The sequence below is a fragment of the Helianthus annuus genome, chromosome 10, assembly GCF_002127325.2.
Source record: "Helianthus annuus cultivar XRQ/B chromosome 10, HanXRQr2.0-SUNRISE, whole genome shotgun sequence".
Taxonomy (NCBI): Eukaryota; Viridiplantae; Streptophyta; class Magnoliopsida; order Asterales; family Asteraceae; genus Helianthus; species Helianthus annuus.
In genome coordinates this window covers 99,071,255-99,143,343 of record NC_035442.2, presented here as the reverse complement: position 1 = coordinate 99,143,343, position 72,089 = coordinate 99,071,255, and the positions used below count along the sequence as shown (strand labels likewise).

The window sequence follows — 72,089 nt, the reverse complement described above, 5'->3', positions numbered from 1 at the left end:
TGAATCACTATCATCAAACACTGGCATATTTTCAGCTTCTTGATTATCATTTACCACTGACTGATTACCAGGAGCACCTTCATCCTCATGATCACCAGTATTGCTAGGACCTGCTTCATTGTCATTTGATGTTTCACTAGATCTTCTCGTATATTCTGCTGGAAATCTGAGCGATGATTCATATTCTCGAAAAACATCCAGCTCATCAAAGAAATCTTCTTCCTCTTCAGATTCTTTTCTCATGTCAAACGATCCCCAAAGTCTATCATAGTTATAACGCCATGAATCACCAGGATTTTGAGGTGGCATAGTATAACCCTGACATTCAACATTAGATGCTTCAATAATACGCTTCTCACTTGGAACAAAAACTCTCCGTGTAGGACCTGAGTAACCAACAAAGATTCCTTCAAAGCTCTTTGTACCAAACTTCCCATTAGGCTCTATAACCGTGCATGGTGACCCAAACGGCTCTAGATACTTCAGATTTGGTTTGCGTTTATTAATCAGCTCAAACATGTCTTGTTGAATCTTTTCACAGTAAGAACTCTGTTGAGAGTATAGCATGCAGCAGAAACAGCTTCAGCCCAGAAATTGATTGGTAACTTGGAATCTGCAAGCATTGTTCTGGCTGTCTCGATTAGCGTCCGGTTCTTGCGTTCTGCAACTCCATTTTGCTGAGGAGTATACGGAGCACTAAACTCATGCAGTATACCTCTTTCATCACAGTATTCCTCCATCTTACTGTTTTTGAACTCAGTACCATTGTCACTTCGAATTCTACAAATCGGTCTCTGGTACAGATTCTCAATTTTCTTAAACAAAACTACCAAACTATCAAAGGTTTCGTCTTTCGTTTTCAAGAACATGACCCACGAAAATCTGGAGTAGTCATCAGTCACGACCAAACAGTAAGAATCTCCTGTTATACTTTTAACATTCACTGGACCGAACAAATCCATGTGAAGTCTTTCCAAAGGTCTCGAAACTGAATTGACTTGTTTTGTAGGGTGTGACTTTTTCTTCTGTTTACCTCTGACACAGCTTATGCACTCCCCTTCCAGATGAAAACCTTTAATATTCACTCCGGTGACCAAGTCGTTATGCACTAAGTGATTCATTTTCCTTAGGTGAATATGCCCCATCTTTCTGTGCCATAACCTTGACTCCTTTTCCGTTGCTCTGGACACAAAACAATGAGCCTGACCCGTGGTTGTAGTAGCAACGCTCATGTCCAACACGTACAGATCGTTGACTCTTGGTGCCCTCATGATGATCCACTCTTCAGGTATCACAAATCCCGGTTTCAAGATTAAACATTCTTTGTCGGTGAAATAAGTAGTATACATCCTGTCACAGATCTGGGAGATACTCAGCAGGTTGTTCTCCAGCTCAGCGATGTAGTTAACTCTCTCAAACGTGATAATACCATTTGATAATGTTCCTTCACCTATGATCCTGCCTCCTTGATTACCCGCAAAACCCACATATCCACCATTAATGTCATTCACATCATATAGCAATGCGGTCTTCCCTGTCATATGCCTTGAAGCTCCACTATCCATTATCCACCTGGATACAAGTTTTGGAAGATCCTGCACATAACAAATCATCATTTAAACAACTTCAAGAAAGATGCCGATTCATGCTTCGCAATCCAGGAAGCTCCGGCACTTCAAATTGTTTAGTCAAACATGGAGTCCACCCAGGCCTTATCAGCCTTAGGGACAACCGTGACTTTTGCAACTTGAATTTTGAAATTCTTTGAATTAAGAGGTGGAAAATTTGCATCATAATCAATTTTCATTGATTCTTCAGCATTTTTCACCTCAGGAATTGAGACCTTCTTCTCAATTTTTGTTACAACCTTTGGTTTCCACACTTGTTGAGTTTCAGCACCCCGCTTATAAAATTTATCTTGTTTAGGTACCAACTTCTTCACGTGTTTAGATTTTTCTTTCAAGTTGTTAGTTTGAACAATTTTCTTCTCAACATACATCGGTGCTTTTCCCTTTTTGTCATCTTTTCTTTGTTGAACCTTCACAATTTCAGTCTTAGGTTTTACAACAGTACACTTTCGTGCAATATGACCCATTTGATTACATTTGAAGCAAGTACGAGTATCAACTACTTGACTTGTGCCTTCAGACTGAATTTGTGAAGCTTTCTTCTCAAAAAATTCTTTGTTAGATTTTGAAAAAATTTTCTGTTCTTCCTCAGCAAGTGAACTTGAGCTGTTCACAAATGTTTTCTTTTTGACATATCTTTTATTTTGATCAAATCTTTTCTGATATGATTTACCCCCTTGATAACCACCTGACCAATTTCTGTTGTTATTATTATAACCACGTGATGGATAGGCAGTTTTCCTGTTATGAACCTTTTCGACCTTTCGAGTGTTTACTGTTGACAACTCGACTTCAACCAATTTAAAAACTTTGGCCAATTTGTTCAGATTTACATTCTCTAATGGAAACTCGGAATCCGAAAACAACTTATCCGATCCTGACATCTTGTACATGACAAGATCAGATTCATCATGTAAGTTGCTTTTGGATTTCTGTTTCGGAATGTATTTGTCTAGAAAACAACCATCCTCCTCAGAAGTGTCACAATCTGGTTTAAGCACATTATCCACCACACTTTTCACCACATCATTTTGGACACCCTCGTCATTGGAAGACGTGAACGTGACATCAATACTCTCAGGGAATGTAACATCATTTTCTTCTTCAATTTCCACCAAACTAGACTGCTTTTTCGTGTAGTTGTCTAAGATTGGCGGTGGAACTCTGTGAAACCCTACACCTGTTCCATTCGCAAACACATCCTCACCAGCTTTGTTTTTCCCTATGGGTTTAGGAACTATGTGCTGCAAAACAAAGCTAGCTGAGCTATAGCTGTTTAATTTTAACTGGATTCTTTCATTTTCAATTTCACTTTCTTGAACCTTCAGTTTTAATTTTGCTATCTCATCCAGTTGTTTGTTGATTGTTTCCTCTTTTATTATCAAAACAGCTCTTAAATGCTCGTTTTCCTTAGTTGTTTTTCCATTTCTATCATCACTCTCTTTAACGACATTTTTCAATTTTTCAAATTTTTAACAACATTTCTGCTTTCAAGAAGAATTTTGTCATGATCAGCTTTAATTTTCAGGTTTTCAGTTTTTAATTCTTTTATTTGTTCAGCTGATTCTTTTGACTCTTTGTCACAATCAAGAATTTGACTTTCAAGTTTTCTAACATTATTTGTCAGATTCTTGATTTTCTCCCCATTGAGGTATGTGACTGTTGTACAAAAGTTGCATTGTTTATTACAACTTTTGCAATCAGCATTGCAATTGTTTTTGTTACCTGACACAGTTGATGACTTAGTTTGACTGACCTGTTTCTTTGACTCAGAATTAGGAGTAGAATCTACCTCAAGTGCTTTGACAGCAAGCACTTTATCAGCCATTTCTCTCAAGTTTTCAGCTGTCATCTCCTGTGCAGTGTTGATCATCCCGGTGTCAATTTTCACAGGTTCTTCTATCTTCTCCTTTTCTCTTCTTTCTTTCTCTCTTTCTTCCTCGATCATTTTCGATGTTGGTGTACCCCACCACTTGTGTTGCCAGTACTCATCCTCTTCTTTGTATTCTTGGATAATGGCTTCAATGTCTATCTTCTTGTAGTCGACAGCAATGTTACCATATTCATCCAAATAACACTCTCTATCTGGATCCCATCGGTTTGCACGTTTTGCTTCCTCATAAACACCTGAGAGTCGGATGATCTTTGCTTCAGCAACCATTTTTCGATATTCGTACTTTTGTTGTTCTGTACGATTATCCTTCCATTGAATTGGTTCATTATGACTCGCCATAAAAGCATAACCAATAGCATCATCTTCAGGTAACACTTCCTTACTCCAATCATATCCTTCATCATCGTAAATCACTGCCAAGGCTCTAGATTTTCCTTTGTTGTCTTCAGATTGCTTTATTCTTGGCGGTTCGGACTTATTCTGATGATAGATAGCTTTCTTGTAGTAGTCATCCTTGAATGGATTCTCAGATTCTTCAACATATGCATTTCGGCATTCTCGTTTGAAGTGGCCTTTCTGTTTGCACTTGAAACACTTCACCTTTGATTTATCAAATCCCAGCTTTGTTGAAGGACCACCGATTGTTTTTCTTCCCGTTATCTCCATAAAGCGTTGTGCACGTCGCACTGCACTCGCCATTGCCCATTGGATATCAATTAACTCCATCTCTTCGGGATCTATCTGATCATAGTCTTCTTTTGTCAGATTAGTATTCCCAATCTTTCCAGCAATCAGCCCCTCATATGATTCTAGCACAGATGCTAGAAACACCATCTGTTGCTTCACAGATTCTTCATCAAAGTTTTGTGCATTCTTCAGATCAACAGCAATATTACATGAGAACTTTGAATCAGAACGATTTGTCGAGGCAGTAGGAATAGAAGTAGACCCACTATGATATCCACTGTGACTTTCTTTGTTTGAGTTGCTTTGATTTTCTTTAGGAGCTGGAGATATGTTTTCGGCAGAAAATGCAGTTTTCGGTGATGAGGCTTTGGGCATCAAACTTTTGGGATAGTATAGTTCTGGATTTTGTTGATATGAATGATTGACTTTGTACGTTTTCTTCAATTCTAGCTCATGGCTTTCCAGTCGTTCAATCACTACATCTGGTTTTAGTTCTTCTGGCGGAATGGTGTTTTTCAACATCAAAGCATAGTACCTCCAGTCCATTTCATCTGGTAAAGAATCAAACAGTTTATCAACTATCTCCTCATCAGGATATTTGATATCATGACGTGCAAGTTCCAATTTAAGATGACCAAAACGTTCGATCATCTTGCAGACTGACTCATTTTTGAAACAACTGAACATATCAAACTCCTTTTTAGTAGTTTAGTTTTGTTCTTTAAGATTTCTTTACTTCCCAGACATTTCTTTCCCAGTTTATCCCACAAATCTTTGGCGTTGGTGTAGCTGATTAGTGAAATAATATCTTCCCTGACAGATTGAAATAGTAGTGCTACACATTTCTGTTCAGCAACGAATAGATCAATCTCTTCATTACTTCTCAATACTTCACCATTGTTTTTACCCGCAGCATACCCATTTTTCATGCTTTTCCAGCTTGGGAAAGCAAACGCCATCAGCCATTCTTCAAATTTTATTGCCCATCTTGTATAATCTTCAATAGCCATTAACTTTGGAGGACGATTAAAAGTTCCAAACGCGCTTTCTGATTCCCATGCTTCCTTCCTTTTCTCTTTGATTTGATTTGTGTTGGTATTGTTTGATGTAGAATCATCATTTTCTGGATTTCCTGATCCTCCTGAGCTTACAGTGAAACCATACATATCACTAAAAGGGTTTGTGAATATGTCATCCATTTTGAATGTTCCTGTAAAATCAGACAAACACTTAGAAAAATTTTGACTTCTTAAAAACGCTTAACACTAACACTTGGATCGAACAGGGTATTCGATCGAGTAGTGTGTTCGATCGAGTAGCTTAGCCGATCGGTTAGACAAATGCTGTTCGATCGATCAGCTGTTCGATCGAATAGGAATCTAGTAAACTTCAAACTTCCTTTTAACAACAATGCAGTCCGATCGATCAGCTGTTCGATCTGATTACCAAGATGATGTCAGCAATAACTTCCAAAATATCTTTGAACGGTTATCTCTTTCAAATCGATGACATCAGCAAACGAATGAATATGCTAATCGATTCGACCAGCTGACATCAGCAAGTTTATGCAGTTTTTCATTGAAATTGTTCAATTTTAACACGAATTTGTTTGAATCTGATTATGAAACTTAGTAGGATTGTAAAATTTGAGATTCCGAACCGATTGATAGTAATTTTATCAAGTTTTATCCATTTAATCTGTTTTAATTTTGAGTTTTTCAAGTTTTATGATGAAAAAGATGAAGAACGGAGAGAAATATGAGAAAGATAGAGTAGATCTGCAAGTTTTCCGGTGAAAACTATATCAGAAACAAATTTCCGATGAAATTTGTTCTTCACAATGCAATCTTCGCTTGAATTCAGTTGAATCTCTCTTCAAATCTACAAGAATTTGACTGAAATCGATGAACTATGTCTTCTGGTATCTTCAATCAACATCCATAGCTCTGATACCACTTGTTGGTCCCTGGTTGATCGGGATCTTTCTGTTAATGAATGTCACACTATGATTGCTGTGCGGAATCCAGCAAATCATATACAGATACAGAAAGACATATGATTTCCATGTTCAATAGTCTGCAATTCAATTGAAATATATGACAAGATACAAGTTCCAGTTGATCACAGACTTCAGCTCTCTAGGTTACAGACAGATTCAAAAGTCCTAAATGAGCTGACAGAACTTCTATTTATAGGCAAGTCAGAATAAGCTAAGTGCTGTCCGATCGGTTAGGCTAACCGATCGGTTGGGCCACCCGATCGAACAGCTGTTCGATCGGTTAGGCTGTTCGATCGGCTAGGCCAGCCGATCGGCTTACAAAGCAGCACTTTTACAAAACAAACCCTGTATTCTGACGCCTTATACATTAAACTATACAACTTTAACAAAATAAAGACTTTAAGCTGACGGAAGCTACAGACGTTTATGTACTAACACATCGCCTTTCATCCTAGGCCACCAATAATAATATTTAAGGTCTTGGTACATCTTATCCGCTCCAGGGTGGATAGAGTACCGCGATTTGTGAGCTTCATCGAAAATAACCTTCCTTAAACCTCCAAACAAAGGAACCCAAATCCTTTTCTCAAAACATAACGTTCCTTCCTCGTTTGGTACCAATAGCTTCTCCATCCCACGGAGATATTCTTCTTCAAGGTTCCCTTCCTTGAGAGCTTCTTTCTGCGCGGCACGAATGCGCAAAGAAAGATCGGTCTGGATGATCATCTCTAAAGCCCTAACCCTTATGGGCTTGATCCTCTCCTTTCGACTTAGGGCATCGGCGACCACATTCGCCTTCCCTGGATGATACTTTATCTCGCAGTCGTAATCGTTCAGCAACTCAACCCATCGTCTTTGCCTCATATTCAGCTCCTTCTGGTTGAATATGTGTTGGAGGCTCTTGTGATCTGTGAAGATTGTACACTTCGTACCATAAAGGTAGTGTCTCCAGATCTTTAAAGCAAAAACCACTGTGCCGAGTTCCAAATCGTGAGTGGTATAGTTCTTTTCGTGCACTTTCAGCTGTCATGACGCATAAGCAATAACCTTTTGGCGTTGCATCAACACGCAACCCAATCCTTGACGCGAAGCGTCGCAGTATACCACAAAATCTTCCGTACCTTCCGGTAGTGCTAAGATTGGCGCATTGCAGAGCTTATCTTTCAATATCTGGAACGCTTCTTCCTGTTTGATTCCCCAATCAAACTTCTTATCTTTCTGCGTGAGGAGCGTCAATGGTTGAGCGATCTTTGAAAAATTCTCAATGAATCTTCGGTAATAACCAGCCAAACCTAAGAATTGCCGAATCTCGGTTGGCGTCTTTGGCGTTTCCCAATTCTTGATCGCTTCGATCTTTGTGGGATCAACATGAATTCCATCTCCATTCACCACGTGTCCAAGGAACTGGACTTCTCGTAGCCAAAACTCGCACTTAGAGAACTTGGCATACAGCTGTTCCTTCTTCAGCAATTCCAAAATGGCTCTTAAATGCTGTTCGTGCTCGGCCTTCGTCTTTGAATAAATCAAGATATCATCGATGAACACTATCACGAACTTATCCAAATACGGCTTGCAAAATCTATTCATCAAATCCATGAACACTGCAGGTGCGTTTGTCAACCCAAACGGCATGACTAGAAACTCGTAGTGTCCATATCGAGTTCTGAAGGCTGTCTTCGGGATACTCTCCTCTTGTATCCTTAACTGATGGTATCCAGATCGAAGATCGATCTTAGAGTAAAAGCTTGAGCCTTGCAGTTGGTCAAACAGATCATCAATCCTTGGCAGAGGGTATCTATTCTTGATCGTCAGCTTGTTCAACTCCCGGTAGTCAATACACATACGAAAACTACCGTCCTTCTTTTTGACAAACAGAACCGGAGCTCCCCAAGGCGAGAAGCTTGGTCGGATAAATCCCTTGTCTAACAACTCCTGAAGTTGTGTCGACAGTTCTTGCATCTCAGACGGAGCAAGTCTATAGGGTGCCTTAGCCACAGGCGCGGCGCCTGGAACTAAGTCGATGTGAAATTCCACTTGTCTCTGAGGCGGCAATCCAGGCAAGTCCTCTGGGAAGACTTCTGGATATTCCCTCACGACAGGGATGTCTTCGATCTTCGGTTCTTCAGCTTTCTTATCTACAATGTGTGCCAGAAAGGCAGCACATCCCTTCTGTAAACATTTTCGCGCTTTGAGGCAGCTGATAATCCTCAACGGTGTATCACGCTTTTCTCCGTGAACCACAATTGTCTCACCATCATCAGTTGGGATACGAACTACCTTTTCGTGACAAACTATCTCAGCCTTGTTGCCTGATAACCAATCCATTCCTACCACCACGTCGAAGCTTCCCAACTGGACTGGTAGTAGATCCAGAGCAAACTCACGCTCTCCCAATTCGATCACACAACCTCTGATAACTTCATTGGCTTCTACCAACTTTCCATTCGCCAATTCGATCGAGTACGGAATATTTAATTTACTAGCGGCTAAACCAAGCATATTCTTAAACTCTAACGACACGAAGCTATAATCGGCGCCAGTATCAAATAAAACGGATGCATAGCGTTGGTTTACAGGGAACGTACCAGTAACAACATTGGGATCCTGGCGCGCTTCCCTTGCTTCAATGTTAAACACTCTTCCACGGGCCTGGTTTAACTCTGGGCAGTTCCTCTTGTAGTGCCCAAGATCACCACAGTTGAAGCATCCGGATCTCTGCCCATTTCCACCAGCTTGGTTATTCCTCTGATTATGATTCACAGCGCCCGCTTGATTAGCATTGTTAACTCGATTTCCATCACCTCCATTGTTCCCTTGTGGGCGATTTCCATTTCCGCCCCGGTTGGTGTTTCTGTTTCCGAATCCTCCCTGGCCTCTCTAGCCAGCTATGGCCCAGCAAGAATCCTTCAAGTGGCCAGTCTTTCCACAAGCTTCATAAACTTTCAAACCACAACGGCCAGAATGGTGGCGCTGGCAGGTATTACACTTGGGCTGGGTGCCCATGTATCCTTTTCCTTTCTTCCCACTACCAGCTGTAACCTGAGCTGGTGTGCTTGATTCCCCTTTCTTAACCACACTGCTAGTGCCTTGCTTGAAGTTCGAAAACTTCCGTTTGTTACCTCCTGATGACTCCACATGAGTCTCTTTCTTCTTTGGCTCAACTTCATCAAACTTGTTTAGGCGAATAGCTTCCTATGTGAGAGCCACGCTCAAATTAATCGCCTCAGTAATAGTAGCAGGCTTGGAGGAGGTCACCATGCTTATGATTTGAGGAGCTAATCCCCAAATAAAACGTTCAATCCTTTTGAACTCTGGAGTGACCATGTAGGGTACCACATGCGATAAGCCATGAAACCTCTGAACGTATTCCGCGATCTTTGGACATTCCATCTTTAAATGCCAGAACTCTGTTTCCAATCTTTGGATTTCAGCGCGGGAACAGTACTTTTTGCGCATAAGTTCCTTCAGTTCGATCCAGGTTAGCGCGTAGGCAGCAGCTTCACCAAGTGTCTGTACTTGCAAATTCCACCAAGATAGGGCTCCATCCAAGAATAGCCCAGAGATATAGGTGACTTGCTGATCTAGCGCGCATTTGCTCATGCGAAGAACAGATTCAGTTTTCTCAGCCCAACGAACAAAGGCGACAGCACCTCCTGTGCCATTAAAGTTGACTGGCTTGCAGTCTAGAAACTGCTTGTAGGTGCACCTTGCACGTACAGTATAACATGTGAACGGCATTAGCATCTTTGCTATAGATATCCAATTAGGTCATGGTATGTCTAAATGTCTTAGTATTACCATGAGGTGGGTTGTTGTTGTTGCCAGTGTTGCCTGAGTTGCTTCCACTAGTCCCTCCTTGAGAGGCGGCGTATTGTGCGATGGCAGCAACGATGATTTGCTGGAGTTCTGCCTGATTGGTAGGCATCTGCGGTTGTTGACGTCACGGCGGCATCTTCTAAAGATGTGTTTACGTCGGTCAGGCCATAGTAAAGCGCACGTATATAATAATAGTAATAGTACATAACATCTCATGTTATCAATATATCATTCACATATCATCTCTTGTCACAAATATCATTCACACAACATCCCATGTCATCAAAACATAAATAATCAATCAAGCATCAAATATGATGAGAATACCGCGATTGCCATATATCGAGACCACATAGTAAGTGTATCAGTACATCACAGTGTCATACAACATCAATCGACTAGGGGCTACATCACCCCTGTCCAAAAACTATATCAAATCAGTGTCACTACATCCCATGTACAAAATCAACAAAAGTCATAATCCGAAAGTAGTCTCCAAAAATGCTGTGCAGTCAAAAGCAATCGCCGTCTTCTCACCAACGTCTACCCAAACGGCACTTATGAGCTCTATACGGATGGCGGTGGAGGAGGGGGAAAGTGAGTGTAAAACAAACGACGCAACTGGAGCCAGTCCTCCTCCATGGCTCTCTGAGTACGAAGGAAAGAAGCAACCTGCTGCTCTAGTGCAAAGAGGCGTGAAGCATAATCTGGGGGTACAGGTCGAGAAGGCTGCAAAGGAGAGTGGGTCTGACCCTGGCACTGACACGGCGGCGGCTAAGCTCTCTCCAGCTCCTGAATGCGCTGTGTGTGTGCCTCGTGCTGAAAAACAAAAGACATCAAAACGTCCTCAATAGTGTGCCCCATATGGAAAGGATGGTAGGGGTCAGTCGGTGGCATGACAGGAGGTGACGACCAGAGAAACGGCTCCCTGGTTGGATCAAAAGGTGCCACATGAAATGGAGAAACAGGGGGTAAAACAGGTGGAAACTGTGGCATGAAGGGAACAGATGTCGGCACATGCCCAAAGGGATGGGCCGAGGAACCCTCTCCAGGTCGGGCTGGAGGCGTAAACTGAGGGAATGAAAAGGAGGTATCAACGTGACGAGTATCAGTGATCTGAGGGGGAATAGGTGGAACCTCATCATCAGCAGGAATCCACCCGTGCTGTGCGTGCTCATCTCGTGGATCCATGTGGGTTGCGAACAGTGCATGCTCGGGCTCTAGTGGAACGGGATCAGGTGGGGGAGCAACAAGAGGGTGAACGGGTGCATCAACAATAAGTGGGTGATCAACATGATCAGCAGCAATGACATGATCGCCCTCCAACAACGGAGCATCCACAGGGTGATCATCAACAGGTGGGTCAGCAAACACAGGCTCAATAGGCATGCCAACATGAACGGGGTCATGCTCAAGCACAGGGTCTAGAGCGGCTGCCTGCTCAGGGGCGATGGCAGGCTCGGGATCATCAAAATCCATCTCAAAGTCAAACTCAGGGTCGATGGGATCCACTGGGTCAGCTGGGTCGACTGGATCCTCCATAGGTATATACTCTATATCCTGATCCGGGTCGAACCTTGGGGGAAAGATAGGATCGGAATCCTCCACATCATCATGGTCGAAAGCAAAGCTAGGTATAGGGGCAACAGAGGATGCCTGGTCAGGATCTAAACCATGTGAAAAGTGCTGTGCGCTCAGAGTGTGGGAAGGTGCGGAGGCCACAGACTCGAAGGAGTCTGGAGCAGGTGAGTGTGCAGGTGACTCCGCAGCTGGAGCATCTGCAAGCAGTAAAAGTCCTCCGTCGGCTATGAGGGCCTCTCCCTCCTCATCGTCCTCTAGGAGATCATCGTCAAACAGATCAATGTCGCCGTCAGCCTCGGCGTCAAGAAGTAAATCGTAGGCAGGGTAAACAGCTAAGGGTATGGGAGCAGGGATCTCCACTAACGGTAGGTACTCAACAAGAGGGCCATCGGCGAGCTCATCAGCCTCGTCAGGTAGCGCGAAGGGCTGGAAGTCGTCCTCGTCCGTGCTAGAAACGTCCGACGTGTGCACCTCGTGCTCTGAAGTTGCTAGGTCATCAGATACTATAGGTCTAGGTCCTGTGGTGTCTGAGTCGCCAGTACCGGGCGAGTCCATGTGTCTGTAACATAAACACAAATATGTACAAATAAGCAGTCATACAATCAGGTAAACACATTAGTCACAAAGTAAGAAATCACATAATTTTCCTAGTCCCAATAGCCTCCCAGTCTCCTAGACTGACACTCCTAGTCCCACTAGCCAAATTCCTCCCAGTCTCTAAGACTGCTCTATCATCCACCTCGACCTCTTAGATCGAGCCTCGGCCTCCAAGACCGAGCCTCAGCCTCCAAGACTGAGCCTACTCTTCCTAGCCTCACTAGCCATCTACCTCGATCTCTTAGATCGAGCCTCGGTCTCCAAGACCGAGCCTCAGCCTCCAAGACTGAGCCTAAAAATAATAAATAAAATGTGCTCAACATTTGTTTGTAAAAACGTTTTGGATCTGGACTTAAGTGGTATGCAGTAAAAATGTTTTCGTGAGAGCCCTAGTGATCATAGTCTAGACTCGAGAAGGAATCCTAGTTCGCTATGATCAGAGCTCTGATACCAAGCTGTCACACCCTGGCTTTGCGGAAGCGTGGTTAATTTGGTGTGACTTCTTAATACCATAGCTTAACCATAACAAGCTATATGAATAAAAAACCATGCAAGATCATCCATTCAATTAAGTTTTAAAATCCAAAAAAAACAACATTGTTTTAACGGAGCATACCCTAACAACATAAACATTGTTCAACAAACATAAACATCAACATAACACAAACACAGTTTAAGGTCTGTGACTTGTCCAGGAAAGAGTCACATTCCCTAAACCCGGATGACCTCGTACTAGTGCAGCGGGAAAACGTGCCATACCGTGCCAGATCCTTTAATTCCCTGAAATACATGTAAGTTGAAAAATCAACAATAATGTTGAGCGAGTTCATGTGTAAGTGAGCAAATAAACCTTTGTTTGTATAAAAATCCTGGTATGTAGCAAATAAGGAAAAAGAGATCACCAATGGTTTGCAAGGCCATTGATATGTGTGAAATGCAAGTAGGAAGGCTCAAACCTAGCAGACTTATGCGTTGGGTACAAAGTCACCCCGAGGTCCGTTATGCTGGGCCTGGGGTTGGGCTCGCTACACCCAAGTAGATCTACCGCTCCTGCCCCTCGGTCCTATCCTGAGGATTAATGACCTCAAGTTTCCGCCTACCCATTCACATGATCTAAGTAACAAACCCCCTTACGCTAACCATACCATGTAAGAAATATTCGTAATCATAGTAACATGTATTTCACCCCCGCAGTTTAGAAAACTGAAAACAGTTAAGAGAAAAGGGGGACATGAACTCACAGCGGTGCGTCTCTACCAAGTAATACTCCATGTCAAGCAGCTGTGCAACGACCTACATGTACTAACTCTATTAGACGGACGGTCGTGCCTTAGCTTTATGGTTTAAGTTTTGAGAAATAGTTAGACAACTATTTCGTGTTTACATTCTGTGCATACTTGGTAATTATTTTCCTTCCCAAGGATGGGGGATTTAATACATGTGCGTTCGTAATATATTATTAAGTCTCCCTTAATATTTATTTATTTCTAACTCCAAAATATAAATATTTTTCTCAAAAATATTATATTTTTACTTCACAAAATTCTCCCAAAATAATGCTTTGTCAAATATACGCATTCATAATTGTTTCTTTAAATTGCGTAAGTTACGTTTTAACAATCGAGTGGTAATAACAATTACCGGTGTAACTTATATATTTATCGTGAAAGCGTTCGTATTATTTTGGATTCGTTAACGTTCGATAATATTATTTTTACCTTAAAAATAATATTTATACACTTCACAAAATAATTGACAAGTGACGTTGTGAAAAATACATTTACTAAATATATATTTATCACGTTTAATTTTGTGAAATCCCACCTCCGATATTTTGTAAATAAAGTCTTGGCGAAACTTATATATTTTGAAAACATATCAAAAAGTATTTCTAACACTTATAGTGAAAATAATTCTAAGTGTTAGGTTTTTGGAAAAATTTCGCCAGAGTTTCCTCTGTAACTGGAGGTGGCCACGCTTTCAAGCGTATCATTTTCTTTTACAAATCAATTCAACAATTTTCTTATTCAATCAAAACAAACGTCCAACACAACAAACTAGTTAATAAATATGTAAATCGCAAAGATTTCTTGAACTTGTGATTTACTCAAAAATACGAAGTAAATCTCATTACTTTTAGCGGATCTTAATATAAATTAGTCCGGTTTCGTAAAAACCTTGCTTTTAAAGAAATCCCGTCTTTACATCTTCTTGTAAATTTTACAAAAATTGTTATTTTGTTGAAACTTTTGTGCTACACAAGTGCTTACACACTTGTGCGTTCTAAAAATCATTCTAGTTAACGTAAGATCTATCTTTAGAAAACATAATTTCCTTGACACTCGGTCCTTTGAAAATACCACTTGTAGATCCGTAGATCTACTAGTTTTAAACACTATTTTACAAGTAAAAACGCTTTTACACAAGTTCATGATTCGTGTGTGGTAGAGTTTCACCCTTTAACCCTTGTTTCATTCAAAACAACCTTATGTCATGATCTATGTTCATGACTAAACCGGGTTAAATGATGATACGAGCTACCACAACATAGATCGGGTCCAAATAACCACACAAATCAATTACTACAACATTTACACATCATATGAGCTTTTAACCATCATTATTTGTGTTTTTAGTAGACTTTAATGCATCACCTTGTAAGTTTACGAGTTTCAACCGTTACAAATCCTTTTAACCACTTTAAATTAGTTCGAGAAGGTGATTTAAGCAACATACCACTAGCTCGAGGCTAGGGAAGAATCTAGGCGCGAAATGGGTGGATAAAAGCAACGAGAGAAGGTCCTTTAAGCTCCGAGTACACCAAGACTCCTTATACGTGATCCTTGACACTTGTATGTTGTTGGAATGTGAAGAAGGAAATCGAATGATGATGGATGGATCTAGGGGATGTTCGGCCGAAGCCTTGAGAGAGAGCAAGAGAGAGTGTTTGTCTTGAGTTGTGAATGATAAATGATCTTGGTGCAATCTCTAGTTACTTATAGAAAAATGTGAGATTATAATCCAATGGTTCTAGTGTCACAAAGATACTAAACATCTTTGATTAAAATAATCAAAGTTGCACCATGTATGTCCCCTAGATGGGGACGGTTTCTCAAGAGGGGGGGGGGGGGTTCTTGGTTAGTTTGTAACTATTAGTTAGGTAATAGTTAGATAAGTTAGTTAAGTTAGGGTTTAACTCGGTTAGTTGTGCGTTGTGCTTTATGGCGGGTGTTAGGGTATTCAGGGACCCTAACTGGCTCAGAAAAGACAAATAATGTTAATGACAATATTTTCATGTTCCGCGTATAGTCCGGTTGTTCGGTTGGATAGTAATCCGTTAAAGCGCTTAACAAAGCTTTTAAGTGTCGTTAATACCCTTTTTAGTGACACAACTTATTCCCGACACTTTGGAAAGTGTCTAGTAATATTTTTCTCATGTTTTGGCACTTTATTAGTTAGCTAAAAGCTGAATTGTTGATTAAAGTGCTGAGTTTTGTGCTTAGTGTATGTCCTAGGCACATCCTGTCATTGTATCTTATTCCTAGAGACGCAGTTCTACAATCCTTGTATCCCTACACTCACTATGGGTGTAGTGAAATATTTCTGGCTCATACAGGCCTTAGAGGCAATATCTGCCTGATGCTGGCTTATCAGCATGTTCAATAGGTTATCCATTCATAGTGCTACTGTGCTTTTGTGCATCATGTTTGTCACTAAGGTTCAGCGTGAAAATAATGTAGTGACGGTAATTAAAGTATGATGCAGGTATGTACAAGTATCAGAAATCAAGTAGCAGTTCATCAGTAATTTCAAGCAAGCACAGTAATTAAGCAGTAATTAATTATTAATTAAACCATACGGATACCTGGTTTAGTGAGGGTTGTCACAATACCTTTGTAAATATCAAGAGGACTTTTTGGGTGAAGGGTTAGGCTTGGGTTAAAGGTGGGTAGTTGGGTTAGTGGTTAGTAGGCTTGGGTTAAAAAGCGTCGGTTTTCGTAAAACATTTTGTTTTTGTGACTTTTTATTTTAAATGAAGTATTTAGCCAAACAAGCTTTTGTTTGAGGAGCTTTGTTTGCTTATTTCTAACTTCATTGTAATATATATATATATATATATATATATATATATATATATATATATATATATATATTAGTCACATGAAAACCGAGCTTGTTACTTAAAATAAAGGGTAAAAATAAAAAGGGTTTTGGGTTAAGAAATGAAAAGGTTTAGGCTCAAAGGGGTTAACTAGGGGGAATTTTTGGGTAGGTGAAAAGAAAAATAAAAATAATGGTGTTGAAAGAAAAAGGGTTAGTCCTAATGCCTCCATCATTTACTTACTTGGGTTTAAGTTGGTAAGGACCGGGAATGAATTGTCGTGGCAAGTTCTAGAGTCGTAAGAACCAAGCGGCTATTCACATAAGAAACGAAAAATGAGAATTTAGTTTAAAGATGTATAGTTGTATGCTCTATAAAGGCTCAAAACTCACTTTTGTGGGAGTGGGTTTTTATGTGATTGAGTATATATAATCGAATTTTAACTAAGCTTGTCATGCCGTTTCATAATTTTCTTATGTTGGTTCTTTTTATCACGACGCTATCGGTTGTAAACTTATAAAAATATAACCTTGTTAGTCTTAGAATTCCAAACTTAAACTTAGACAAGATAAAATAAAAAAAAAATTGAAAAAAAATTGGGGTGATTAGCGGTTCCAATAGAGTTTTGTGTAAGGCTTGTTAATAGGACTTGCAAAATTCAAGGTTTTAGCATCCCCCCACACTTAAATTACACATTGTCCTCAATGTGTGCCAAAAATAGATTTTTAGGTTGATTGAATGTATAAAATGGTGTTAAAAGCAAAAATTTATGTTACTGGCAGTCTGGACACGGCCCCGTGTTGAGTAGACACGGCCCCGTGTTCAAGTGCCAGTAACGAGAACTTACTGAAGTTGAGCACGGGGGCGTGCTCGCTGGACACGACCCCGTGTCTGACCAAAAATCTGCAGAAATTTGCCAAACAGTAGGTCTGGGCGATGAGCACGGGGGCGTGTCGGCTGGACACGACCCCGTGTGGGAAGTCTGCAAGGCTGAAAAAACAGGTTTCTTCTTCCGGATTTCCTGTCCTGGCTTTACTGGTGCTAATGATTAGCACTCTAAGCCTCAATTGTACCTGTTTTACCACTAAATACCATACCAAGCAATACCAAACATCCTAATTTACCATAGTTAATCATCCAAACCATAAAAAGAAAAATAAAGCAGAAAATAAAAAGTAGTCAAGGAAAGTAAATTGTCTAACACTTCGGCACGCAGGCCGGAAATTGTTTTGATAGATAAAGGGGAACCTTAACATGTGGGCTTGCCATCAACCCGCTCCTGCTCCTGCAACCTCCTAGTCCATATCCTCATCGCTGTCATCACCTCCATCCCCATGACCCGCCATATACTCCCGGATGTTCCCGATGTCGTCTTGGATATCGTTGATGTTTCGTTCGATAGCTCCGACCCGGTGGTATGTATTGTTGGCAAGGTTGTAGGTGTTCCTGGTGCACATGAGGCTTTCCTGCAAAAGATCATGTAAACTTTGAAAGTTAGGAAAACCGCCTCCTTGGGAGGAGGATTGCCCCGGATCACCATGGGGTTGATACTGGTAGTGGGGAGGTGGAGCGTGAAGGACTAGTGCCTCCTGTGGTTCCATGCATGGCCTTGCATCCTTTGAAAGCTTACTGATCCGTCTTCCGCCTCATAAAGTAGGTTCATGGCGCGGCAAATGTGATAATCAACTCGTCCCGACCATGGGCTCCTTTCAAAGGACCTGGGAATGCGTGTGAAATGCTTGAAGAGGCGGTGCACCCATCCCCCAAAGTAGATAGGGGTTGGTGCACGAGCAAGACGGTTCAGGTGCATGTTTCGAAGTAGGAGATATGGAACATCGAGGGCCCTTCGGTTGTGGATGCTGTGAAGGACTACCAAATCTTTTAACCCAACAACCCCGCTTCTGTCATATCTTTGGCTGAGAGAGTAAGTGAGGAGCCTATGAATGTAGCGATAGAGCGGATCCCTCAGCTTAGTACGCTTTGTGCTGCTGGGGTTGTAGATTCCTTCACCGATTTGGGCCCATGCGGCTTGGCGCTCATTTTCATCTAAATCTCGTAATCCCCCGGTGTTTTCCTCATTCCCCGATTCTTCTTCCGCATATGGTCCCACTATTTCCCCGAATTGTGCCATAGAGATCGAGTATCTCGTTCCACCACATCGAAAAGCAACCGCTTCATTGTCAAACGGGTCACTTCTTGAAGTGAAGGTGAAAGTACTGTAGAACTCCATAGTACATTGATGTACCGACCGAAGCCGAGTGGTCAAGGCAGCCCTTAGTGGTCCGGTAACAAGGTTGTTGAAACGGTCGAGCTGGTTTACCAAGGTCAATAGGTCCGTGCACGCTTGCCTCGGGTATTCCTTGGGCCTTGTTTGGAGTATCTCATATCTAGCCCTTGCATCGAGTTTTGTGGCATTGAATCTTGTGAACTTTGTCATCTGCAGGAATACATAAAAAGTTAGCGTGAAACGATAAAATTTTCGGTGAAAACTGCAAACAGTTAGCTGGACACGGCCCCGTGTCCAGCGAACACGACCCCGTGTCTAGGCGTCTGTTACTCAAAAACTTCATTTTTCGACCCGGTCCCGAAAATCTGAAATTTTTTTGGCCAAGTAGGTGCGGTTTTCCCCGAAATTGAAACCCCAATTGTCGTTTTTCCCAAAACAACCCGTTTACCCCTTCAATTTTATCTTTTTCGGTTCAAAAACAAGGGTTGGAGGTTTTTGTGAGAAATCGGGCAAATCTATCAACAGTACAAGTGTATCTACTTCCCATTACACTAATCTAAACTAATACTAACAGATTACTTCAAAAATTTGAGGTTCGATCCAGATGAACTTCAAGAACCCTAGATTTTTCCCCAAATTTTTGATGTTTAACTACATGCAAGTAACTAATCTAACTACTAATGATGATAGAATCATACCTTGATGTTGTTAGATCTAGAAGTAACGTCGAAAATCTGCAGAAAATCGCCTTGGACCAGAGCGTTTTCGGGGAAATGGGGCGTGTGGAATGGTGTAACTGTTATGAAAAGAGGGTTTTATCCCGACAGTTGCGTCGACACGGCCCCGTGCCGAGGAAAGGTTTTTTTTTTTGTGCTCGTGTGAGTGCCCGTTTTTTTATCCGAAAACATGGTTAGAAAATTTACTGGTTTCGATGTATACTTACTGGTTCGTAACACACCAGGTATGGTGTGGATGCTTTTTATTCGTTCACCGTTTGAAGCAAGATCTCTTCCTCCTCATCCTCAATGGATCCTCGATAGAGTTTCAGCCGTTGGCCATTGACTTTAAATGGAATCCCATTTCGAGCTTTAATTTCTACTGCACCATGAGGAAAAATATGGGTGATGGAAAAAGGTCCTGACCACCTAGATTTTAGTTTACCCGGAAATAATCGAAGTCGAGAATTAAACAACAGGACTTGGTCTCCTACTTGAAATTCATTAGGTTTAATATATTTGTCGTGTAAATTTTTCATTCTTTCCTTATAAATTTCAGAGTTAGAGTATGCAAAATTCCTTAGTTCGTCTAATTCATTTATTTGATGAAAATCGATTTTTACCTGCGGTTTCTAAGTCTAGGTTTACATTTTTTATTGCCCAGTAGGCTCTGTGGGCTATTTCTACTGGCAAATGACAACTTTTTCCATAGACGAGCTTATACGGGTTGTGCCTATAGTGGTTTTATAAGCAGTTCGGAAAGCCCATAAAGCATCATCTAGTTTATCAGCCCATTCCTTTTTATTTAAACCTACGGTTTTTTCAAGTATTCGTTTTAAACCTCTGTTAGTCACTTCGGCTTGTCCATTTGTTTGAGGGTGATATGCTGTTGAGACCCGGTGATAGACCCCATATCTTGTTAAGATTTTTTCGAGTTGATGATTGCAAAAATGGGTACCCCTATCACTTATCAGAGCTTTTGGTGTTCCAAAATGAGAGAATAATTTTTTCAGAAATTTTACCACTACTCTTCCATCATTTGTTGGAAGAGCTTCGGCCTCGGCCCATTTAGACAAGTAATCAACCGCCACAAGTATATATTTGTTTCCTCTTGATGGTGGGAAAGGTCCCATGAAATCGAGTCCCCACACATCAAAAATTTCACAAACGAGAATGCCATTTTGAGGCATTTCGTTTTTGGAAGAAATATTACCTGATCTTTGGCAAGCATCACATGTCTTTACAAGATCTTGCGCATCTTTGTAAATGGTTGGCCAATAAAATCCTGAATCAAATACCTTTCGCGCGGTACTAGCGGCACCGTGATGTCCTCCATATGGACCTTCATGACAATGGCGGAGAATTCTTCGTGCTTCGCCACCATGGACACACCTTCGGATGAGTTGGTCAGCACACATTTTGAAAAGATAAGGGTCTTCCCAAAAGTAATGCTTTACATCGGCAAAGAATTTTTTCTTTGATGATGTGGCCATCCTTTGGTGACTATACCGCTAGCTAAGTAATTAGCGTAGTCGGCATACCATGGTTCTTGTCTGCTTTCCACCATTTCCAAGGATTCTGTGGGAAATTTTTCGTTGATTGGTTCGTCCCTGGTTGCCTCCAAAGCTGGGTCTTCTAGGCGTGAAAGATGATCTGCAGCAGTGTTTTCTGCTCCTCTTTTGTCTTTGATTTCAATATCAAATTCTTGGAGGAGTAGAATCCATCTGATCAAACGTGGGTTTGCGTCTTGCTTCTTGAAAAGGTATCGAATAGCTTCATGATCTGTATAGACTACAGTTTTAGAAAGAACAAGGTAAGAACGGAATTTATCAAAAGCAAATACCACAGCTAGTAACTCTTTTTCAGTAGTTGTGTAATTTTCTTGTGCATCGTTAAGTGTTTTACTAGCATAATAAATTGAGTGGAAATGCTTTTCATTTCTTTGTCCCAAGACTGCTCCAACAGCAAAGTCACTTGCATCACACATGATTTCGAAAGGAAATTTCCAATCAGGGGCTATCATGGTAGGTGCATTGACTAGCATTTCCTTGAGGGTTAGGAATGCTTGATTGCAATTCTTGTCAAAGATGAAAGGTGCATCTTTTTCAAGTAATTTTGTTAGAGGTCTTGAAATTTTTGAAAAGTCCTTGATAAACCTTCTATAAAATCCGGCATGCCCTAGGAACTTCTGATCGCTCTAACGGAGGAGGGTGGAGGTAATCGAGAAATAGTGTCTACTTTTGCTCGATCAACTTCCATTCCTTCGCTTGAGATTTTGAGACCGAGTACTATTCCCTCTGTTACCATGAAATGGCATTTTTCCCAGTTAAGGGCGAGGTTAGTTTCCTCACATCGGGATAGCATTCGTTTAAGGTTATCGAGGCATTGGTCGTATGAATCTCCAAAGATAGAAAAGTCGTCCATGAAGACTTCCATTGTCTTTTCTATCATGTCATGGAAAATGGCCACCATACAATGTTGGAATGTTGCAGGTGCATTACATAGACCGAACGGCATGCGTCGATAAGCAAAAGTTCCGTAGGGGCATGTGAAAGTCGTCTTTTCTTGGTCTTCAGGTGCTATTGGAATTTGAAAATAACCTGGAAAACCATCCAAGAAACAGTAAAATTTATGACCGGATAGTCGTTCTAACATTTGATCAATGAAGGGCAAAGGAAACTGATATTTCCTTGTTGCTTCATTTAATCGCCTATAGTCTATACAAACTCTCCATCCTGTGACGGTTCTTGTTGGTATTAATTCATTCTTTTCATTAGTTATAAATGTCATACCTCCTTTCTTTGAGACTACTTTGACGGGACTTACCCATGGACTATCGGAGATAGGATAGATTAGTCTAGCGTCAAGTAGTTTGATGACTTCATTTTTAACCACTTCTTGCACATTGGGATTTACTCTACGTTGTGGTTGTATTACTGTTTTGTAGTCATCATTCATTAAAATTTTGTGCGTGCACATGGAAGGACTTATTCCTTTGATATCTACAAGCTTCCAAGCGATCGCATTTTTGTGTTTTTTAAGAAGATTAACTAATTTTTCTTTTTCTACGCTACTTAAGTTAGACGAAATAATTACAGGTAAATTACCATCTTTGTCTAGAAAAGCATATTCCAAACCTTCGGGAGTTCTTTGAGCTCAAGGGGCGGGTCTTTAGAAGACACCTTATTTTGTGGCTCATCTAGGTCAAGAACTTTAAAGGTTTGTTCTATGGCGACTTTCTTCTTCAACAAAGTGGTCAACTTCTTCACTTATATCGGGTGGCTCATCTTCGTCTTCAATTAGGGGGTCATTATTGCCAAAAGGATATTTCATTGAACGCTCAAGATCTATGCTCCTTTTGAATGCCCCTAATTGAAGAGGTAGATTATTAAATTTCCGGTTTTTCAAAGCTTCATGAGTTTTTACAAAAGGTTTTCCCAAGACTAGAGGAGCGTCATCGAGGATGACAAAGTCGGTTGGAATAACCATTTGATTTGTTTGAACCAAAACATCCTCAACTACACTGATTGATTTTATTACTCTCCGATTGGATAGAAAAATGGGTATTTAAAGTGGAGCAAAATCACTAATACTTAATTTTTCAAAAATGTAGTTAGGCATTAAGTTAACACAAAGATCTTTATCAATGGTGACATTACTAATAAATGAATTTTGAAAGAAACATGGAACCGGTGTAATGTTAATTTCAAAAGGATCTTCTTTTATTAGTGAAGTTTAATCGTTAGTTAACTTAACACTTACCATTTTCTCAATTTTAGTGTTAGTATTTAACTCTTTTAAAAACTTAGTATGAGTGGTTACTAAACAATGGTTTTCGAAAGAGGGTGACAAGAGATTAATTTCTTCAAAATTAGATTCTTCTTGAATTTTAACATTATCGGCCTCACCACTCTTGTTGTTTAGCTCATGTGTCGGTTTTTCACTTATTTGTTCTTCCATTTTTAATTCCTCAATTATCGTTTCGTTCTTTTTTTAATTCTTCCCTTGCGCGGGACTCCTCTTCCCTTGCGCGAGATTCTTTTATGCATCTTTCGATAAATTTGAGTTTTTCTATTATCCTATCGGCTATGTCGGTGATAGAGTAAGGATCAGGATCCTCATGGCTTGATTCCGGTTGTTCGATCCTTGGTTCCTCATAGTACCCATATGAAGAAGATGGTTCATACCATTGTTCTTCATGATAAGTATATGATGGATAAGGGTCGAAACTTTGTTCTTCATAGTACTCATATGAGGTGGGTTGTTCACGCCATGGTTCCTCATAATAAGCGTATGAAGGTGGTGGCTCATATCTTGACTCTTCAAAGTATGAGTATGAAGGCTCATACCTTGGTTCATCAAAATATGAGTATGAGGGAGGAGGTTCATACCTTTGGTCTTCATAGGATGTGTAGGAAGTCGATGGCTCGTACCTGTGCTCCTCATAATGGTTGTATGAAGCGGATGGTTGAAACAAGTTACAATATTGTACCGAGTGCGGGTTACCACAATTAGTGCAATAGCGTCTCATATAATCATCCTCCTCATAGGTGTAGTTGTAACCTCCTGAGTATTGATCCATAGGGATCACTCAACAGACCACAACTGAGTCTCGGGACCAGAAATCAAAAATAAAGACGTAAACAGAGGATGGACACGGCCCCGTGTTGGGTGAACACGGCCCCGTGTTTAGGGTCTATATCTGGGCGTTTTAATTAAAGTTACTGGTCTCGTTGGACACGGGGGCGTGTTCAGTGAACACGGCCCCGTGTTCAGACTCTGTATCTGGGTATCTAACTAAAAAAATGCAGCACGGGGGCGTGTTCAGTGAGCACGGCCCCGTGTTCAGGCTACTGTAAATGCAAACTAAACTAAAATGCAGAAAAATGTGCGCGCGTTTTGAAAAGGTTTTGAAAAACTGATTAGGCCGTTGATTTTAAGCATTCTTAAAATCCTTGTATCCCGGCAGCGGCGCCAAAAACTTGATGTGCGTGTAGTGTAATATATTTTTGGTATATATTTTAAGCCCTTTTTACACTTTTTAGCCAAGTTTTAAATTTATAAAACACGATATTTACTAACACTAAACACACATATGGGCAAGTGAACCCATCGTGGACGTAGTATAGTGTTGGTAAGATACCGAGGTCGTCCAAGGACACAAGAGCTTTTAGTACCGGTTTATCCTCAACGTCTAATCTAATCAAAATGTTAGAAAAAAGATTTTTAAACTAAGAAAATAAAACTAACTAAATGCTGAAAAATAAAATAAAAATAAAAAAACAGATAGACAAGATGAATCACTTGGATCCGACTCGTGTATTAGTATAACCTTTGATTATTTTCGCACTTTTGCAGTTGTTTAAGAGATTATCTTAGTTATTGTAGTAGGCACCTCTTTTGAAGGCGACGTTACCCTTAACCCAGTAGTTTGAGTCAGCAATGATACAATCCTAAAGGGTCGGATTATTGAAAGATAATGAATTAAGTTATTAATGCAAATTATGGTAGGCCCCTCTTTGGAGGTGACGTTACCCTCGACTAAGTAGTCTGAGTCAGCAGGGATACAGTCCTAAATAGCCGGGTTATAGTATTAATAGTAGTTAACTTATGAGGGGGTCAAAGAGTTTGGATCCCCGCCATCCAGTACCTTTGGGTATTGAAGGAGATCCTACTAAATTTGACCCAGGTCCCTTGCAGGACCTCTAAACGCTGAACAAGGGCAAGACTCTTACCAAACCGTTCCCTTAACCCCCGACCAGGTAGCCAACATACCTCCATATAGACCGTGGAGATATGAATGGTGAAAATCTTTTATTTTATATAGACAGTAAAATAATGCCAAGACACCACGGACAAACGATAAGGAAAAGTCACCTTCAACATAAGCAACTAGTTATTAAAGTCATTAATATAAAACCAAATAAAAAGTGCAAAAGATTAAAAATAAAAAGTATTATACTAAACACTTGTCTTCACCAAGTGATGTAAGAGACTTAGGCAAACATGGCCTTGATTGTCAAGAACTCTTACGATCAATCTTGGATCCCGAGACGACTCACACACTCTACGATGGACAATGGATGATGGTGGTGGATGATGGTGTTGTGATGGTGGTGGGTGGTGGATGAAGTGTGAGAGAGGTGGTGCCAAGGGATGAGGTGCAATGAAGCCAAGCACTCCTATTTATAGGCTGAACAGAGGCCTGGGCACGGCCCCGTGCCTGTCTGACACTATCTCTCCTCATTAATTGTAATTCGCAATTACAATTAATGCGCATGCAGTACTTTGGGCACGCCCCCGTGTTCACTGGGCACGCCCCCGTGGTGAGCAGTAGAAGCTTCTACAGGTTTGTCTTTTCTGCTGCTTCTTGGGCACGGCCCCGTGCTCGCTGAGCACGGGGCGTGTTCAGTCTTCTGCCTTCTCTGTTTTGCTAGGGAGGATGCTGTCGAGGGGTTGGGCAATCCACTTTTGTTCCTTTTCTTGTATTTATGTTAGATTTAGTTGCCTTTTTGCTTCTTTTGTTAATTTGAGCTCATTTAATCCTGAAAATACAAAAGGAAGACAAAAACACACTTTTTCCAACATTAGTACTAAAAAGGGTTAGTTTTATGCCTTATTTGATGTAATTTATATGTTGCATTTTACACACATCAAAGTCCGCCACCACCCGCCAGAAAATCACATAGCCGGAAAATTAGAAATATAGTTATAACAACCAGTTCTGTTGGTGGGTTTTTGTTATTATGCATTTTAATTACATTATTAGTTATCAGCATAAAATATGGTGGAAGTGGGAAAGATTTGTGGGTTTTGTGTCAATTGTGGGGAAGTGGGATTGAGTGACGGGCGGTGAACATCAATTTGTGATGTGGGGGGTGATTTTGTAAAGAAAGTGCTGAGCTGGGTTGTGGGTTAGTGATGTTGGGAGAGTTTTGTTTGGAATAAGATGAATAGGTTGAAGAAGATGATGGTTTTTTGGGGGTAAAACCCTGCATAAACCTTCTAGGCGTTGCGGTACCTGAAGCTGGTGATACTGAGTTTAATTCTACCTGAAGCTGATGATACTGATGATGCAGCTAATGGTGATGATGATTTGGGCTCAACATCATATGATTTTGATTTATTTATTAGTAAATGTGTTTTGGTTATTTCACACCCACTTAACACCAAAAGTTAACCTCTATTCATGCCAGTGACTATCCGAGAACGAAATTGCAAAAGTTGGGGACTATAGCTGTAATTTTAGAAAGTTAGGGACTAAAGGTGAAAAAAGTGCCAAACCACAGGGACTATCCGAGCATTTTTCTCTAATCCCTGAGTTTAGGTCACTTTTGTCATTCAGTACAAAAATAAAACTTTTTATATCTGGGTCTCTGAGATTTCATTTTTGTTGTCATTTTCATCCAAATCACAACTCAGTTAAAATCTATTATTAAGTTCTGGATGATTTTAGCAATTCCCAAACCTTAGAGACGATTTTAGTATATTTTCCATTTAGTCTTTTATTTTTGAATTTTCTGTTTATCTTTAAATAAAAAAAATAAAAAATAACTATAAAGATAATATATATACATACACACATATATTTGTATATACACACTGTTTTTTTTTAATTTCCTTTAATACCTTTAAAATAAAAAATAATAAATTAACCAAAATATATATATACACACAAACATTAATAATTTTATATATACACACACATTGACCAAACTTTATTGGGGCAAGAGTGTAGCCTGTCCCCACCGATTTTTCGCTCGTAGTGATACTTTTACCGAAAATTTATGAATTTTTTAGTGTAAAATATTGGATTTTTAAGAGTCTGGCCCCCACGGATTTTGAACTTTGAGAGTCCAGCCCCCACTAAGTTTTCGTTCTAGCTCTGTCATTTTATACACAAACCATACACACTCTTTCTCTTCTATCCTTCTCTCTTCTCCACTTCCACCTCCATCACCGCCACCACCATTGCAATTGCCACAACCACCCTCTCTATCTCGACACTCATACCTCATCTCCCCTTGTCGACCCATCGTACCAAACATCAGTATCACCCGTCTCTCCTGTCGTATCAAACATCAATAATATTATTATTTTTTATTTAAAGGTAAAATGTAAATTAAAAAAAGTTTGTAAATATATAAATGTGTGTATATATATATATATATATTTTATTTATAATTGTTTTTTTTATTTAAAGATAAAAATAAAATTTATAAAACTAAAAAAAAGAATAAATGGGAAAGTGCCAAAATTGTCCATGAGGTTTGAGAATTGTCAAAATCGTTCATGTGAGTTAACCATACATTTTAACTGGTTTTGTTATTTGGATGAAAGTGGTAACAAAAATGAAACCTCATGAACCCAAATATAAAAGGTTTTATTTTTGGACTGAAGTGGCAAAAAAGACCTAAACATATGGATAAATTTTACATTTTACTAAAAAAACAAATATGAAACAAATGTCTCAAGAAAACTATGGAGATTATAGTAGAATACCAATCTTGTTAAGTGAAGATGTTATGATCATTTAGTATTTGAGTATCTAAAGCATGCAATCAACAATATTCTATCTCATATCTGGTATCCATTGTTTGTCTGTCTGGGAAGTTCTACTTGCATGGTATACCTTTCTTCAACAGCTTGCCTTTGAAGATGTAAGCATGGTTGAACATGCTCCCACATTTCTTTTGCAATTTCTTTATTGAGTTAATTGCTAAAATCATCCCTGAGGTTTGGGCATGTTTGCCATTTTTTGTCCAAAATGATTTTTTGTACCATATAACCCCCCACGTTTGTAACTTTTTGCCATTTTCATCCAAACGCCTAACCAGGTTACTTTATGCCATCTGTTGGGGTATTTTTTGAAATTTATAAATTATAAGGGAGGTAATTTTTAATTATCTTTTCAAAAAAATGAATAATGCAGGTATCATCACAGCTGAACCTCCAATGAACCAAAACCCATTAAAGGTGGGTCCCACTTCACAAAGTTGCAAAACTTCTTTCCCCCACCCCATTTTTTCCGATCATCTTCTCCGGCGTCCCCATGTTTTCTGGTCATCTTCTCCGGCGACCCCAGGTTTTTCCGGTCACCTTCTCCGGTTAGAATAAATTTACGAGACTTAATAAATCAAACACAAGGGTGTCGGTGATGACCAGTGGGGTTCGATGACAAGGGAACAACATCACCATTTCTAAGACCTTGCAAGAAAATGGAAGCTTTCAACTTGAGAACATATAGATTGGGAAAGAAACCCACACACCCTAACAGATCTAAGCATCTATCTCCATCTATGTACAAGCAATCTAAGCTTCTAATCTCCACTCGTACTCTTCATTTTTCCGGTGGTAAACGTGCTTCGCAACTCCTTCATCAAGCAGTTTGCTGCATCTAATCTCCACTCGTAACTGTGGCCTGAGATTTTGCAGGTTGCCGACGATTTGCAAAATTTTGCCGGAGATATTTGCAGGTTTGTGATTGGTCGGCGATTGTAGGTTGAATGTTGTTTTGATAATGGTGGCAATTGAACATTGAATGGTGTTGGATGGTGGTTGGTCGTTTTTCACGGAAAAAGGGTAAGGGTGGGGGTGGGTGTGGTGGTCGTTTGACAGGGATGGTGGTGGTGTGTGGCGGTGGTTGTGCGTGGCGGAGGTGGATGGTAACGAGTGTGGTTTGGTGGTGGGGGTTGTATGGTCTGGTGGTGGTAGTGGTGTGGTGGTGTAGTGCGGTGGTGTAATGGTGGTTTTTGTGTGGTTCTACAGAGAGATATGGTATTGTGATTAAACAACATTTTAACAATACCCCCTTATAATTTATAAATTTCAAAAATACCCCAACAGATGGCATAAAATAACCTGGTTAGGCATTTAGCTGAAAATGGCAAAAAGTTTCAAACATGGGGGGCAATATGGTGCTCTTGATTTTCTTGACTGTAGATCTCTTAAATGTCAACATATACACGTGTGATTTAGTTTACGAAGATTTTTCAATGCCGAGAACATCGATCAGAGAGTAAAAAAGGCGTAAGGTTAACAATGGTGTAAAATTAAAATGGGATATACCGGGCTAGGATTCGAGTTACAGGAACAAGGGCCAAACCAACCACCCAAGAATAGAATCGTCGAGCGAAAACACTTTACAACCTCCTAGAAGCAGCTTTTCTTGCCACCAGACCTTTCTCCATCAATTAGGAATCTGACGCCGTCACTAAACACATTCCTTAAATTGGACGAAAATGGCAGATATGCCCAAACCTCTGGGACGATTTTGGCAATTAACTCTTCTTCATTTGTTGGTCTGGGTTTGGAGATTTTAGCAAGATTTGCATCATGTCCTTTATCTCTCCAAACATATGTTTCTAAGTTGGTTACCCTATCCGTCAATTCTTGATAGTTTAATCCATTACTTTACTTAACAAGATCATCTGAATTCCCACCAGAGGTAGTTATACTAAGTCGGAAGACAAATTCTGATAACTGAAGTTCTGACTATACTGAGGTCTAAAACTTCTATCAAACCTTGGATGTTCATTGTCATTAAAGACATTTCTTTGCTGAAATCCTGAATTCTATCTTTAACCCTGAAATCTGGTCGGTGACACATTTTGGTTTTCAACGTATCGATTTTGAACATGAGGTCTTATGGTGTGGTTGTAAGAACCTCCAGGTTGATTATCATACTCTTGTGGTCGGAAAGTTACATGATTTTTTTGTCGAGCAGGGGTTTTCAGGACGAACCTCATGTTTGCTAGAAGAACTTTCTGATCCACGGTCTGAACCACGACCACTGCAATCATCCGAAAGTTCTACCTCTTGATCCTTTTCTTGTTGACTCTTTACATTTGGTTTAAAAACTTGTTTAGTTTCTTCTTTTAACACCTTAGATTTTTCTACCTTTTGATTTTTACCACTTTTCTTTTCATCCTTTTTAATTTCAGCTTGTGGTTTGGTTACAAAAGGTTTATCTAAAAAAGGATCAATACAGCCTTTACCATTGTCTCGCAACCAAACGTCCATTTTGGCAACATTTGTAGCAACGTCGCTTATCGACCTTTTCAACCTTTTCATGCTGCTCATCTTGACTCTGGCCACTAGAAGACGATGATGCTTCTAAGTTGGAAGGTCAAGAAGAATCAAGAAACAAGGAACAATGCCATATTTTGGAGGATTTGTCTTCCATATGCCGCCTTTGTGCGGGAATATAGGGGCCAAAACCTTGATCTTTAAAAACTACATTTTGGGATCGTTAATTTGAGAAACATTAATACATTGTAAAATGTTGTAACAATACACTTAGCTTTATTGTCGTGACTTTTATATATCATTTACTATGGCATTGAGGTTTATTTTCGTCATATAAAATGTTTACTTTATCGAATGTAATGAGAACCTTTCAAGGTTGGTTACACACACGTTTCAGCTACTAGCAGGGTGTGACACTATGAACTTACAATATTTTAAAACCAAACCTTACGACTTCATTTATCTTTTACACATTCTCATAGTTATATGACAACAATGATTAAAAATTATTATTTGTTATAATACGCAATATCAATTGAAGGATTGATCACTTATCGTAATCATGCTTTATTTCTATTTAAGTTGTGTGTTACAAGACTTGATATTACCTCTTCACATAACACATTACCGATTATCAACGATTACATTTAGTTTCACTAATGGTTAACATTCTAGTAGCACACACTATCACTAACAATACTTCAATTTAACTATCCGAACTATACCCGATTGACTTTATTCACTAGGAATGTAAATTTCCTCATTTATCAGACTATCCACTATCACAACCCAACCCAACCCAATCTTTCATTAAAATACTAATTTCTCTCTCTTCCACCTATACAACCCAACCCAATTCAATTTTTCACCCACAATCACAACCCAACCTAAACTAATATTTTATTAAATAAAAATGATTTATAGTTATTGTTTACAAAGAAAAAGACAAAAAAAACAATTAAATATTAATATAAGTGGTTGCAACCTTGGGTTGTACACACAACCTGGTTGTGAGAAATAACTAATTATTAAATTAAAAAAAATGCTTGTTTTTTTTTTGTCTTATTATCCACCTGGCAACCGTTTGGGAAGTTTGGTCACCATAGTGGATAGTCTCACATAATCATCTATGCGAGCCAGAAAAATTAAATAAACTATGATAATTATACCGAACATTGTTATAGACTGAAACCGTTGCAACGTGTGGAACTTGTCTTACGTCACTACATCAGTTGTATGGGCAACTAATGTGGAGTTTATATACCTAATGGGTTCTCTGATAGTCTTTTAGGTTGAGTTCTCTTGTTTGGTATGTGACAATGAGGTTGCTGTTGACCAATGTTACCAGACTCGGATTGGCCGGTCTGACCGGTCAGCCCAGGATTCGCTGCTTACGCCAAGCCGGTTCACCCCAACATAACGTTTCTGCAGTTGGCCGGTGGTTCGGTCGGAAAATCAGGGAAAGGTCGGACCGGTTCTAATGTTTTTTAAGAAAACTTGAAGATGTAAACATAAGCTTCTATTTCTGGCAGGTGACTCGGCTATAGGGTGTTGTTGACGGTTCAACAAAAGCCTTTGATAATCACCAAGCATCTTTCGATCCAAGCGACATCAGCCTTCTATACTTATGTACGCATGAATAACTTTCAACTTGTAGATTCGGTTGTGGGATGCCCATGTCGTCTGGTTTCTAAATGTAAAAGAAGATGAACTTTAACCCTAGTTAAAAAGAAAGGTCATAGATAAGATTGGGTTTTTTTTAAAGAAAAAACGCTTAGTTAAAACTTTTTTTTTTTTTTTTCTAAAAGTGGGTTGTCGAATGGCCCATAGTTATATTGTTCTTCATGTAAAATACATATATTAAATTATAATTAAATATAACATTTTCCGGTTCGATTGATCTGACCGGTTCGACCACTAAACCAGTAAATCATCTGGTTTGATATCTGATCCGGTTATGAAAACATTACTATTGACAATAAAAGTAAAAGTTAAAATATTATTAATTAAATTATCATTATCCATAATTGTAGCCCAATGAGTGATAGGAACCTTTCTCATCACATAAAACTTAATATTTTGGTTGCAATTTTAGATTTTGAAGCTTTTAATCAAAATTCATGATTGAGTCGTTAAAAGAAATTTGAATTTCATGTTATCAAAACCCCATCTCGTTCTCGAGTCTCATTTAACAGGGGATGGGAAAGAAAAAAGATGAAAATTTGAAAAAAAATCATGTTCCTGAGATTTTTTAAGGATATGAGAGGAGGGAAAAGGGAAGAAAATTCGTTAATACATTTATCCTCTCAGATTGGAGAGATTAGGAGAGAAAATAATATTAATTACTAAATTGCACTCATATCTAATTAAAATGTTTTATTTTTAAATGGTATAATGGTAAAATTGTTACTTTTTTTTCTTTTCTTTTCCTTCTAACTCGGGAACACATAAAATGTTTGATTTCTTATCTTTTCCTTTACTTTTCATTAAACTCAGGAACAAGAAAAAATCACATTTTTTCCTTTCTTTTCTCTCTTAATTTATTTTCCTTCTCCTTCCCTTGTTAAATGAGACTCGGGAACACAATTTAAGCTATTTCCTAACCCACCATTTGCGCTTTAACATTTTAGTACTTGGACCAGGCCCAATTTGGAACTTATTACTTTGTTAGTTTGTGTAATCACAGGCTAACAAGATCCCAACGTTATTATGCAAGGATACGTGCCAAAGGCCGGCTATGGACGGTGGCGATGGTAAATAAAACAGATATAGTAGAGGATTAAAATCATATTATTCTTAATCATGAAAACATTAAACACAATAAGCGTTCGCGGTCTAATCATATTCATCATCAACAAAAGTAACACGCGATTATCTCATTATCTGATCACGTGCAAACACTGAATTTGCAAGTAGTATTTCCGGTTTGGCCTGAGTTTGCTTTTATGAACCGAAGGGCCGCCATAAGAAGTTGTTGTGAGGTTCCATCAGTCAATGCCCAGTTCAACCGTCTAACAATGTCATCGGGCTGGTAAACGAATTGGGTGCTGGTGTAGGCATTTAAGAGAGCAGTGGTTCCTTCCCTTAGAAGTGTTTGATAAGGATCGCCTATCCCAATAATGCTTTGTCGTAATGTAATGTTTGGCCCGTATATTGTTGAAGCCAATGACCCAAATACAAGCTCAACTTTTAGTTCCGGGTCCAACATCCAATAGCATCTATGTTGGGCCATCATCCACATCCTATTCAAAAACCATCATACATGTTTTAGTTAGGATTTAGGGGTTTAAACGGGTTATGTTTGCGAATTGACGAGTCGAACCCGAACACAAACATAAAACTTGGCACAAATCTAAAAATCTTTTGACACATGAACCAGAGTAAGACATGAGTTTTTACTAGTTGATACGAACAAGGCTTGTTTAACTTGAAAATAAAAACTTAGTATATATTTTTGAGTAAATTGTCAGAATGGTTCCTGAGGTTTGGTCACTTTAATCCAAAACTCAAACCTTTTGAATATGGGTCCATGTGGTTTCAATTTTGTTGCCATTTTCATCCAAAAACAAAATCTTGTCAGATTTTTCAGTTAACACCCAGCTTTTTTGTTTTTTTTTTTTTTTCCTCTTTTAATGAAGGGCAAAATGGTCAGATTTTTTTAATTTGTTATAATGAAACTTTATCTGACCATTTTGCCCATCATGGAGAAAAAAGACAAAAAAAAAAGTTGGATATTAACTGAAAAATCTGATCAGATTTTGATTTTGGATGAAAATGGCAACAAAATTGAAACCATATAGACTCAGATTCAAAAGGTTTGAGTTTTGGACTAAAGTGACCAAACCTCAGGGCCATTTCAACAGTTTACTCTGTATTTTTTGTATATTAATATTCTATAATTACAACTTTATACTAAAAAAGTACAAACGATTAAGCTATAAAACTTTGATATTTAGTCTTATAAATTGTGTTATAAAATTCCCAACAAGTTTAACTTATGACTTAAAACACATTTAAAAATATTTATAAAATTATATAACATCAACCTGCAAACCATCTACTTCGACCTGAGCGTGACCCATTTAGCTAAACATGTTCATAGGTTTGACCCAAAACTAATCGAACCCGTTCAGCTGCATATTTTCGTTGGTACAAACCGAAACTGACCGAACATGTTTAGCAAACCCAATCCTTAGGTTCGTGACATGTTAATGCAAATGTAATTTATTTTAATTTAATACTTACTGGTACGGACAAGCTGAAGATTCAAAGAATGGCTGTGTTGGCATAGGGGGCAAGGGTGGCAACGGAGGCAAGGGCGGCATCGGAAGTAACTCGGTAATCGGAGGGGGCAAAGCCGGCAACTCAGTCATAGGGGGCGACACTGGCGGCTGCTGCTGTGAAGGCGTCAAAGGAAGGTACGAGGGCGGAGGCAATGATGGGAATGGTGTTGCGAGTGACAGGCACAAGGGTGAAGGCACATCAGGTTGGGAAACTAAAGGATCTACAGTATACATTTGAGAATCAAACATCTTCAAACTAAGTCTGAAGTCCTGGGCAGGACCGACCACCGCCCCACATCCCTGCCCGTCGTCAGCGACTTGAGCCCGACAACCCCCCATGTCCGAAGTACCTGGAAATGACGCCGTGTAAGCACCTAACCAGTTTGTAGTTTCTTCCCTCACCACGGTGTACTGCCCGTTCTCCCCTGGACAAGCCAGCAATATTCTCACCCCTACACAATACTTATAAGCTATAACGTTTAAAACAAAAAAAAAACGACATTTATAAACCGATCTTAAACTCACCACCAAGAGGATAATCGAGAGTGTCAAACTGGCCATCTTTGCATTGATCACAGAAAACAGTGCCCGTGACCGTCGTGTCTCCACGAGCACCATCGATGGCGGCAGCAGCCACCAACACAAGAGTTGTCAACACCCAATCCATCACCATTTTCATATACACATTCATTCACAAACTACCATCACAGTTAATATAGAAGAAAACAGGGTGAGGGTGATGGTGGTGTCCCAACTGCCCAGCAATAATTAAAGTGATTCATAATCTTTGTGTGTGGACTCAAAAGACACATAATCTTTGTAGCCAGAAGGTTTAAACAAATGTGGTTTAACCCATCATAATGTAACATGAAAGAAACCAACACAAGAACAAATAATGACGATAAATTAATAACATAAGAACAAATAATGACGATAAATTAATAACATAATTATGCATTTTAAATCCTACAAAAATCACTCTCTTCATCAAAAGTCTATCAAAACTTGCAACAGTACCAACAAAAACAGAACACAAAACTTGCAACAGTACCAACAAAAACAGAACACAAAACTTTGCCATTGCTCATCACTTCTGTGCATCTTCTTCAGGTTTCGGTTCTGATTCTTCTGTATGTCCACCATTTTCATTGTTCTCACCACTACACATCAAAGACAATATTATTATGCAAGTAAGATGGGTTCAGGCCATACATTATATAAGTTTAACAAATACTAGTTCTAGAAACTGGAGGCGCTCCAAAACATTTAGGTCGCGGATACGCGGAGGATTATGTACAGCCACAAGTTAAACCTCTATCATCTGTTTTATATCAGCCTTTATCAAGTTAACCAGTCATAAATCAATTTTATTCATTAGCCTCCTCCCAAACCCTATATTTGACCAAGATCCTTGGTTTAAAAAAGGCCACACGTTGAGGAAAACACGTCGGTCAAAAGGCACGCATCATATAGTTCTTGGTCAAAATTACGGTCTGTAGGAGGTTCATAAGTGAAAACAACCTAAAAGATCTTAAATTGAAGATATTATGAATGATTGTTTACTTGATAAATAGGTTTATATGTAAAACATATGAGACGTATGCTGTAAGAAACGCTTATTTGGCTGTACAGAGTCGCGCACCTCACTTACTTACATAATGCATGTTTTCAAACCAAGCCTATATATACATACAATGCCGCCTCACGCATCAAGCGCGCTTTTCAAAACTATGAACAAATATAATTCATGGTTCTACGAAGTCTCAAACAAAAACTTTATTAATCATATAAATTAAGATCATATCTATTCAATTTACTTCAATGTAAAGTTTTATCAAAACCAAACCTTGGGGGAGCAACATCAGCATCCACAGCCTGGTTCTTTCTCCAGCTCTTCTCAGACAAATCCTCAACAGACCTCGGCTTACCACCACCCCGTTTAAACCGATCACCCGACCCTAACTCCTTCATTTTCATGGCCTCAAGCTTCTCATCAATCTCCTTCCAATCCTCACCCTTTTCCTTCAACACCTCTTCTCTCGGCCTCGCTTCCCCAAACGGGTTAGAACCTTTAGCAGGTTTCACATTCTCAACCTCACCCACAGGCAGCTTCCTAGGCTGCAAATTCAACCGAGGCCTGCCTCCACCACCACCACCACCAACGCTCGATTCTTCCCTCTTTTTCCCCCATGTATCGGAATCTGACGAATCATTCGCAACTCGCCTTTCTCTCAAACTATCAAATGCGCTCCCGCTCCCACCGCTGAATCTCGGTTCCTTCTTCCTCCCCCAGTTATCCGAATTATCGGCATCCCCACTCGACTCAAATCCCATCCTCCTCTCCTTCTCAAACCCCCCAAACTTCCGCCCCTCGGTCGGTCTATACGTCTTATTACTCGCCCAGCTATCGGAATCATCGGCCCGCGAATGCGAACCCTCACCGAAACCCCCTCCTCCACCTCTCTCTCTCCTATCAAAACCACCACCAACCGTCGATTTCTTCATAGCACCCCAATCATCAATCTCATCCGCACGTGAGGGCCCCAACGGCTCCCTACTAGATCTCCTACCCTCTTCATCACCACCACCGCTACCCCTACCAGATCCCCAACGCGAGTTCGAAGATTCGTTGTTCCGATCACCGTACGATCTGAAACCGCCGCCTAACCTAGTACCGGCGAGTTCCTCCGCCGTGCGCTGACGTGGACCGGTGGGGAGATTCAAGAGATCCTCTGCGGTTAAGCCTTTGGGGGTTTGATAAGTCTGATTTGAAGAGCTTGAAACGAATTGACCGAGAGAAAGTGTCTGGGCTTTCTTTTTCTTTGTTTTGGTGGCTGCGGCGGTCATTAGGTCCGGGAAATCGGAGGTTGGTGGTGCTGGAGTAGGGGCTGGTGGTGGCTGGTTGAGTTCGTCTTCGTGTTGTTCGGAGTCGAGGGCCCACGCGCCAGGTTTCGCCCACGCGCTTGTTACAGTTGCCGCCATGGTTGATGTTCGTCTTCTTCTTCTTCTTCTTCTTCTTCTTCAGAGGAAAAGATAGGTTTTCAGGAGAGTGCGTTTGTGTTTGCGTGAGATCGAAGCGTTAAAATATCAACGGTGTTGCGAAATATCATCGGACGGTTGAGATGTGTTTGATGAAACCTAGTGCGATTCTAATTTCTAATCCTTTTTTGGGACAAATCGGTGGTTGTGGTTGACTATAACATTTTAATTTTAATTTTCAAACAATTATTCATATTAAATTAACTTAAAAAAAAAAAAAAAAAAACTATTTTCTCACATAAATTTGACCATATTTGTCACTTTATTCTAAATTTGAAACATTTTGCATCTAAATCCCTTTAATTTCATTTTTTTGCCACTTTGTTCAAAAATCAAATCAGCTCATATTTCTAAATTTAAATCCTGGTTTTTTTATCCTTTTCTTGGCCTGTAAATGAACCGAACGTTCATGAACTGTTCATGAACTTGTCCGGCGGGAAGTTCGTTTATGTTCGTTTATTTAATAAACGAACGAACACGAACAAAAAAATTTGTTCGTTTAATTAAATGAACGAACATGAACACACCTTGTGTTCGTTCATTTATGTTCGTGAACATTCTTTTATGTTCGCTCATTTATGTTCGTGAACGCTCTTTATTTACGTTCGTTTAAATTTTAATAAATACATAAATAGTTATATTTAAATAAATATTAGGTTTCTAACTACTTATATAAATATAACTAATTAGTATATCCGTGAACCCTTATTTAGATGTGTTTTCGGATGAAATGTAATATATTGGACTTGTTTATTCAATCATGTTAATTTATGTTTATTCAAATATGTTCAGTTAATTTTTTTATGTTCGTTTGTGTTCGTGAAATGTTCATTTAGGCTTTAAACGAACGAACATAAACGAACACGAACAAGCCTGATTTCTTAATGAACGAACACGAAAAAAACATATGTGTTCGACTATATGTTCGTGTTCGTGTTTGTGTTCGGTTAAAGTTAAATGAACGAACACAAACATGGCTATGTTCGTGTTCATTCGGTTCGTTTACAGGCCTATCCTTTTCCTCAGAGGCAAAATTGTTATTATGAGTTTTATTATAACAAATTATTAATTAAAATTAAATTATAAAACAAGTTGAAGAAGAAAAATAATATACATACAATCCCAAAGAGCTGATATGGAAACTAGATTTCCCATTAGAGAAGGTAAGCCATTCGTCGCCAGAATCGAAGAGTCTCCGACCACGAAATATTCTGTCATGATCAGCCAATGAGAATAATATTCGAGGCTACCTTTGGCGAGAAAATCAGCGGTGGTAAACTTGTTAGTATCCTCCGACCACCTCTTCATGGGCTCAGAGAAGCGGTGGTGCATCTTCAAGGTGAAGACGCATGTATTAATGGAACAGATTGAGAGAAATGTGAAGAAGAAGAAGAAGAAGAAGATGGATGAGTGCATTTAGGTTGTTGAGGTGATTATGGTTCATGAAAATGTAATGGTTTGTTTACAGGATCAATATCTGGTAATGGGTGAAGTTGGTGGAGGAAAATGGTTTGGTTGAATTTAGGGTTTTGATTTTCGGTGGATTAGGTGGACAGAGGGTTGAATTTGGGGTTTTGATTTTAGGGGAAAAGAGGATGATGATGGTGATTAGGTGATGTTGAAGAGGGGAACGGTGGTTATGGTGAGAAGAAGGAGATGGTGGTTGTGGTGAGAAGGAGGTGGTGGAAGCGGTGGTGTTGAGGAGGGGAACGGTGGCGGTGGTGTTGAGGAGGGGAACGACGGCTGTGGTGAGAAGGAGGTGGTGGTGGCGGCTGTGGTGAGGAGGTAGTGGTGGCGGTGGTGAGAAGGGGGAGGAGGTCGCGGTGGTGGTGGTGTTAGAGAGGAGAGAGAGAAAGTGAGAGAGATGGGGAGAGAGGGGTTAATTAATTTTATAATTTTAATTAATAATTTGTTATAATAAAACTCATAATGACCATTTTGTCCCTGAGGAAAAGGACAAAAAACAGGATTTAATTTAAGAAATATAAGCCGATTTCATTTTTTGACCAAAATGGCAAAAAAAAAAATGAAACCACAAGGAACCAAATGCAAAAGGTTTCAAATTTGGACTAAAGTGCATAAAATGACCAAACCTCAGGGATCAAAATGGCAGTTTACTCTTTCTCATATTTTCTAAAATAACTCTCATCCGAATCTCTAAGATAGTTTTCGTTTTATGGAATATAATGAAGTTCGAATCTCTAATGTAATTTTCATTTTATGGAATGTAATGAAATTAGAATTGCATATGGAAATTGAATTGGATTGGTATTTAATGAATATATATATATATATATATATATATATATATATATAGGATTGGGCTATATAGAAAACCCTACAAATTTTAAGAAACCCTAGAAAACCCAACCTCCCGACATTTTTTTTTAAAAAAATAACACATGTAATATATATGTTTTTAAGAGTTTTGGGCCAAAAAAAAAAAAACAAAAAAGTGCCGAAGGAATGTTTTTAAAAAAAATAAACAAGTTTCAGCATTTTTTGTCTAACACATGTTAGTCACAAAAGTTGCTGAAATTTGTTTATTTTTTTTTTTTTTAAAAAAAATCCTTCGGCGCTTTTTTGTTTTTTGGCCCAAAACTCTTAAAAACATGTATATTACATGTAACGCCCGGCTCTTTTGTAGTTTCCATTTATAGAAAGCTTTGTTCGTATTTCTATTTTTGGAAACCTTGTATTATTGTATTTGTTCCTTTCTTTGTAATCATTATCAAACCGAGACTTGGATCATTAGTGAAGCTTGCATTTTGTTACATTTATGTTAAACACACTCTATGTATGCTCGTATGTTCGACTTCGTGAATCAATCAATGTCTAATCGTTATTCTTGGAAACTATGTGCGAAACTTGTAATTAATCTAAACTTATGCATTGAACGTCTTTTGAACGAGAACGATACTTGGTTATAGCATTTATACGCTTAAACATACTTTGGTTATGATCGTCATGCTTAACTACACCTTATACTATGCTTTTATATCAAAACAAGTCCCTAAACTATCAAAAATGCACCTAATGGAATCAAGCATAAACTTCAGGGGGGTGAAATGAAAAATTTTGGAACTTGCCGGCACTAGGGCGCCGCGTGACGCGAGGGTCCTAGACGTCACGCGAGCCCCTTGTTTCGGCAGAATGCGTGTTTCCTTTCAATTTTTGCACGAAATCCCAATAATCCAACCCACCCAATCACCTTTAATCCACCTCTAATCACCTCCAATCACCTTCTAACTCATTCATTATAAATACCCACCTTCTCCAACCCATTTGACACTTTCACAACTCTCTAATCTTCACAAATTCACTCTCAATCTGCAGTAAATCTGAGTTTTTGGACAGATTCTTGTAACTTCACTAAAGTGAGTGTAACTTGCTTATTTCTTAACCAAATCACTTGGTTCTTCTTCCTATTGCTTTATTATGTCCTTGGGTTTGAATCCTTGGTTTTTCCTTGGAAGAATCATGCTTGGATTTGCCCTAAAATGGACTAAAACTTTCTGTTTTGATTACTATTAATCAACAACATGTTATTTCTTATCCAACTTGTGTCTAACACATCTCAAACCAATGTCCTAATGCTTACAACCCCTCTTATGGTTGGTTAAGCTTAAAAACATGGTTGAGACATCTAAATCAGAGGTTAAAACCTCACAAACTTTCTGTTTTTAATTAGGGTTTTACCCACAAGTAGTGTTCAAGTGTGAAACTTGATGTATGTGTGATGGTTGGTTTAGCCTAGGCTATCCTTCATAAGAATCCACTCATTACTTGATGTTTTTCTATAGATTAGTTGTAGTTACTACCTTAATACTTGTATGTTCATGACCCTCCTTGTTGTTTATAACAACAAGTGTAGTGATGAACACTAGAGGTGCCTAAATGGAAGCTTGTTCTTCCTACCTCATGTATGTATTCTATGACACAAAGAGGTACCTAAATGGAGACATTAATCTCCTACCTCATGCTTGAATCTTAAGACTTGTAGAACTATATAATATCTAAGTTATTCTATATGTATACATCTAAGTAACTAAGACTTGATGATGACTTAATAGTTATTTGTTAAGTGGACGTTACATCATCTATGACCATGACCTTGTTACGACTCTAATGGATCTTAGAATCCATGAAATCATACCAACTCTTTTGAGTTTAATAGTGTCAAGAACAAGAGTTATGTGTACAAGATGATTATTTTCACCTATGTTATTTTTATACATATTAAACTCCGAATCCATAATCTTCCGTTATACGCCAAACTCACACACCTTCGTTTTCCCGTGTAGAAGGACAAGGTGCTCCGAACTAATTCATCTACAAACTTGCTCTCGGAATTTCAAGTCACCACTTGTAAACCGTGAGTATACTCGTACTTTTCCCCTTTTTACTTTTACCACTTTTGGGGCGTAACATGTTTACCTATTGAAACTTACACATGAACTTTTGTCTAAACACATGAACATTCCTATAACATGCTTGTATATGTGATGGCTTGATACTTTAAATTTGGGTGATTCTTATGTGTTGAACTTATCATTAACTTCGTACGAGCCAAACCTTGACATATGTAGCGCTATAGGATTAACGACCCGCCTCTACTGAAACTTTGGTTATGTCATGAGCAAGTTGCGTTTTCTTGGTTTGATATGTTAGACACATGCCATATTTAATGTTTATCTTGAATCGCATGCTTGCAAATGAGGAATTGTTCACACTTTTATCTTATGCTATGTATGTACCAAACTTGTATACTCGCCTTTGCTTTTGCATTGAATTGTATTTTTAAACATGTTACAGGTTGATGATGATGAAATGAAAACGGGTAGCAAAGATGCCTAGATACTCACTTAGACGTTTAGGTTTAAAGTGTTGTATCAATTTTGTTTATGTTATGTTGAACAATGTTGTTATTTGCTTTTCTTGTAATGTTTTGACAATTTATTTTGGAAATGAAATTTGGATTATTAAATTATTGTCACAAGTAGCGTTATGATGTCTCGAGCAATCTTCACACTTCATCTCATCCCGATGTTTCCGCCATTGGTTGGGGTGTGACAGATTGGTATCAGAGCCATAACTATAGGGAATTAGGAAAATTGCTATGCTTTTGCCCTAGTCTATAGTTTTAGGAACTTTGTCTCTTATTTGTTGTTTAAAACTTTTGTACTCTACCATGCATGCTTCCTAGCCACACTTCATGTTATTAAATTTATGTGCCTTTCCTAAGGCTAACACGAATACACTTATGCTATTTTATACTCTTGTGACATCAACGAGACAACTTTACCAAAATAGGCGTGAAACCCACAATTTGGTAAACGACTCTCACTCTACCTTTAATCTATTTTTGCACGAAATTTCACCATTAAGCTAGGAGTGACATCCACAACTTAATGGTAATTTCCATTTCAACCCTAGTGGACCCTTGTCAAAGTGTCAAAATTTTATTTTGGCCGACAAGTACCAACCACATTTAGGGTACGAAATCGTCAAGTTAGGGGTGAAACCCGCATCTTGTCGATTAAGTCCCATTCCTTGATTTTTATTCTCGCCAAAGTCCCGAATGTTCCAATCATTTAGAGATGTGTAGTAACCGGAAGGGTAAGATACCGTTAATCGCTTCTCGACGAGAGTATCTTACTTATAGGCCAAAGCACAATATCTCTAAATCGAAAGGACTTTCGACCCACTTTGGAATTGTCGACGTTTCTCTACCCGAAACATTCCTATGTTTTATTGAGCCTCTCTTTTATGTATCTCAATTTATATGTGATTTTATACTTGAACGTTCATTCATTTCGAAATGTCGTTTTAATCATTTCGCACGTTACCGCAATCACAAACAATAATAATCCTCGTGAACAAACTAAATTTATGCCCCTTTACGCAACTTATGTGATATACTTGTTGAATGTATGTTGGAAACTTACGCTCTATGTGAACTTTACTTGGTACATGAACATTTACTTGCTTTTACATACACAAACCTTGTTTTCATTTAATGATCAAAGTCTCATCCTTTCCTTCTCTTTCAATCTTTTAGATGTCGTCTAGCTCCTCCAAGAGACTCAAGTCTAAGAAGGGTTCGACTTCCTCTGCCATGTCTCAAAAAGATTGCATGAAATTTATGGCCAAACAATTTGCTAAGGTCTTACCCGATATCGTTAGCAAGATTCAAACCGATTCACCGCATGGCTCTGTTGACTCAAAGGCAGACAAACCCAAATCGACCTTCCAATTTAAGCACTTCATGGCTTGTAAACCTTTAGAATTTACTGGCAAGAATGGCGTTACCGCCATGATGAACTGGTTTGATGCCATCGAGCTTACCTTCTTGCAAAGTGGTTGCCCTGACGAACTAAGAACCTTGAATGCAACTGGGGTGTTTCGTGAAAAGGCACTCGAGTGGTGGACGACTGAGCGCAACAAAAGAGGAAACGAGGTCGCACATGCTATGCCTTGGGACGATCTCAAGCAGCTCATGAAAGACCACTTCTGTCCCCCTCATGAACTCCAAAAATTGGAGAATGAATTTTGGAACCTTACTCAAAAGGGGAGTGACATGGATGGCCTGATTACGCGCTTTAAACAACTCAGTGTTCTCTATCCTGGACAAGTTGAAACCGTACCCAAAACCGTAGCCAAATTCGTCCGTTGTGTTGCACCTTCCCTGACAAACCACCTTGCCTCTGCCAATCCCCAAACCATTGAAGATGCTTTTCGTATAGCCACCGAACTTAACAACAACTGCGTTCTTCATGGAACCTTTGACAAAGTTTCAACAAAGAATGCACACCAAGCTACCGTTGACTCTTCTGATGAGCCCAAACCCTCCCAACAGTCTAAGAGGAACCAAGGCAAGAAGCGGAAGGCTTCAAGCCAAAACTGTGCGGTCGTCACCCCGCCAAACCCACAACCCCTTCAAACTGTGCCCGCACCCAACAGTGAACGCAAGGTGTATACTGGAACGCACCCAAAGTGCGACAAGTGCCGATATCATCACCCTCTAAACACTCAGTGTCGGAAGTGCGACAGGTGTGGCCGAGGTGGGCATACCGCCCCATACTGCCGCTACACCAGTCATGTCAACCAAAACCAAGCTCTCTTAGCTCCAACCCAAGTCGCTCCTGTGCGAGCATGTTTCACGTGTGGTGATACCAACCATATGGCCAATGTGTGTCCTCAACGATATCAACCACAACAGCCTCGACAGCAACTACCACAGCCACAACCCCAGCAACAACAACAACAGGTTCAAGAACCCGCTAGGGGTCGAGCTTTCCTCCTCACCACAGCTCAGGCTCAAAACGCAAACGACGTCATCACTGGTACGTTTCTCATTAACCATGTCTATGCTTCATGCTTATTTGATACTGGCGCCGATAAAAGTTTTGTGTCGTTAGAATTCGAGTCCTTGCTCAAGTTTAAACGCTCTAAGTTGCCAAAATCTTTCGCTGTCGAAGTCGCTAATGGTAAAACCGTCACTGTCAATTCCGTTCTCTCCAATTGTTCGTTGATTCTCAACGATCATACGTTTTTGATCAATCTTATACCTATGCAAATGGGTAGCTTTGACATCATAGTAGGCATGGACTGGCTTAGGCAAGTTCGTGCTGAAGTTGTTTGTTCTGAAAAGTTTATCCGCCTTCCTCTTCCAAATGGTGATTCTCTACACGTCTATGGTGAAAAGCCTTCTCAAGGCCTTAAGCTTATGTCGTGTATCGAAGCAAACAAATGCTTACGCAAGGGTACCTTCGCCTTTCTCGCCCACATTGTGGAAAAGAAGGACAAAGGCCCAAGCATAAGCGACGTTCCTGTTGTACGCGACTTTCCGGATGTATTCCCCGACGATCTTCCTGGTCCGCCTCCTGCTCGTTCTGTTGATTTTCGCATCGATTTAGTGTCTGGTGCTACGCCTGTCGCTAAGTCTCCCTATCGTTTAGCACCCTCTGAGATGCAAGAGCTCTCGAGTCAACTTCAAGAGCTTCTTGACAAGGGCTTTATACGCCCTAGTACTTCTCCTTGGGGCGCTCCCGTTTTGTTTGTCAAAAAGAAAGATGGGTCATTTCGTATGTGTATTGACTATCGTGAGCTCAACAAGCTTACTATCAAAAACCGATACCCTCTTCCTCGCATTGATGACCTCTTCGATCAATTGCAAGGCGCGACCTGCTTTTCAAAGATCGACCTTCGTTCTGGGTATCATCAACTTCGAGTATGTGACAACCCTCACAAAACCAGGTATCCGTACGACTTAATTAGCTATTAACTGTTGCCTAATTACTGTGCTTAACTGAGATTTCTGATAAACTGCTACTTGATTGTTGATACATGTACATGTCTGCATCATACTTTGATTTTTCCTGTCACTACATTATTTATTTACTGAACACTAGTGACAAACTTGATGCACAAAAAGCACAGTAGCACTAAACGGATACACAGTGAACATGCTGATATAGCCAGCATCAGGCAGACACTGCCTCTAAAGGCCTGAATGAGCCAGAATTATTTTACCACACCCATAGTGTGTGTAAGGATACAAGGGTTGTATGATTACGTCTCTAGGGATAAGATACAGAGATTTGGATGTGCCTAAAACATACTTTAAGCACTGAACACAACACTTTTATTTACACACTAGCTTCTAGCTAATTAATAAAGTGCCAAAATACAAGGAATTATTCCCGACACTTTGCTGAATAAATTGTGTCGCTAAAAATATTACTTACGACGCTTAAAGGATATCTTAAGCACTTTAACAGATTCCTATCCAACCGAACAACCGGACAATACCCGGAACATAAAAATATTGCCAGAATTATTGTTAGTATTTTCTGAGCCAGTTAGGGTCCCTGATTACCCTAACACCCGTTTCATAACGCATTAAACGACTAACGAGGTTAGACCTTAAAGTTAACCGACTTAACCAAACTAAACCATAACTGAGCAGTTGAAAACGAACCGGATGTCATTACATCCTAATGAAATCGGCCAACAAGCAAGGACAACTTTTGTATATTTTATTTGATTACGCGAGTATCTAGATGCATGGAGACCCGTTGGACGATAACGCCTAAAACTCTCTATATATATCACACTCTCTCACACACACAAACACACTCAAGATCACCAACTCACTCTCTCACTCTCTTGCCCTCTCCCTCTCGGCCGAACACTTCCACCACCATCCATCCGCTTTCGAGTTCGAGTCTTGCCATTCCAAGCCCATATTAGTGTCGGGGATCACGTACAACGAAGCTCGGAACAAACGGAAGTTGAAGGACCTCGCCACGTTGCTTTTATCCACGCCGTATTCGACTAGTTTCTTCCCTAGCCTCGAGCTAGAGGTATATTGTTTAAAACTCGTTATTAGTCATGTTTTAAGTGGTTAAAAGGATTTTTATCGGTTAAATGTCGGTAACCCGCTTCATGAATCTTTAAAGTCTACAAAAATGTGAATATCGTTGGTTAAAAGAACATAACGCGTGTAAATGTCGTAGTATTTGAATATGTTGGTTTTTTATGGCCCGATCTACGATGTGGTGGCTCTCATCATCGTTTAACCCGACTTTGTTAAGATCACGTATCTTGACATACACTTGTTTCTTTTGTACGAGGGTTAAAAGGTGAAACTCCACCACACGGGAAACATGAACTTGTGTAAAAGTGTTTTAACATGAAAAATAGTATTTAAAACGAGCCGATCTACGTATGTACAAGTGGTATATACGTAGGACCGGGTGTCGAGAAAATCATGTTTTATAAAGGTTGTATAACAGGTTAACAAATGTGATTTTTATGAACTACAAGTGAAGAAACACTTATAAAACGAAAGATCCGACAAAATAACAATTTTTATAAAAATTGTCGGAAGTTGTAAAGAGTGATTTGTTCCAAAAACGGGGTTTTTGCAAGACTAAACCATTTTATACCCAGATCCACTAAAAAATAACGAGATCTACATAATAGTTTTAGAAAAACTACAAGTTCATGTAATATTGTGATTTTACATACTAGTCTACGAATTCGAAGTGTTGAAACTTGCTGATTATGTTGGAAATTGATTGATTGAAATAAAAGAAGTGATTTTGTAAAAGAAAATGATACGCTTAAAAGCGTGGCCACCTCCAGTTACAGAGGAAACTCTGGCGAAATTTTCCTAAAATCTAACACTTAGAATTATCTACAAGTGTTAGACTACTTTGACATGTTTTCAAAAATATATTTCGCCACAACTTTATTTATAAAATAATCGGAGGCGGAATTTTCACAAAACTAAACGTGATAAATATATATTCGATAAATATATTTTTCACAACACTGTTTATGATTATTTTGTGAAAATGTATAAATATTATTTTTAGAGTAAAAATAATATTTACTAACTTGTCAAACCCAAAATTAATACCAACGCTTATACGACAAGCATAAAAGTTACAACGGTAATTTCTATTACCACCTAATCATTAAAACGTAACTTACGTATTACGCGGAAATATTCACCGACACGTATGTTGTCAACGTATTATTTTGGAAAGTATTATGTAAAGAGAAAATATATTATTTTTGAGAAAAATAATTATATTTTGGAATGAGAAATAAAAATATATTAAGTGGGACTTAATGAGATAGTATAAATACACATGTATTTAAATCCCCCATCCTTGGGAAGGAAAGTAAAATACCAAGTATGTACACGAAACGGTTGTCTAACCGTTTCCTAAAATTGTAAACTATAAAGCTAAGGCACGGCCATCCGTCTAATAGAATTAGCACCTGTAGGTCGTTGCACAGCTTCGGATATTCGGATTACTTGGTAGAGATACGCATTCACTGTGAGTTCATGTCCCCCTTTTCTCTAACTGTTTTCAGTTTACTTAACTGCGGGGGTGAAATACATGTTACTATGATTTACGAGTACTTTACAACGGTATGTTTAACGTAAGGAGGTGTTATACGATCATGTGAGTGGATAGGAACAACATGGGGCCATTAGTCCTCATGGAGGGATCGAGGGACAGGAGCGGTAGATCTATCTGGGTGTAGCGAGCCCAGCCCCCGGCCAAACTAGAAACGGACCGTGGGGTGACTTTGTCCACATACTTTGCCGTGGCATAAATCTGCTAGGTTTGAGTCTCCCTATTTGCACTTCACATATGTCAGTGGCCTTGCAAACCATTGGTGATCACAAGTCCTCTTACACTGCTACATACCACAACTATTTTTATACTCACAAAGGTTTTATATACACACTTACGCATGAACTCGCTCAACATTATTGTTGATTTTTCAACTCACATGTATTTCAGGAAATTAAACGGATCTGGCACGGTATGGAACGTTTTCCGCTGCATTGGTCATGAAGTCATCAGGGTTTAGGGTTGTGTCTCTTACCTGGACAAGACACAATCCCTAAATCACGTTTATGTTTTGTTATAAGTTGTTATGTTTCTGAACAAGGTTATGGTTGTAAGTTAAAAACAATGGTATTGTATTATGTTTTCAAAAAAACTTAATGGATGACTTGCATGGTTTTTAAATTCATATAGCTTTGTTATGATTAAGCTATGGTATTAAGAAGTCACACAAATTAACCACGCTTCCGCAAAGCCAGGGTGTGACAGCTTGGTATCAGAGCTCTGATCATAGCGAACTAGGATTCTTTCTCGAGTCTAGACTATGATCACTAGGGCTCTCACGAAAACATTTTTCTGCATACCACTTAAGTCCAGATCCACAAACTTTTTACAAACAAATGTTGAGCACATTTTATTCATTATTTCAGGCTCAGTCTGGGAGGCTGAGGTTCAGGCTAGTGGGACTAGGGGTGTTGGCTAGTGGGACTAGGAGTGTTGGCTAGTGGGACTAGGAGTGTTGGCTAGTGGGACTAGGAGTGCTGGCTAGTGAGACTAGGAAGGACAGTCTGAGAGGCTGGGAGGCTAGTGGGACTAGGAATGTTGGCTAGTGAGACTAGGAAGGACAGTCTGGGAGGCTGGGAGGCTAGTGGGACTAGGTGGATTATGTGATTATTATCTGGTAACTTATGTGACTATTTGATTCACTGATTTTCGTGCTTATTCTGTGATTGTGTTACAGACCCATGGATTCACCAGCTACAGGTGGATCAGATACCACTGGACCACTACCCATAGTGTCGGATGACATTGTGTCATCGGAGCGTGAGGTGCATACCTCAGATTTACACGAGCACGGACGACGATGATTTTCGGCACCCTCTGGTAGAGATTCCGGCACCCATACCTTGTGCCTATGAGCCCATTGATGGCGATCCTGCTGAGTATCTTCCCCTTGTTGTGATTCCAGCACCGATTCCTCTTGCTTCTTACCCTGCGTATGAGCTTATGCCAGACGCCGATGCCGACGGCGACATCGAGCTGTACGAGGACGAGCCATTTGAGGACGAGGATCCTGACGTAGCTCCTCTACCTGCTGGCGGTCTCTTGATGATAGCTGACGTTCCAGCTGGAGACTCGCCCATTCACTCACCAGTCCCGGACTCTTTAGAGTCTGTGGCATCTGTATCATCTCGTGGGGCGAGCGCGCAGCAGTTTATTCACGACTCAGACCCTGATCATGCGTCTTCAGCTGCCCCTATTCCGAGCTACGCGTTTGAGCATGATGAGATCGAGGATTCTGACCCTGTTTTCCCTCCAGGATTTGATCCTGACCATGATATCGAGTATATTCCTATGGATGAGCATATAGAGGACCCTGATGATCCTATCGATCCCATTGATCCAGATTTTGACTTTGACATGGCGTTCGACGACCCCGAGCCTGCCATAGCCCCAGAGCAGGCAGCTGCTTTTGACCCTTTACCTGAGCATGACCCTGTTCATGCTGATTTTCCTCTTGAGCCTGTTGATGTTGATCCCCCTGTAGGTGTTCCTGTGATCGAGGGCGATCATGTTGCTGCTGATCCCATTGTTCCTTTACCCGTAGGTGACATACCTGCTGATCCTGTTATTGATCCTGTCGATCCTGTTATTGCACCTGTTGACCCCGTTATTGCTCCTATCGATCCTTTACCCATCGAGCCCGAGCACGCTCTTTTTGCTGAGCACATGGATCCTCCAGATGAGGAGGCACAGCACGGGTGGATACCGGCAGACGAGGATGTTCCACCGTTTCCCCCACATCACACTGGCACACATCATACTGAGTCCTCTTTTCAGATTCCACCATTTATTCCTCCAGCGGGGCCTGGAGAGGGCTCTTCAGCCCACCCTTTCGGTCATGTACCGACGACCATGCCATTCATGCCTCAGATAGCATCTATCCCATCTTCTGTTGCACCTATCGATCTTACCAGCACGCCATTACTTTGGTCATCTTCCTCACCCATGCCACCTACAGATCCATACCACCCATTTCATTTGGGCCATACCATTGAGGATCTTTTGATGTCGTTTGTACACCAGCACGAGTCTCATTCACAGCGACTCCAGGAGCTCGAGAGAGCTCAGTTGTCTTTTGGTCCATACCTTGGTCAGACATCTTCGTCATTTCAGCCTTTTCGATCATTTCCTCCTGACATTGCTGCCCGACTTTCGACCTTGGAGCAGCAGGTTGCGTCCATGATCCGTACTCAGCAGGCGATGGAGGAGGACTGGTATCACTTACGCCGCTTACTTTTCGCTCACTTTCCCCCTCCCCCACCCCCATCCGCATAGGGCTCATTGGTACTGTAGTAGTAGGCGATGGTGAGACGACCGCGATTGTGACTGCACAGCCTTTTGGAGACCATCTGACGATACAGATTTTTGTTGATATTTGTTGATGTACTGGTTGTATGTGACACTGATGTGATGTTGTTTTTGACAGGGGTGATGTAGCCCCTATTTGATTTATGATTGTATGATACAGTGACGTGCTGACACACTTGCTACACTTTATGGTCTCGATATATATAACAATCGCTGTATTCTCACCATATCTGATTCACTTGATTGCTTATTTATGTTTTGTGACATGGGATGTTGTATGTATGATATTTGTGACATGGGATGTTGGGACATGGGATGTTGTGTGTGATATATTGATAACGTGAGATGTTATATGCTATAACTATTACTATATACGTATGTTTACTTTGGCCTAATCGACGTACGCATCTTTAGAAGATGGCACCAAGACGTCAACCGCAGCCGATGCCCACTACTCCTGAAGAACTACAGCAAGTTATTGCTGCCGCCATTGCTCAGTATGCTGCCTCGCAAGAAGGACCAAGCGGAAGCAACACGAACATCAACGGCAACCAAAATCCTCCTCATGGTAAACCTAAGTCATTAAGACATACCATGGCATAAATGGATTCCTTTAGCAAATGCTAATGCCGTTCCTATGATATGATGTATGTGCAAGGTGCACCTACAAACAGTTCTTGGACTGTAAGCCCATCAACTTCGACGGCACAGGTGGTGCTGTTGCTTTCGTTCGCTGGGCAGAGAAGACTGATTCCACCATCCGCATGAGCAAGTGTGCGCTCGACCAGCAGGTCACTTACATCTCAGGGCTGTTTCTAGACGGAGCCCTATCTTGGTGGAACTTACAAGTGCAAACACTAGGCGAAGCTGCCGCCTACGCCCTGACTTGGGCCGAATTGAAAGAGCTTATGCGCAAGAAGTATTGTTCCCGTGCAGAAATTCAAAGGTTGGAGACTGAATTTTGGCACCTAAAGATGGATGGACCAAAGGTTGCAGAGTACGTCCAGAGGTTTCATGACCTATCACAAGTGGTTCCTTACATGGTCACGCCTGAATACAAGCGAATTGAGCGCTTCATATGGGGGTTAGCTCCCCAAATCATTAGCATGGTGACCTCCGCCAGACCGGCAACTATTACGGAAGCCATTGATTTGAGCGTGGCTCTCACTGAGGAGGCAATTCGTTTGAATAAGTTTGATGAAGTCAAGGCAAAGAAGACAGAGACTCACGTTGAGTCCTCAGGAGATAACAAAAGGAAGTTTTCAAACTTCAAACAAGGCGTCAGTATGGCAGTCAAGAAAGGAAAATCAGCTGGTAGTACCAAGAAAGGGAAAGGGTACCAGGGCACCCAGCCCAAATGCAACAACTGCCAACGCCACCATGCTGGCAATTGTAACGTGAAAGTTTGTGAAACTTGTGGAAAACCGGGCCACTCAAAGGAATCATGTTGGGCTAGTACTGGCCGAGGAGGCCAGGGAGGAAATATGAATAGAAACGATAATCGTGGTGGTTTGGGAAATCGCCCACAAGGGAATAACCGAGGCTACAATGCAAATCAAGCCGGAACTGCCAATCAAAACAACCCGCCAGTTGGGGGCGGTGCAGGGAATGGAAAAAGATTAGGATGTTTTCATTGCGGTGACGTTGGGCACTTCAAGAAGGATTGCCCAGGATTGAACCAAGCCCGTGGAAGGGTGTTCCAGATCGGTGCACAGGAAGCGCGCCAGGATCCCAACGTTGTTACTGGTACGTTCCCTGTAAATCAACGTTATGCATCTGTTCTGTTTGATACTGGTGCCGACTATAGCTTCGTATCACTAGAATTTAAGAATATACTTGGGCTAGCCGCTAATAAGTTAGACATTCCCTACGTAATCGAATTGGCTAATGGAAAGTTGGTAGAAGCCAATGATGTGATCAGAGGCTGTGTGATTGAATTAGGAGAACGCGAGTTTACTCTAGATCTACTACCAGTCCAGTTGGGAAGCTTCGACGTGGTAGTAGGGATGGATTGGTTAACAAGTAACAAGGCTGAGATAGTGTGTCACGAAAAGGTTATTCGTATCCCGACCGGTGATGGTGAGACCATTGTTGTTCATGGAGAAAAGCGTGAGACGCCGTTAAGGATGATTAGTTGCCTGAAAGCAAGGAAGTGTTTGAGGAAAGGATGTGTTGCTTTTCTAGCACACATTGTGGATAAGAAGGCTGCTGAGCCGAAGATCGAAGACATCCCTGTCGTGAGGGAATACCCAGAAGTCTTTCCAGAAGACTTGCCTGGCTTGCCACCTCAAAGGCAAGTGGAGTTTCGCATCGACTTAGTTCCAGGTGCTGCGCCTGTGGCTAAGGCACCTTATAGACTTGCTCCGTCTGAGATGCAGGAATTGTCGACACAACTTCAAGAGTTGCTAGACAAGGGTTTTATCCGACCAAGCTTCTCGCCTTGGGGAGCTCCAGTTTTGTTTGTCAAGAAGAAGGACGGAAGTTTCCGCATGTGCATCGACTACAGAGAGTTGAACAAGCTAACGATCAAGAATAGGTATCCCCTGCCAAGAATTGATGATCTGTTCGACCAGCTTCAAGGTTCAAGCTTCTATTCAAAGATCGATCTTCGATCTGGATACCATCAACTTCGGATACAGGAGGAGAGTATCCCGACGACAGCTTTCAGAACTCGTTATGGACACTACGAGTTTCTCGTTATGCCGTTTGGTTTGACAAACGCACCTGCAGTGTTCATGGATTTGATGAACCAAGTTTGTAAGCCGTACTTGGATAAGTTCGTGATCGTATTCATCGATGACATCCTGATTTACTCAAGGACGAAGGCTGAGCACGAGCAACATCTTAGAACTATTCTGGAGCTACTAAAGAAGGAACAGTTGTACGCCAAGTTCTCTAAGTGTGAGTTTTGGCTAAGAGAAGTGCAGTTTCTTGGGCACGTGGTGAATGGAGATGGAATCCACGTGGATCCAACCAAGATCGAGGCGATCAAAGATTGGGAAACGCCAAAGACGCCAACCGAGATTCGGCAATTCTTGGGTTTGGCCGGCTACTATCGAAGGTTCATCGAGGACTTCTCGAAAATCACTCAACCTTTGACGCTCCTCACGCAGAAAGATAAGAAGTTTGATTGGGGAATCAAACAGAATGAAGCATTTCAAGTGTTAAAGGATAAGCTTTGTAACGCGCCAATCTTAGCTCTACCTGAAGGTACCGACGATTTTGTGGTATATTGCGACGCATCGCGTCAAGGATTGGGTTGTGTGTTGATGCAACGTCAAAAGGTCATCGCTTACGCATCACGTCAACTGAAAGTGCACGAAAAGAAATATACCACTCATGATTTGGAGCTAGGCGCAGTGGTTTTTGCACTAAAGATCTGGAGACACTACCTGTATGGTACGAAGTGCACAATCTTCACAGATCACAAGAGCCTCCAGCATATATTCAACCAGAAGGAGTTGAATATGAGGCAAAGACGATGGGTTGAATTATTGAACGATTACGACTGCGAGATAAAGTATCACCCAGGGAAGGCGAATGTAGTCGCCGATGCCTTGAGTCGTAAGGAAAGGATCAAGCCCCTAAGGGTGAGGGCTATGGAAATGATAATCCAAACCAATCTCTCCTCGCGCGTTCGTGCAGCGCAGAAAGAAGCTCTCAAGAAGGAGAACCTTGAGAAGGAGTATCTCCGTGGGATGGAGAAGATATTGGTGCCAAACGAGGAAGGAACATTATGTTTTGAGAAAAGGATTTGGGTTCCTCTATTTGGTGGATTAAGGGAAGTTATTTTCGATGAAGCGCACAAGTCACGGTACTCTATCCACCCGGGATCGGATAAGATGTACCAAGATCTCAAAAATTACTATTGGTGGCCTAGGATGAAAGGCGACGTTGCTATTTACGTGAGCAAATGTTTAACGTGCGCTAAGGTCAAGGCGGAATACCAGAAGCCCTCGGGACTTCTGCAACAACCTGAGATTCCCAAATGGAAATGGGAACGAATCTCAATGGATTTCGTTACAAAACTGCCAAGAACGCCAAGAGGCCATGATATGATTTGGGTGATTGTTGACCGCCTAACAAAGTCCGCACACTTTCTGCCAATCAAGGAGAAAGACAGTACAAGTAAACTTGCGGAAATTTACTTAAGAGAGATTGTAGCACGACATGGAGTACCCCTCTCGATCATCTCTGATAGAGACGGAAGGTTTGTGTCAAGGATATGGCAATCCTTCCAAGAAGCTTTTGGCTCACAATTGAATCTGAGCACTGCATTCCATCCGCAAACTGACGGCCAGAGCGAGCGAACGATACAGACTTTGGAAGACATGCTGAGAGCATGTGCTATGGATTTGGGCGGTAGCTGGGATAAACACTTACCTTTGGTCGAATTCTCATACAACAACAGCTACCACACCAGTATTGGTGTCGCGCCTTTTGAAGCCCTTTACGGACGCAAGTGTCGATCACCACTATGTTGGGCTGACGCAGGTGATAGGCAGCTTGCCGGTCCCGAAATCGTCCAAGAGACGACAGACAAGATAGCGCAGATTCTTAAACGCATCGAAGCCGCTCGCCACAGACAAAAAGCCTACGCGGATCCAAACCGAAAACATATGGATTTTCAAATTGGAGAGATGGTGTTATTGAAGGTATCACCCTGGAAAGGGGTAGCACGCTTTGGGAAGCGTGGGAAGTTAAATCCACGCTACATTGGTCCTTTCAGAATTCTAGAAAGAATTGGAACCGTAGCATACAAGTTGGACCTACCTGCTGAACTAAATGGTGTTCACGATACATTTCATGTATCCAATTTAAAGAAGAGTCCAACTCAAGTTGACGTTGCCATTCCTATCGACGAGATCCATGTTGACGACACGCTCCACTTCGTAGAAGCACCTGTCGAGGTCACAGATTGGAAAGTTAACAGGACCCGCCGGAGCAGTGTCAAACTCGTCAAGGTTCGCTGGAATGCCAGACATGGTCCTGAATACACTTGGGAGCGTGAGGACCGGATGAGAGAGAAATACCCCCACTTATTTCCTAAAAACTCTGCATCTACAAGCAGAACTTAAATTTCGGGACGAAATTTATTTAACGGGGGGAGAATGTGACAACCCTCACAAAACCAGGTATCCGTACGACTTAATTAGCTATTAACTGTTGCCTAATTACTGTGCTTAACTGAGATTTCTGATAAACTGCTACTTGATTGTTGATACATGTACATGTCTGCATCATACTTTGATTTTTCCTGTCACTACATTATTTATTTACTGAACACTAGTGACAAACTTGATGCACAAAAAGCACAGTAGCACTAAACGGATACACAGTGAACATGCTGATATAGCCAGCATCAGGCAGACACTGCCTCTAAAGGCCTGAATGAGCCAGAATTATTTTACCACACCCATAGTGTGTGTAAGGATACAAGGGTTGTATGATTACGTCTCTAGGGATAAGATACAGAGATTTGGATGTGCCTAAAACATACTTTAAGCACTGAACACAGCACTTTTATTTACACACTAGCTTCTAGCTAATTAATAAAGTGCCAAAATACAAGGAATTATTCCCGACACTTTGCTGAATAAATTGTGTCGCTAAAAATATTACTTACGACGCTTAAAGGATATCTTAAGCACTTTAACGGATTCCTATCCAACCGAACAACCGGACAATACCCGGAACATAAAAATATTGCCAGAATTATTGTTAGTATTTTCTGAGCCAGTTAGGGTCCCTGATTACCCTAACACCCGTTTCATAACGCATTAAACGACTAACGAGGTTAGACCTTAAAGTTAACCGACTTAACCAAACTAAACCATAACTGAGCAGTTGAAAACGAACCGGATGTCATTACATCCTAATGAAATCGGCCAACAAGCAAGGACAACTTTTGTATATTTTATTTGATTACGCGAGTATCTAGATGCATGGAGACCCGTTGGACGATAACGCCTAAAACTCTCTATATATATCACACTCTCTCACACACACAAACACACTCAAGATCACCAACTCACTCTCTCACTCTCTTGCCCTCTCCCTCTCGGCCGAACACTTCCACCACCATCCATCCGCTTTCGAGTTCGAGTCTTGCCATTCCAAGCCCATATTAGTGTCGGGGATCACGTACAACGAAGCTCGGAACAAACGGAAGTTGAAGGACCTCGCCACGTTGCTTTTATCCACGCCGTATTCGACTAGTTTCTTCCCTAGCCTCGAGCTAGAGGTATATTGTTTAAAACTCGTTATTAGTCATGTTTTAAGTGGTTAAAAGGATTTTTATCGGTTAAATGTCGGTAACCCGCTTCATGAATCTTTAAAGTCTACAAAAATGTGAATATCGTTGGTTAAAAGAACATAACGCGTGTAAATGTCGTAGTATTTGAATATGTTGGTTTTTATGGCCCGATCTACGATGTGGTGGCTCTCATCATCGTTTAACCCGACTTTGTTAAGATCACGTATCTTGACATACACTTGTTTCTTTTGTACGAGGGTTAAAAGGTGAAACTCCACCACACGGGAAACATGAACTTGTGTAAAAGTGTTTTAACATGAAAAATAGTATTTAAAACGAGCCGATCTACGTATGTACAAGTGGTATATACGTAGGACCGGGTGTCGAGAAAATCATGTTTTATAAAGGTTGTATAACAGGTTAACAAATGTGATTTTTATGAACTACAAGTGAAGAAACACTTATAAAACGAAAGATCCGACAAAATAACAATTTTTATAAAAATTGTCGGAAGTTGTAAAGAGTGATTTGTTCCAAAAACGGGGTTTTTACAAGACTAAACCATTTTATACCCAGATCCACTAAAAAATAACGAGATCTACATAATAGTTTTAGAAAAACTACAAGTTCATGTAATATTGTGATTTTACATACTAGTCTACGAATTCGAAGTGTTGAAACTTGCTGATTATGTTGGAAATTGATTGATTGAAATAAAAGAAGTGATTTTGTAAAAGAAAATGATACGCTTAAAAGCGTGGCCACCTCCAGTTACAGAGGAAACTCTGGCGAAATTTTCCTAAAATCTAACACTTAGAATTATCTACAAGTGTTAGACTACTTTGACATGTTTTCAAAAATATATTTCGCCACAACTTTATTTATAAAATAATCGGAGGCGGAATTTTCACAAAACTAAACGTGATAAATATATATTCGATAAATATATTTTTCACAACACTGTTTATGATTATTTTGTGAAAATGTATAAATATTATTTTTAGAGTAAAAATAATATTTACTAACTTGTCAAACCCAAAATTAATACCAACGCTTATACGACAAGCATAAAAGTTACAACGGTAATTTCTATTACCACCTAATCATTAAAACGTAACTTACGCATTACGCGGAAATATTCACTGACACGTATGTTGTCAACGTATTATTTTGGAAAGTATTATGTAAAGAGAAAATATATTATTTTTGAGAAAAATAATTATATTTTGGAATGAGAAATAAAAATATATTAAGTGGGACTTAATGAGATAGTATAAATACACATGTATTTAAATCCCCCATCCTTGGGAAGGAAAGTAAAATACCAAGTATGTACACGAAACGGTTGTCTAACCGTTTCCTAAAATTGTAAACTATAAAGCTAAGGCACGGCCATCCGTCTAATAGAATTAGCACCTGTAGGTCGTTGCACAGCTTCGGATATTCGGATTACTTGGTAGAGATACGCATTCACTGTGAGTTCATGTCCCCCTTTTCTCTAACTGTTTTCAGTTTACTTAACTGCGGGGGTGAAATACATGTTACTATGATTTACGAGTACTTTACAACGGTATGTTTAACGTAAGGAGGTGTTATACGATCATGTGAGTGGATAGGAACAACATGGGGCCATTAGTCCTCATGGAGGGACCGAGGGACAGGAGCGGTAGATCTATCTGGGTGTAGCGAGCCCAGCCCCCGGCCAAACTAGAAACGGACCGTGGGGTGACTTTGTCCACATACTTTGTCGTGGCATAAATCTGCTAGGTTTGAGTCTCCCTATTTGCACTTCACATATGTCAGTGGCCTTGCAAACCATTGGTGATCACAAGTCCTCTTACACTGCTACATACCACAACTATTTTTATACTCACAAAGGTTTTATATACACACTTACGCATGAACTCGCTCAACATTATTGTTGATTTTTCAACTCACATGTATTTCAGGAAATTAAACGGATCTGGCACGGTATGGAACGTTTTCCGCTGCATTGGTCATGAAGTCATCAGGGTTTAGGGTTGTGTCTCTTACCTGGACAAGACACAATCCCTAAATCACGTTTATGTTTTGTTATAAGTTGTTATGTTTCTGAACAAGGTTATGGTTGTAAGTTAAAAACAATGGTATTGTATTATGTTTTCAAAAAAACTTAATGGATGACTTGCATGGTTTTTAAATTCATATAGCTTTGTTATGATTAAGCTATGGTATTAAGAAGTCACACAAATTAACCACGCTTCCGCAAAGCCAGGGTGTGACAGAGTACTCGAAGAAGATGTACCTAAGACCGCTTTCCGTACACGTTATGGTCATTACGAGTTCGTGGTCATGCCCTTTGGTTTGACCAACGCACCTGCTGTCTTCATGGATTTAATGAACCGCGTGTGCAAAGCATACTTGGACCGTTTCGTGATCGTGTTCATCGATGATATTCTCATCTATTCCAAGACGCAAGAAGAGCATAAGCGACACTTGCACCTTATCCTTGAACTCCTTCGTACTGAACGTCTATACGCCAAATTCTCCAAGTGTGAATTTTGGCTAAAAGAGGTTCAATTCCTTGGTCATACTGTCAACGAACTTGGAATTCACGTTGACCCCGCTAAAATCGAAGCTGTGAAGAATTGGATCGCACCTAAATCCCCATCTGAAATCCGTTCGTTTCTTGGTCTTGCTGGTTACTATCGTCGTTTCATCTCCAACTTTTCAAAAATCGCTGTTCCTTTGACCTCCTTGACTAAAAAAGAGAGACCTTTTGTTTGGGGTCCCGAACAGGAGGAATCTTTTCAAACGCTCAAGGACATGCTTTGCAATGCTCCTATCCTAACGCTTCCTGATGGTAACGATGATTTTGTCGTGTATTGCGACGCTTCAAACCTTGGCCTTGGTTGCGTCCTTATGCAACGTGACAAGGTTATCGCTTACTCATCAAGACAACTCAAAATTCATGAGAAAAACTATACTACCCACGACCTTGAACTTGGTGCAGTCGTTTTTGCATTGAAGATTTGGCGACACTACCTCTATGGTACTAAATGTGTGGTCTTCACCGACCATAAGAGCCTTCAACACATCTTCAACCAAAAGGAACTAAACATGCGTCAACGTCGTTGGGTGGAATTGTTAAATGACTACGATTGCGAAATCAAATACCACCCAGGTAAAGCGAATGTAGTAGCCGACGCTCTTAGTCGTAAAACTCATGTCAAAAGTTTTCGTTGTTTCCAGCTCGTCCACGACCTTCAAAATCGCATACGTAACGCTCAGTACACATCCGTTAATGAGGGTAACCTCTACAACGAGATGCAATGTGGTGCTGAAAATAGTCTCGTGTCCAAATCTGATGGCATTTTATACTATCTCAATCGTATCTGGATTCCCGACCGTGATGATCTTCGCAAATTCCTGATGAAGGAGGCCCATAACACGAAGTATTCTATTCACCCTGGTGCCGACAAGATGTACCATGATATGCGTACATCCTATTGGTGGCCTGGAATGAAGAAGGATATAGCCACTTTCGTCTCAAAATGTCTCACATGCTCCAAAGTGAAAGCTGAACATCAACGTCCCTCTGGCTTACTCAAACAACCCAGGATTCCTATCTGGAAATGGGAGAGCATTGCCATGGATTTTATCACTAAGCTTCCTCGCACTACGGCTGGTCATGACAGCATTTGGGTAATCGTTGATCGATTGACCAAGTCAGCTCACTTCCTCCCTATTCGTGAAGATTTCAAAGTCGAGAAATTGGCTAAGGTCTACATGAAGGAGATAATCTGTCGTCATGGTATTCCCATCGACATCATTTCTGATCGTGATGCTCGCTTTACGTCTCGTCTCTGGCAAACTTTTCAATCTGCTATGGGTACTAAACTCAACCTTAGCACTGCCTTCCATCCTCAGACTGACGGTCAAACCGAGCGTACTATCCAAACCTTAGAGGATATGCTTCGTTCATGCGTAATAGATTTTGGTGGCAACTGGGATTCACACTTGCCCTTGGTCGAATTCTCGTATAATAACAGTTATCACGCGAGTATTCAAATGGCACCTTTCGAAGCATTGTATGGTCGCAAGTGCCGTTCGCCTATTTGTTGGCACGAGATTGGTCAAGCCCAAATCACCGGTCCCGAGCTTATACAAGAGACGACGGACAAGATTTTACAGGTTCGAGACAACTTATTGAAAGCCAGGAGCCGACAAAAGAGTTACGCTGACAAAGGACGCAAACCTATGGAATTCGAGACAGGTGACTTCGTGCTTCTCAAGGTATCCCCTTGGAAGGGCGTGATTCGATTTGGCAAGAAAGGGAAACTCGCATCTCGCTACGTCGGTCCTTTCAAAATCCTCGAGAGGATTGGCGAGGTTGCGTATAGACTAGACCTGCCCGAAGAACTCAGCAATGTACACCCTGTCTTCCATGTATCCAACTTAAAGAAATGTCTAGCTGACGAAGGACTTCACGTTCCCCTCGAAGACTTGCAAGTCAACGAAACGCTTCACTTTGTGGAAAAACCGGTCGAAATCATGGACCAAGGAACCAAGCAATTGAGGCGCAGTCGAATTCCTATTGTCAAGGTTCGATGGGAAGGAAAGCGTGGCGCTGAATTTACTTGGGAACTTGAAAGTGAAATGAAGACTAAGTATCCTCATCTTTTTCCCGAGTCTTCCTAAATTTCGGGACGAAATTTCCTAAAGGAGGGGAGACTGTAACGCCCGGCTCTTTTGTACTTTCCATTTATAGAAAGCTTTGTTCGTATTTCTATTTTTGGAAACCTTGTATTCTTGTATTTGTTCCTTTCTTTGTAATCATTATCAAACCGAGACTTGGATCATTAATGAAGCTTGCATTTTGTTACATTTATGTTAAACACACTCTATGTATGCTCGTATGTTCGACTTCGTGAATCAATCAATGTCTAATCGTTATTCTTGGAAACTATGTGCGAAACTTGTAATTAATCTAAACTTATGCATTGAACGTCTTTTGAACGAGAACGATACTTGGTTATGGCATTTATACGCTTAAACATACTTTGGTTATGATCATCATGCTTAACTACACCTTATACTATGCTTTTATATCAAAACAAGTCCCTAAACTATCAAAAATGCACCTAATGGAATCAAGCATAAACTTCAGGGGGGTGAAATGCAAAACTTTGGAACTTGCCGGCACTAGGGCGCCGCGTGACGCGAGGGTCCTAGACGTCACGCGAGCCCCTTGTTTCGGCAGAATGTGTGTTTCCTTTCAATTTTTGCACGAAATCCCAATAATCCAACCCACCCAATCACCTTTAATCCACCTCTAATCACCTCCAATCACCTTCTAACTCATTCATTATAAATACCCACCTTCTCCAACCCATTTGACACTTTCACAACTCTCTAATCTTCACAAATTCACTCTCAATCTGCAGTAAATCTGAGTTTTTGGACAGATTCTTGTAACTTCACTAAAGTGAGTGTAACTTGCTTATTTCTTAACCAAATCACTTGGTTCTTCTTCCTATTGCTTTATTATGTCCTTGGGTTTGAATCCTTGGTTTTTCCTTGGAAGAATCATGCTTGGATTTGCCCTAAAATGGACTAAAACTTTCTGTTTTGATTACTATTAATCAACAACATGTTATTTCTTATCCAACTTGTGTCTAACACATCTCAAACCAATGTCCTAATGCTTACAACCCCTCTTATGGTTGGTTAAGCTTAAAAACATGGTTGAGACATCTAAATCAGAGGTTAAAACCTCACAAACTTTCTGTTTTTAATTAGGGTTTTACCCACAAGTAGTGTTCAAGTGTGAAACTTGATGTATGTGTGATGGTTGGTTTAGCCTAGGCTATCCTTCATAAGAATCCACTCATTACTTGATGTTTTTCTATAGATTAGTTGTAGTTACTACCTTAATACTTGTATGTTCATGACCCTCCTTGTTGTTTATAACAACAAGTGTAGTGGTGAACACTAGAGGTGCCTAAATGGAAGCTTGTTCTTCCTACCTCATGTATGTATTCTATGACACAAAGAGGTACCTAAATGGAGACATTAATCTCCTACCTCATGCTTGAATCTTAAGACTTGTAGAACTATATAATATCTAAGTTATTCTATATGTATACATCTAAGTAACTAAGACTTGATGATAACTTAATAGTTATTTGTTAAGTGGACGTTACATCATCTATGACCATGACCTTGTTACGACTCTAATGGATCTTAGAATCCATGAAATCATACCAACTCTTTTGAGTTTAATAGTGTCAAGAATAAGAGTTATGTGTACAAGATGATTATTTTCACCTATGTTATTTTTATACATATTAAACTCCGAATCCATAATCTTCCGTTATACGCCAAACTCACACACCTTTGTTTTCCCGTGTAGAAGGACAAGGTGCTCCGAACTAATTCATCTACAAACTTGCTCTCGGAATTTCAAGTCACCACTTGTAAACCGTGAGTATACTCGTACTTTTCCCCTTTTTACTTTTACCACTTTTGGGGCGTAACATGTTTACCTATTGAAACTTACACATGAACTTTTGTCTAAACACATGAACATTCCTATAACATGCTTGTATATGTGATGGCTTGATACTTTAAATTTGGGTGATTCTTATGTGTTGAACTTATCATTAACTTCGTACGAGCCAAACCTTGACATATGTAGCGCTATAGGATTAACGACCCGCCTCTACTGAAACTTTGGTTATGTCATGAGCAAGTTGCGTTTTCTTGGTTTGATATGTTAGACACATGCCATATTTAATGTTTATCTTGAATCGCATGCTTGCAAATGAGGAATTGTTCACACTTTTATCTTATGCTATGTATGTACCAAACTTGTATACTCGCCTTTGCTTTTGCATTGAATTGTATTTTTAAACATGTTACAGGTTGATGATGATGAAATGAAAACGGGTAGCAAAGATGCCTAGATACTCACTTAGACGTTTAGGTTTAAAGTGTTGTATCAATTTTGTTTATGTTATGTTGAACAATGTTGTTATTTGCTTTTCTTGTAATGTTTTGACAATTTATTTTGGAAATGAAATTTGGATTATTAAATTATTGTCACAAGTAGCGTTATGATGTCTCGAGCAATCTTCACACTTCGTCTCATCCCGATGTTTCCGCCATTGGTTGGGGTGTGACATTACATGTGTTATTTTTTTCAAAAAATAAAATGTCGGGAGGTTGGGTTTTCTAGGGTTTCTTAAAATTTTTAGGGTTTTTTGTCTAGCATTAGCCTATATATATATATATTTTGAGGCCGGTTATCATACAATATGCCTAATCGTACATTATGTCGCTATAACCATAGCCGTCAGATCATCTCAATTAACCCCCGTGCTTAACTATTAAATTAATCAAATAAAGATATATATATGAAACCGTCAAGGTTAAAATCGTCCATTATGAAATCAAAAAACCCTGATAATCAGCAAACAAAACCTCAAAATCATACCGTAAGATTCTTAATCAAAACCGTATTCGAAAATGGAATAAGTAATCAAAAATCGATCGATTCTTATTCACCAAATTCTCCTGCGAATTGAACTTCTGCTGAATTTGGAAGTTCAGAACTGAAACAAATCGATAGACCGACTATAGAAGAAGATGATGCAAGGTGAAAATCAAATAAAAATATGCGAAATACATATCAAACGTGCGAAAAACACTTCAGACAAAAAGAAAGTTTGTGGTTTTTGTAAAGTTTGCGAATTCATATAACATTATATGCGAAATAACACTTAAGATGTCATATGATGTGCGAATTCATGACTTTACACATGCGATTTCAAAAAAAGTTAATAATCTTTGAAATTTCTTATGGTTTGCGAATTCATGCTTTTGCACATGCGAATTCAGAAAAAAGTTAATTATCTTTTAGATTTCTTAAAGTTTGCGAATTTGTTTTCGATTCAAATGCGATTTTGAATAAAACACTGCTAATACTTTCAAATTACTTTGTCCTAAAAATTGCAAAAAAAAAAAAATTACAAATTAATAACTAAAATAGAACTATTTTATATAAAAAAACTTAATTTATTACCGATGTGACTGTAATTTGACATGTAATGATAATTTTACAATAAATACTACTGAACTTACCACCCTACCTACATAATAAATTTACTATCTTAATATAAAAAACACAGATATAACTACCTTCCATATTAAGACATAGAACACGAAAAAAACACACACAACAGACCAACAAAAATGGCATCTGAAGATTCAGAAAAAATCAAACACATTGCAATTAAAAAGCTATTGTCAACTCGCACGTTGACAGAAATAAGCACCGATGTCAACTCTTCTTATTTGGTTCTTGATGTGCAGGGGAAAATTCTTGAAGAAATCAAGAAAAATCAAGAGATGTGGGAGAGACTACTTGAAGAACCACCATCAAGCTTCAGAGACGCAGCTTTGAATCACATAAAGGAGCAATCTCGAGCTGATGACTTAGCCTTCTCTTTCCTGAAAGATGCTCTAAACACTGTGAAGGAGAAGATGGAGTTCAGCTCTGCTGAACGTGACAAAATCTTTGCTTCAAGTAACTAAATTTCTGTTTAATCGTTTTATGGTTGTAGCTGTGTTAGACAATAACAACTATTTTATATTTTGGGTATATGTTTTGAACAAATCTTATGCTTGATTATAATATAAAATCGCATGAATGATTTAGACATATTTGCCACAAAAAAACAAGATAACTCAAAATCGCATGTATTAAAAGTGAAATCGCATATAAGTCTAATTATAAACTGATGCATATAAAATCGCATGTTTATATACTAAAATCGCATGAAAAAATGATATAAACAGATGAATATAAAATCGCATGTGTTTCGTATAAATTCGCATTTACATTTAAAAAAAATTACTCATCCTCATCATCTTCTGAAAGCTCCTCCCACTGTCTTCTTCTTCAGATCCATCATCACTACTACCACTGCAATCTTCAAACTCATCTTCCTCTTCGTCGTCTTCGACCTCGTTATCTTTGTCTCTGGGAACATTTTCAATCTGGATGCGCTTCATCTTCTTTTTTTGCTGTTTACCTTGTTGTTTGGCTTTAAGAATCTCGCAAGTCCGAATATCATGACCTTTTCATTGCATACACTACATGTCCTTGACCTTTTTCCTTTGCGGCTGATCATTTGTTCCTTCTTGGATTTAATCCTTTTATGCGAGCCACGACCTTTGTTTCTTATACCAGCCGGCACACGGACAATAGGAGGAGCATTAGTAACTGGTTGTTGATAACTAATCAACTTTGAAAATCGGTCAAATTTTGGATCAAGTTGTTTGGTTATACGACTCTGATCAATTCTCTCTTTAAGCTGCATCATTTGATCCCTCACTAAAACAAGTTGATCAAGGTCGGAAATCAAATTGCTAACCAAATACTCCCCTGTGTGGATGATTTCACGAGCAATACATTTAGCCTTGTGTTGCACATCCTTGCCACCCACATTTAGATTGTACTTCACATTTAACTCATTCGGCACCACATCCTTCGTCCATCTCTTCATAACATATTTGTTTGGTATTTCTTTAACACCAAACATCTTGAAAAGAAAATAGATGTGTTTGCATAGCAGCCCATACTACTCAAAACGCAAACAGCTACACTGTGCAGTTACATCATTTTCAAGATTCTTGAACCACACCTAGGAAAACCAAAAAAAATATTAAAAATTAAAATCGCATGTGTAACATAACAATTTCGCATGTCTAAAATCATTTAAATGAATAAAATTTAAAATCGCATGAGTATATCAAAATCGCATATTACAAAATCATGATCTGAAAAATTAAATTCGCATATAGGTTATCAAAAATCGCATGTTTGAAATATATATGCTATAATACCTCCAATAAACCATCTCCATGGGCTTTAAAGTCCTTCAACAATATCCTGATCTGTGGACCTCTATTTTGGTGTCCATCGGCAGACATTCAGAAATTGTTCCATAAATCGTTATTTGCTGATCAAAGAATATAGACCTGGTGTATACCTTAGCAACATCTTTTTCCAATGTAGTTTCGCTCCAATCAGCAGGCTCAGTATATCTTGAAATATGATCATTCTTTCTATGATTGAACCTTTGGACATCCATTGTACCATCAAAATGATTCATAAACTCTACGAGAGTGAGTTGTGAATTAGCCACCTGGCAAAAAAAATGGTTTCACTCTTTGATCTTGAAGTTGTTCTCATAAGTCCAGACATTGTCTCGTGACGGTAAAAAGCCGGAATCCACATGTTTCTCATCGAAAACATATCATCAATCCATTGTTTTCAGTGAGACCGAACTCAATCATCACCAACTTCCACTGTCTCTCGAATTCTTCGGGCTCAATGGAATCAGTCCATATAATGTCGAACATCCTCCTTTTAAACTCATCGTTATTGCACAACTCGTGTCCAACCTATAACAATAAATGTTTTTTATATTAGCCTATAACAAAATCTATATTATAAAAAAACGCTAACGAAAGACAATATAGCATGCTATACCTTATCTGCAACTTTTTTCATTATGTGCCACATGCATAACTGTAGGATCGATATTGACGATCTAATGAGTCAATCAGAGTCAAAATACCACTGTTTATGCGGCGGAATCACACAAACAGTTTGAATCAAAGAGAATGGAGTAGAAAACAGAATAGTATCACTTTTAACACTTGTTTCTCATTAAAATTCACGTGGAAAACTGGCAAGAGTTCGGCTACAACTTTCAGATTCCATGTCAAATGAGAAAAACAAACTACCTATATATAGGCCTTTGATTTCGCTTGAAATGACACCTTGTCATTTCAAGCGGAATCACCACTTCTGATTTCCCTTGAAATGACCATGTGTCATTTAGAGCGGAATCACTTTAATTCTGATTTCCCTTGAAATGACCATGTGTCATTTCGAGCGGAATCACATCAAAATAACATAAATTTACATTTAGACCCCTATACAAGCTACCGACATGACCTAAGACGAAGTCAACAGACATATGCACCAACAGTCTCCCCCTTGGATGTTGATGGAGTCTTCAGTATGAGACTTTAGTACATCAGAACTTCAGTCTTGATCAGTCTACTCTCTCTTTCTCTTCAATCACCATCATCAGCTATTCTTCAGACTCTGAGTCTGGTTCTTTCACTCTTCAAAACTCCCCTTTTGCTAACAGACTCCCCCTTAAGTTGTTCCGGGATCGCAATCTGATATAGCACTCTCTATCTTCTCGGCATTAGCAGCTTTCACAGATTCAGGACCATCTCTTGGCTTTCCATAGCAACAAGATCAGGAACCTGGCTTTTACGTCTACAGACTCCCCCTTTCGACAAGCTGGGATCACAGTCTGGAATTCACTAGCTGCATACCTGCATACACTCTAACCAACAGTAAGATATGACTTTATGCTTACCACTTGAATTTAAAATGATTAAAATTGGTTTCAAATTAATGATCCATTTAGTAATTTAAAAAACAATTCACAATTCAACAAACTTTCCCAAACTTCTGTTCTTCCCGTTTAGCACTTAGAATTTTGAATATCAGCTCTCCAACATTATTTGTCGAAAATCTTTTTGGATTTTTCAAAATTTTATACTAAAACACACTAAACTCTTTTTGGATTTTTGATTTTGATGAAAAACAGTAAAGAAATATTTACAGACAATATTTTTTTTGTAAGTTTGTGTAAGAGGATCATATCAGGTTACGAGACACATCACTAGCACCGTTAAGCTTTAATCATTTTAAGTTTTAAACGATTCATGTTGATTGACGATATAATTGTCCTCTTAAGCTCAATCTAAAAACTTTCAAAATTGCTTACCGATATTTTAAGGTATATTAATTTTGCACCAAATTCTTATGGACCCCATGATCTCAGCATATCCCCTCATCATGCAATACACTAACCCAAGTAATGCTTTTAAACTTTCATCAACTGTGATTTGTGCAAAAACAAAGCAGAATGTTTAAACATTAACAATCAGGTCGATACTTCCGTATACGCGGAGAAAGTCCAATGTTTAAACAAAATAAGAAAATAAAACAAGTTGAAATTGTTTAGGCTTTAACCACCAGGTCGATACTCCCGTATACGCAGAGGTGATCCAAAGCTTAAACGAAACACCAAAGAAAATAAAGCAGAACGTTTAGGCAATAACATGCAGGTCGATACTCACGTATACGTAGAGGGTGTCCAATGCTTAAACAAAGAAATAAAACAAGTTTAAATCTTTGCAAAATGAAATGCACAATCACAGCGACTTTTCAGCAAGTTGTGAAAGCTCACAAACTTAACCGGTTTTATATCTTTCGACAATCAGCGATTACTGAGCAGGCACACAGTCAAGAAGGACAAAACTAAGTACTATGCTTTCGATCGTGTTTCCCACTAGAACTAGGCTTTTTCATTTAAGTTTGTATCGTTATCGCAAATCTACTAGTCTAGCTGAGCCTATCGTCACATCTTTAGTGAGACCGTTTATCACATTTTACTTTCCAATTCTATAGCGTGCTGTGATAGTCCATTGATGTACTATCATTTCCTCTTTTTCTCAACAAAACTCGTTTTCAGATTTTTCAATGTTTTTGGCTTTTTCAAATTTTCTATTTTTTTTTAAAATTTTTCTCCCCCTAAAATCAAAATATATTTCAATTTTGATTTTCTGGGAAAATTTGAAAAGCAAAGCAGTAAACTGTACAAAGTAAAGTGACAACTTGATGAGAATTGCTTCAATTCGCCATCCACTTGGCTTAAACAATCAGAACTCCCCCTGACAACAAACTATTTTCCCATTATGATTTCAAAACACTTAAGTTTCTTTTAATCAAAATGGTTTTTCCGAAAAATTAGTTTATCTGTCATTTCACAAACATGAGGTTTCATCACATTGTTTTTCAACCACTTGTAAGTTCATCACAAAAACAATTTCCAATAATCATACCACGTGTAAGATAGTTAAATCAAGTACAACTTAATGTCCTTGATTAACTACTTGTAAGACGAAATATCACAGTTACCAACCTGTGAATTTCTCAAGAAAGATGCCGATTCCTACTCCCCAATTACCAACCTGGGAGTTCCGGCAAGTCAGGTTTTTCATTTAAACAGTTTCACCCAAGCCTGACGGTCCTTGGGTGCTTTTGAAATTCCTTTTGACAATGATGGAAAATTTTCATCATTCATTGTCAAATCGGAATCACCATTTTTTACCTTAACCATTGGCTCCTCTGGTTTTGACAAACCAGATTCATTACCTGAACATGGCTCCTTTGACTTTGATGAGTCAAGATCATTGCCAACAACTGGCTCTTTTGTTTCAGAAGAAACAAATTCATCACCAGGAACTTTTCCTTTCTTCAGACTCCATTCTGTCCTTAGATTTGCATCTGATGAATTCGTTTTGCTTGATTTGTCCTTCTTTGGAGAGCAAGACGATTTATCAGAACTCTTCTCTGATTTTCTTGTTGTATCCGAGGACAAAATCCTTTCCAGATACTCTCTCGCCTTCTTCATCTTCTTCCTCAGTCTGTCTTTCTGCCCTTGTGAAAGCTTAACTTTCTTTTCTTGAACTTTAGGTTCTTGAACTTTCTGTTCTTTGGGTTGATACTGACTAATTTCTTTGCCATTATCTGAGATTCAGCCCTCGATCTTCCCTTTGATCTCATTGGGCAATCTCTGGCAATATGACCTTTGATTTGGTAATTATAGCAACTTCTCGTCTCATAACTCCAACTCTGGCAGTTAACAGCAATGTGTCCTTTCACACCACAAGTGTAACACACTGTGTTATCGTACCATACACCACTTTCACACCAAACACTCAGATCATAGCATTGTCTGGCTTTGTGGTAATCATCACTCCTCCTGAAATCTGGATTTGGCTTTGAAGCACTGTGGTCCAACCTGCACCACATATTACCAACTGTTTTTGAGTTTTGATTTTTCATTTTTTGTGGTATCTTATCATGATTGGATGATTGAATTGATGAGTTTTTAATCTTGTTTTGAACATTTTCTGATTTTTTAACTTTTTGTTTCTGTTCCACTTTCTTCTTTAAAGGTTTTTGCGTAGAGCATTCACCCTTTTCAGTCGATTGCAGAACAATTCCTTGAAAATTTTCTTTTAATTTCAAAAAGATTTTCTTTTTCTCATTTTTTTCATTTTCATCATCAGTTTTCTCATCACAGTCTGAATTGATCGGTTTTGGACAGAAGATCAATCATTGATGAAGAGGTCACAAAACCTTACAATTTCTTCTCAAGCTCATCTATTTTAATTCTTGCACTCTTAGCTTCATTTTCAAGCTGAGAGATTTTCTCAAGATGAGACTTGATTACCTTTTCATCTTCAATTTTACTCTTTTCAAGAACATCTAAATTTTTATTTGTTCTTGGAATTTTGTTTCATTTTGTTTCAGATTTTTATTTTCAAGCTTTATCTAGAGATC

The 72,089-nt window shown here is 39.6% G+C and overlaps 2 protein-coding genes across 2 annotated transcripts; both read right to left on the bottom strand.

Moving 5' to 3' along the window:
* Positions 1 to 33,086: 33,086 nt before the first annotated feature.
* LOC110885445 lies at positions 33,087 to 35,255 on the bottom strand. Its single transcript, XM_022133132.2, has 3 exons — positions 35,084 to 35,255; positions 34,521 to 35,010; positions 33,087 to 33,517 (listed from the first exon to the last, which is right to left on the bottom strand). Exons 1-3 carry the CDS (start codon positions 35,247 to 35,249, stop codon positions 33,163 to 33,165), a joined length of 1,011 nt encoding a protein of 336 aa, XP_021988824.1. The 5' UTR covers positions 35,250 to 35,255; the 3' UTR covers positions 33,087 to 33,162.
* A 209-nt stretch (positions 35,256 to 35,464) lies between these two features.
* LOC110885444 (eukaryotic translation initiation factor 4B3) lies at positions 35,465 to 37,634 on the bottom strand. The gene is made up of 2 exons (XM_022133131.2): positions 36,405 to 37,634; positions 35,465 to 35,718 (listed from the first exon to the last, which is right to left on the bottom strand). The coding sequence occupies exons 1-2, from the start codon at positions 37,538 to 37,540 to the stop codon at positions 35,646 to 35,648; spliced, it is 1,209 nt and encodes a 402-aa protein (XP_021988823.1). The 5' UTR covers positions 37,541 to 37,634; the 3' UTR covers positions 35,465 to 35,645.
* Positions 37,635 to 72,089: the final 34,455 nt, after the last annotated feature.

Excerpts from the sequence above, each read along its gene's own strand:
- LOC110885445 (XM_022133132.2), bottom strand. The coding sequence starts at position 35,249 with ATGAATGTGTATATGAAAATGGTGATGGATTGGGTGTTGACAACTCTT. Across the intron at positions 35,011-35,083 it reads TCTCGATTATCCTCTTGGTG|GGGTGAGAATATTGCTGGCT; the intron begins GTGAGTTTAAGA and ends AGTATTGTGTAG. Across the intron at positions 33,518-34,520 it reads TCTTCAGCTTGTCCGTACCA|GATGTGGATGATGGCCCAAC; the intron begins GTAAGTATTAAA and ends GTTTTTGAATAG.
- LOC110885444 (XM_022133131.2), bottom strand. The coding sequence starts at position 37,540 with ATGGCGGCAACTGTAACAAGCGCGTGGGCGAAACCTGGCGCGTGGGCC. Across the intron at positions 35,719-36,404 it reads GCTGATGTTGCTCCCCCAAG|TGGTGAGAACAATGAAAATG; the intron begins GTTTGGTTTTGA and ends TTTGATGTGTAG.